Consider the following 72,089-nt stretch of genomic DNA (forward strand, 5'->3'; position numbering starts at 1 on the left):
TAGAAAAGGGCTACGTGGGGGCCAGGCATATCCAATATGGAGGCTCCATCTTCCTTTTTTTTTTTTTTTTTTTTGAGACGGAGTCTCGTTCTGTCACCCAGGCTGGAGTGCAGTGGTGCCATCTCGGCTCACTGCAACCTCTGCCTCCTGCTTCCCTTTATTTTGTTGTTATTACCATATGTGCAGCAAAGGAATGGGCAACATGGCACAGCTCTGGTAGAGGACACTCCTACATAATAAAAGATTAGGATGGGCGCTGCAAGAAATTTGCACCCCATGCAAATGACATAGCTAGTCCTAACCAGTTTTCCACACCCTATGCAAATGGCACACCTGGTCCAACCAATCTTTTGTGCCCTGTGTAAATCAGACACCTCTTCCTCACCAGGCATCTATAAAATCCTTGCATTTCACCAGGGATCCAGCAATCCATTTTTCTGGGACACTTCTCTGCAGCAGAGAGCTCTTCTCATTCTTTTGCCTATTAGACTTCTGCTCTCAACCTCACTCTTTGTGTGCTCATGTCCTAGTTTTCTGCGGCTATAAGACAACGAACCCGGGTGTTAGTCCAGACAATGAGGCCATTTCACTATGGGGCGAGATCCCGTCTGAAGTGAGGGTCTTATGACTCACAATCAAAGAAGGCAAATCAAATAATTTCTTTATGGCCAGCTCCAAGACAGAAAGGCAAGGAAAGATTAGAATGCTGCCTTGGGAAGAAAAAGGAGCAAGTAAAAGGAGAGCAGGAGAAGTTGAGAGAGAGAGAGAGTCTGTTTTCTGAGGCCTGCTTCTGGGTCTAAAGCACCCCAACATTATAACCAAAGACCGTCATTCACCTTTATTGCTCTGAATCTGTTCTGAAGATGCTTCAGGAACTAAAGGCAAGGGTCAAATACATTAACAAAAGCAAAAGATATACTTATTTAGTCACGAAATAGGGCCACAGTGGTTATGAGACAGGAAGTATGAATGAGACAGAAGGGTGTTTCTAGAGTGCCAGACATGTTTCATATTTTAATCTGAGTGGTTGTTTTGTGGGAATATTTACTTTGTAAAAATTAATTGAGCTGCACACTTAAGATATGCTACTTCTTATGTATTTCAAGAGAAATATTAAAACAAATGAAACAAACTACTATTTCCCATATAGACTACTGTAAAAAGCATTATTTTTGCTAATGCTTAATGAAATTAATGAAGGCTCCATGATTAATGTACACAGTTTACAGTATAATCTGTGAAATTGTTATTTGATTATTAATGAAGATATAATATCTAAAAGTAGCCTTTCCATCAACATAATAGAGAACAGGAGACAAGATAAATGATTGAAAAAGGTATACTTCAGAGAATCAATTTATTTAGACAGAGCTGTCAAATTATATTTTATTTTAAATGAGAAGGACAAGAGTAAATACCAAAATTAAAAGATAGCTTGTGGATATGACATGCTTCCACAAACCAAATATATACTGCCTTATCCTGGATTTTGGCATGTATACAGTTTTTCAAACCTTCACTGACTTTTATATTAACCTCCTTATTGAGCACATATGGACATCCTACATCCCTTTAATATGGTTTGGTGAAGAAGTAATTTCAAATATCGAACAACAGCAGCCAGGCCCGAACCAATCAGAATATGTACCAGTCATAATAAACTGACACATCCCCACAGAAGTATCCTGGCTAAATAGCAGCCTGGCCAAGTGTCATGCTAATATGCATGCAAAAATAAATATTGAACATGTAATCTAAATCTAAAGATCATTAATACTATAATAAGAACCTGAGGAATTATGAATTCCTATTTTAAAAAATTAAAAATCATAGTGCTTCCATATATAAGTGTGTAATATTTGAGCAACAGTAAAAGATTTTAACCTAAGCATGTATTATCTCAAATTAACATTGCCATAAAAGATGACTAAAACAAGCCTTTCCATTTAGATTTAATGTAAGATGAGTTCCCATGTGTATGTTTTTATTTTAAATGTTTTAAAACCCCCAAATGGTTCCAGTATTCTTCAGAAGAATATATTAGAGTGTTGAAAAGTTGCAGAAAAGTAAAATATCTTGGCATATATTACCTGAGCCTCTTAATTCAAATCATAACCTGTTTATCCAGGTAAATGGACTCACCTAATAGAACATACAACGAATAAATAGTTACCACCACTTCAGTAGTCCACTTAATAGTTTTCCAGTGCAATTCGTTCCTTTCCAGTCTGACTAGCCGAAAATTTTAAAGTTTTATTTTGTCACATGAATTTGATAAAGATTTAACTAAAATTGCTCACACAAATTTTTACTTTTCTGTGCCTGTTTTTAAGGAATTCTTTCTTATTTTGTTGGTTAGCGTGCAGGGGAGGGCCAACACACTCTCTTTGAAGAGGCATTAATTTTTTTTTTTCTTTTTTTTTTTGAGAAGGAGTCTCGCTCTGTCCCCCAGGCTGGAGTGCAGCGGCGCAATCTCAGCGAACTGCAAGCTCCGCCTCCCAGATTCACGCCATTCTCCTGCCTCAGCCTCCCAAGGAGCTGGGACTAAAGGCGCCCGCCCCTAAGCCCGGCTAATTTTTTTCTATTTTTCGTAGACGTGGTTTCACTGTGTTAGCCAGGATGGTCTCGATATCCTGACCTTGTGATCCACCCGCCTCGGCCTACCAAAGACGCACTAATTTTGAGTTTCTGCAGTACACACCCATTCTTTTATTCCCTTTTCTGCGTCTGTCTATTGGCACATGCCTAAGTAATTTCCACAAATATTTGAATGCTCTGATTTGAGAATTTCCATATGGGTGAATTTGTTTTTATTACGTTGAAAGTTTATAATAATGTAGTGTTAAAACAAAGTAAGGCTGTACACATCCAAAATTTTGTAAAATAAATTATTCTTAAAAATGTAACTGTTGTGTGGGATGGTTTTATAAAGCAGTATAATGCTCTATAAAGCAAAAAATAGCATATAAATCTAATTACACATTTTAACCATTCTGATAGCAATCCAATTTCTATTTAGCAATTAACTGACAATAATATAGTTTTCACAACCTTAGAATATCAAAAGACCTTGTGGACTTCCGTGGATGGCCGGAGTCTCACTGAAAAGTCACTACCAGGAAGTTTGAGCTTGAGTAGATATGTCATTATTTCCTTTGATAAATTTTAATAAACAAGCAATTATAATAAGAATCATTCCATAAACTATATACCACAGTAATGTTAATAGAGCTATAGAGTCAATTAGATACCTTGATATGGAAAGTTGTCAGATTAGTCATTATTTTTCTTTTTTCATGTATTTATTTAGCAGCAAGAAGATTTAAAGAAATGAATATGGTTTTAGGGTTTGTAAGTTTATAAGTTTAAAAAGGATAAACTTCCTTCTTTTAACTACCATGCAAAATAATTGAAGATAGAAGTTTTCAACATAAGATAAAATAAACTACAAAACAAGTATTTGTAAATGGTATTTTTGAGATTTTGGTGACTACATATGCTCTGGAATAATTAATTTGTACAAATCATATTTATTGAAAACTTATCAGGTACTGTTCAACAAAGACAGAGATGAATACTTTTTAACTTAAGGAGATTATTGGAAAGCCAAACAACAACAACAACAACAAACCTGGCCATTATTGTTTTGGAAAGCAAGTTATACTGTATCGTTAAAAGCAATATATTAAAATAAGACAGTATCTTATGTGGGTTTATACTGTTGCTTTATATTACTAAGCAAGAATGCCAACAAAAACAGTGAATTAAGATGTTTTGATCTTAATTTTAGGTGTCAATTTGACTGGATTAAAGAATACCTAAATTAGGGTGTTTACAGGAGTAGTACATAAGTCTGAGTGGACTAGGCAGGGAAGATCCAACTTTAATGTTGGTAGGAACAACCCAATCAGCTTTGAGCCCTGATAGAACAGAAACAGAGAAAAGGGGAATTGTTCTTTCTCTCTGGAGGCTGGTGTATACCCTTCTTTTCCTGACTTTATCAGAACTCCAGGCTCTCTGGCCTTTGGATTTCAAGATTTGCACCAGTGGCCTCCCAGGTTCTTGGGCTTTTAGCCTCAAAGTAAGAGTTACATCATTAGCCTCCTTGGTTCTAAGGCCTTCAGACTTGGACTGAGTCATGCTGCCAGCATCCTAAGGGCTCTAGATTGCAGACAGCCTGTCTTGGGGCTTTGCTTCCATAAATGTGTGAGCCAATTTCTCCTAAAAATATTCCTTCTCATCTATTTATCTATCTATCTATCTGTCTCTCTCTCTATCATCTATCTATCTATCTATCTATCTATCTATCTATCTATCCTATTGGTTCTATCTCATTGGAGAATCCTAACTAATACAGAAGTAAAAAAAAATGTTAAAATAGCTTGATATTCTATTGATTGATTCCAGCATTTAACTAGTATATATTTATCACCTCCTATTAGCCAAGTGTGGTTTGGGATATATCAGATTGGCCAATTAAAGAAACAGGGAAGAGTTATTTTTATTTCCGGAATTTGCATTGTAGATTCAAAGTTAGACATTGAATTGTGTTGCAGTGGGCAATAACCTCAGGGCTAGAAATTTCTACCAATTATCTAATAGAATAATCTTTCTTTGCATTCTAGTAGGGTTGATGTGTAATGGGATGCTGGATGTCTCCCAGCAAGGCCCAACTCGTGTTCTTTCACACTTATGTTTCTCTGGCTACTCTTCATTATGTGGCTGGTTCACATGTACTCCATTCTGGGAGGACACTACTATTCATCATCTTTACCTCTCTTTTGTCCTGAAAAGGCCTCTGATAGCGTGAAATGTCTCTGTTTACTGAAATGTGACAAAAGCTCATTCTCTTTCACAGGTTGAATAGTTATGGATTGGCGTTGTTACTATTAGGTTGGTTCAAAAATCATTGCGTTTTTTGACATTAAAAGCAACTGCAAAAATCACAATGACTTTTGCACCAAGCTAATAAAAAGTATTGAGGTCCAAGATTCCTATGTTTATTTCATACAAAGCATACAAAATTAGAAATTTCACCTTGCTTTGTTGCTAGGTCTTAAGATATCGTTAGACCATGATAAAAATTTGCTGAGTGCTTCAGCCTAGATAAAAATGGATTACAGTAAGATTTGGGGCTTATTTTATCTACTGTAGTATGATTTACATCTGTCTACAGTATGAATGTCCTGCTGTTTAATATTTTCTGCCAGTTATCCTAATGAGTTTGTGCCCATTTGAAGTATACTGCAACGTACTATATTCCACCTGTCTAAAGATTCAGCAAAGATATAAATAAGATGGATAAATAAATAGACAGATATATTTTAATTAGAACATAAACTTTTTTTAATAAGAATTAAGGATCTTCCATAATGGTAAAGTAAGAGAAAGAAAGTTGCATTTATTTTTTTGTTTCAATTCCTGACTTTTTGAAGAGTAAAAATCTTTTTTTTTTTTTTTTTTGGAATGTGGTTCAATGCCAGAACTGTGATTAGAAAATGACAGCAGTAGAGTAAGAAAATTAAGTCTCTGAGGATTAGAATGGCAAAGATCTTTGATAATTAAAACCAAAGCCTTTTCTAGTGGCCAATTCAAATCCAGTAGATTTTAGCAGAGGCCAAAAGTGCTTGGTTTGATGGATGTTCAATATAATTTGTGAAACAAAGACAAAGGAGTGGGTCTTGTGTCTTCAGCCATCATTTCTTCAAATCTAAAGTAGCAATTGGCATACTCATTACCTTGCTCTAATGAAGTTGGCAAGGATTGAAATAGAAAAAGAGGGTTACCTATTAGATATAGAACAAAGGGAAACTGTTAGAAAAATATTAGCTATTCCATTCTTTTCTTTCTTTTCCTCCAGGATAAATTTGGTCTACTAATTTTGAAACTAAACTATATTTTGGCGACCATAATGTAACAGAAAAAATGCTACCTCTAGCATCTCCCCAGGTATTAGGTCACTATTAATATAAACAATTTATTCCCAACCTCATAGCTGGTTATTAATACTATGGGGTAGAAATACCATTAATAGGCTGTAGCCAGACTGCCTCTCTAGATTCCTCCTCTCTGGGCAGGGCATCTCTGAAAGAAAGGCAGCAGCCCCAGTCAGGGGCTTATAGACAAAACTCCCATCTCCCTGGGACAGAGCATCTGGGGGAAGGGGCAGCTATGGGTTAAATGTTCCTGCCTGCCAGCTCTGAAGAGTGCAGTGAATATCCCAGCACAAGGCTCGAACTCTGCTAAGGGACAGACTGCCTCCTCAAGTGGGTCCCTGATCCCCATGCCTCCTGACTGGGAGACACCTCCCAGCAGGGGTCAATAGACACCCTACAGGAGAGCTCCAGCTGGCATCTGGTGGGTGTCCCTCTGGGATGAAGCTTCCAGAGGAAGGAAGAGGCAGCAATCTTTGCTGTTCTTCAGCCTCCATTTGGTGATACTCAAGCAAACAGCGTCTGGAGTGAACCTCCAGCAAACTCCAGCAGACCTGCAGCAGAGGAGCCTGACTGTTAAAAGGAAGACTAACAAACAGAAAGGAATAGCATCAACATCAACAAAATGGATGTCCACACAGAAACCCCATCTGAAGGTCACCAACATCAAAGACCAAAGGTAGATAAATCCACAAAGATGAGGAAAAACCAGTGCAAAAAGTCTGAAAATTCCAAAAATCAGAATATCTCTTCTCCTCTAAAGGATCACAACTCCTCACCAGCAAGGAAACAAAACTGGACAGAGAATGAATTCGATGAATTGACAGAAGTAGGCTTCAGAATGTGGGTAATAACAAACTCCTCCAAGCTAAAGAAGCATGTTCTAACCCAATGCAAGAAAGCTAAGAACCTTGAAAAAAGGTTAGAGAAATTACTAACTAGAATAACCAGTTTAGAGAAGAACATAAATGACCTGATGGAGCTGAAAAACACAACACGAGAACTTCATGAAGCATACACAAGTATCAATTGCCAAACTGATCAAGCAGAAGAAAGGATATCAGAGATTGAAGATCAACCTAATGAAATAAAGTTTGAAGACAAGATTAGAGAAAAAAAGTAAATGAAAAGGAACAAACAAAGCCTCCAAGAAATATGGGACAATGTGAAAAGACCAAACCTACATTTGACTGGTGTACCTGAAAGTGATGGGGAGAATGGAACCAAGTTGGAAAACATTCTTTAGGATATTATCCAGGAGAACTTCTCCAACCTAGCAAGGCAGGCCAACATTCAAATTCAGGAAATACAGAGAACACCACAAAGACACTCCTTGAGAAGAGCAACCCCAAGACACATAATCATCAGATTCACCAAGGTTGAAATGAAGCAAAAAATGTTAAGGGCAGCCAGAGAGAAAGGACACATTACCCACAAAGGAAAGCCCATCAGACTAACAGTGGATCTCTCTGCAGAAACCTTACAAGCCAGAAGAGAATGGGGGCTGATATTCAACATTCTTAAAGAAAAGAATTATCAACCCAGAATTCCATATCCAGCCAAACTAAACTTCATAAGTGAAGGAGAAATGAAATCCTTTACAGATAAGCAAATGCTGAGAGATTTTGTCACCACCAGGCCTCCATTACAAGAGCTTCTGAAGGAAGCACTAAATGTGGAAAGGAACAACTGGTACCAGCCACAGCAAAAATATACCAAATTGTAAAGACCATTGACACTATGAAGAAGCTGCATCATCTAACAGGCAAAATAACCAGCTAGCATCATAATGACGAAATCAAATTCACACATTAGAATGTTAACCTTAAATGTAAATGGTCTAAATGCCCCAATTAAGAGACACAGACTGGCACATTGGATAAACAGTCAAGACCCATCAGTGTGCTGTATTCAGGAGACCCATCTCACATGTTAAGACACACGTAGGCTCAAAATAAAGGGATGGAGGAATATTTACCAAGCAAATGGAAAGCACAAAAAAGCAAGGGTTGCAAACCTAGTCCCTGATAAAACAGACTTTAAACCAACAAAGATCAAAGAGACAAAGAAAGCCATTACATAATGGTAAAGGGATTAATGCAACAAGAAAAGCTAACTATCTTAAATATGTATGCACCTAACACAGGAGCATCCAGATTCATAAAGCAAGTTCTTAGAGACCTCCAAAGAGACTTAGACTCCCATGCAATAAGAGTGAGAAAATTTAACACCCCACTCTCAATTTTAGAAAGACCAGCAAGGCAGAAAATTAACAAGAATGTTCAGGACTTGAACTCAGCTCTGGACCTAATAGACATCTACAGAACTCTTCACCCCAAATCAACAGAATATACATTTTCTCAGCACCACATCACACTTATACTTTTTCTTTTGTTATTATACTTTAAGTTTTAGGGTACATATGCACAACATGCAGGTTAGTTACATATGTATACATGTGCCATGTTGGTGTGCTGCACCCATTAACTCATCATTTAACATTAGGTATATCTCCTAATGCTATCCCTACCCCCTCCCCCCACCCCACAACAGGCCCCGGTGTGTGATGTTCCCTTTCCTGTGTCCATGTGTTCTCATTGTTCAATTCCCACCTATGAGTGAGAACATGTGGTGTTTGGTTTTTTGTCCTTGCGATAGTTTGCTGAGAATGATGGTTTCCAGCTTCATCCATGTCCATACAAAGGACATGAACTCATCGTTTTTTATGGCTGCATAGTATTCCATGGTGTATATGTGCCACATTTTCTTAATCCAGTCTATCATTGTTGGACATCTGGGTTGGTTCCAAGTCTTTGCTATTGTGAATAGTGCCACAATAAACATACATGTGCATGTGTCTTTGTAGCAGCATGATTTATAATCCTTTGGGTATATACCCAGTAATGGGATGGCTGGGTCAAATGGTATTTCTAGTTCTAGATCCCTGAGGAATCGCCACACTGACTTCCACAATGGTTGAGCTAGTTTACAATCCCACCAACAGTGTAAAAGTGTTCCTATTTATCCACATCCTTTCCAGCACCTGCTGTTTCCTGACTTTTTAATGATCGCCATTCTAACTGGTGTGAGATGGTATCTCATTGTGGTTTTGATTTGCATTTCTTTGATGGCCAGTGATGATGAGCATTTTTTCATGTGTATTTTAGCTGCATAAATGTCTTCTTTTGAGAAGTGTCTGTTCATATCCTTCACCCACTTTTTGATGGGGTTGTTCATTTTTTTCTTGTAAATTTGTTTGAGTTCATTGTAGATTCTGGATATTAGCCCTTTGTCAGATGAGTAGATTGCAAAAACTTTCTCACATCACATTTATTCTAAAATTGATGACATAATTGGAAGTAAAACACACCTCAGATAATGCAAAAGAAAGGAAATAATAACCAACTGTCTCTCAGACCACAGTGCAATCAAATTAGCACTCAGGATTAAGAAACTCACTCCAAACCACACAACTACATGGAAACTGAACAACCTGCTCCTGAATGACTAGTGGGTAAATAATGAAATTAAGGCAAAAACAAATAAGTTTTTTGAACTCAGTGAGAACAAAGACACAATGTACCAGCATCTCTGGGACACAGCTAAAGCAGCGTTTTGAGGGAAATTTATAACACTAAATGCCCACAGGAGAAAGTGGGAAAGATCTAAAATCAATACCCTAATGTCACGATTAAAATAACTAGGGAAGCAAGAGCAAACAAACTCAAAAACTAGCAGAAGACAAGAAATAACTAAGATCAGAGCAGAACTGAAGAAGATAGAGACACGAAGAACCCTTCAAAAAATCAATGAATCCAGGAGCTGGTTTTTTGACAAGACGGACATAATAGACCGCTAGCCAGAATAATAAATAATAAAAGAGAGAAGAATCAAATAGACACAATAAACAATGATACAGGGATATCACCACTCATCCCACAGAAATACAAACCACCATCAGAGAATACTATAAACACCTCTACACAAATAAACTAGAAAATCTAAAAGAAATGGATAAATTCCTGGACACATACATCCTCCCAAGAGTAAACAAGGAAGAAGTTGAATCCCTGAATCGACCAATAACAAGTTCTGAAATTGAGGCAGTAATTAATAACCTACCAACCAAAAAAACCTCAGGACCAGAAGGATTCACAGCCGAATTCTAACAGAGTTGCAAAGAGGAGCTGGTAGCATTCCTTCTGAAACTATTGCAAATAATAGAAAAAGAGGGACTCCTCCCTAACTCATTTTATGAGGCCACCATCATCCTGATACTACAACTGGCAGAGACACAACAGCAACAAAAAAATTAAACACCACTTCATGCTAAAAACTCTCAATAAACTAGGCATTGATGAAACATATCTCAAAATAATAAGAGCTATTTATGACAAATCCACAGCCAATATCATACTGAATGGGCAAAAGCTGGAAGCATTCCCTTTGAAAACTGGCACAAGACAAGGATGCCCTCTCTCACCACTCCTACTCAACATAGTATTGGAAGTTCTGGCCAGGGCAATCACGAAAGAGAAAGAAATAAAGGGCATTCAAATAGGGAGAAAGGAAGTCAAATTGTCTCTGTTTGCAGATGATATGATTGTAGATTTAGAAAAGCCCATCGTCTCAGTCCAAAATCTCCTTAAGCTGATAAGCAATTTCAGCAAAGTCTCAGGATACAAAATCAATGTTTAAAAATCACAAGCATTTCTGTACACCAAAAATAGACAAATAGAGAGCCAAATCATGAGTGAACTCCCATTCACAATTGCTACGAAGAGAATAAAATACCTAGGAATACAACTTACAAGTGATGTGAAGGACCTCTTCTAGGAGAATGACAAACCACTGCTCAAGGAAATAAGAGAGGACACAAACAAATAGAAAAGCATTCTGTGCTCATGGATAGGAAGAATCAATATTGTGAAAATGGCCATACTGCCCAAAGTAATTTATATATTCAATGCTATCCCCATCAAGCTACCACTGACTTTCTTCACAGAATTAGAAAAAAAACTACTTTAAATTTAATATGGAACAAAAAAGAGCCTGCAGAGCCAAGACAATGCTAAGCAAAAAGAACAAAGCTGGAGGCATCACACTATCTGACTTCAAATTATACTACAAGGCTACAGTAACCAAAAAAACATGGTGCTGATACCAAAACAGATACATAGACCAATGGAACAGAACAGAGTCCTCAGAAATAACACCACCCATCTACAACCATCTGATCTTTGACAAACCTGACAAAAACAAGCAGTGAGGAAAGGATTCTGTATTTAATAAATGGTGTTGGGAAAACTGGCTAGCCACACACAGAAAACTATAACTGGACCCCTTCCTTACACCTTATACAAAAATTAACTCAAGATAGAATAAAGAATTAAATGTAAGACTTAAAACCATAAAAACTCTAGAAGAAAACCTAGGCAATACCATTCAAGCCATAGGCATGGCCAAAGATTTCATGACTAAAACACCAAAAACAATGGCAACAAAAGCCAAAATTGACTAATGGGATCTAATTAAACTAAAGAGCTTCTGCACAACAAAAGAAACTAGCATCAGTGTGAACAGGCAACATACAGAATGAGAGAAAATTTTTGCAATCTATCCATCTTACAAAGAGCTAATATCCAGAATCTACAAGGACATTAAACAAATTTACAAGAACAAAACAAAAAACCCCATCAAAACATGGGTGAAACAGACACTTCTCAAAATAAGACATTTATATGGCCAACAAACATATGAAAAAAAGGTCATCATCACTGGTCATTAAAGAAACGCAAATCAAAACCACAATGAGATACCATCTTACTCCAGTTAGAATGGCGATCATTAAAAAGTCAGGAAACGACAGATGCTGGAGAGAATGTGGAGAAATAGTAATGCTTTTACACTGTTGGTGGGAGTGTAAATTAGTTCAAACATTGTGGAAGACAGTGTGGCAATTCCTCAAGGATCTAGAACTAGAAATGCCATTTGACCAAGCAATCCCATTACTAGGTACATACCCAAAGGATTATAAATAATTCTACTATACAGACACATGCACACATATATTTACTGCAGCACTGTTCACAATAGCAAAGACTTGGAACCAACCCAAATGTCCATCAATGATAGACGGGATAAAGAAAATGTGGCACATATACACCATGCCATACTATGCAGCCATAAAAAAGGATGAGTTCATGTCCTTTACAGGGACATGGGTAAAGCTGGAAAACATCATTCTCAGAAAACTAACACAGATACAGAAAACCAAACACTGCGTGTTCTCACTCATAAGTGGGAGTTGAACACTGAGAACACATGGACACAGGAAAGGGAACATCACACACTGGGGCCTGTTGGGGGGTGAGGGACTGGGGGAGGGATAACATTAGAAGAAATACCTAATGTAGATGACGGGTTGATGGATGCAGCAAACCACCATGGCTTGTGGATACGTATGTAACAAACCTGCACGTTCTGCACATGTATCCCAGAGCTTAAAGTATAATAATAAAAAAGAAAAAAATGCCATTAGTATAATTTCAGTCAAGATGGTCTTGAAGTTGATGTTTTGAAGGCTTCCCTTGGCTCTGCACACATAGCAATGTGAGAAAAAATAAAATAATGAGAGACACATTACAATAAAATATAATTAAAAGGAATAGCTTTTCTCTGGAACAAGAACAAAAGAAGGGAAAAATGAATAAAACACAAATGGGGATCAGGAATGGTGAAATATGTTTTATTGATTCTGGTTTCAAAAGCAGCTAAGGAAACTGGGAGTTTGGCTCATATGAGTAATAGAATAAAAGATGTAGCAGGTCTTCTATTTATTATGGTTTTAATTTGGGATCCTCTTTGTTTTTGTAAGTAAATTAATTTAAAAATTTGTTAGAGAACATTGCTGCTAAGCCTTATATATGAAAGAAAGCCAGAAAACACAGTTACAAATCAGTGGCCTGGATTTCAACCAAGATTGGATTACTTCTCTGATCTCCCTGCTATAGTCACTTACAAGATGCTCTGAGATGCCATTATAAGACCCAGCAATACTAGACAGAGACCAAAAACGCCAGATAAGAGAAAACTGCCAACATTGTAGGAAGTGTGAAATCTCAGATACCATTAATGAGAAATAAAAATGGGGAAAGGAAGAGGAAGACAAAGAGACAAATAGAGAGAGAAATCACAGATCAAATGAAGAAAATTTCACTAAGAAGGCTAATACATTTAAAACTTAGGAATTAAATTCTGCACTCTCAAAATTAAGATACTAAGATAATCAAATGGGATTTGAATATAAAAATAAAATGATAACAGCAAAAAGTCAAATAATGGAATACTTTCATAAAATAGAGAGGTTTAAATAAAAACAGAATAAAATAAATAAAATATACTCTTACGTAAGCAGGGAGGATTGCTAATCCAAAGTCCAATTGTTAAAAAAAAAGTGCATAAAAAATTAGAAATACAAAAATGGCTGGCTGGGAACCAACACTGTTCTTAAGTGGATTGAATAGTTAGCTTGTAGTGACCTGGACTGGGGGGATGGGTGGATTGTGTGGGAAGGGAGCATAGATATTCCAATCTTTCCAAAAAGGATACTAGATAGATTATCATTAGGTGTTCATCTTTCTTTAACACTTAGTAAATCTGTTAACATAATAATCATTCGCTATTGAAAAGGTTTTAAGAAAACAAAGGCAGGATAAAGCAAATATAACAGTTGTTTTAGATAGAAAAGATATAAATACGTGGCATAATAGTAACATCAATGCATTCTCAAATTATTGTAGCAAACAAAATTTTAAGGAAAATTCACTGTTAGGCTATATGGTCTCTTTGATCAGATGAAGATTTAATAAAGAGTTCAAAAAACATCAGAAGTGCTTGTCTTATACGAAAGATGTATTTCCATTATGCATTCCAATTGAAAAGCAAATGAAAAAAAGGCATTTGGAAATCAATGGGGTGGATATATTTATAAATGACATACAATGAAGATTCCAAATGAGCAAACAATGAAGTATGTGAGGAGAAAGATAGAAAGGAAATAAAAATTGCAGGGAATAACAAAAACATTCTGTCTTGAAACATTGTTTAGTGTAGTAACAATTAGCTTAGCAATAAAATATTTTGTAAATGTGCTAGTGTGCACTTAGAAATAGGAAAACATGTCATTAAAAATTGATTTTTTTCTTGTCATTTAACAGAAAGAAAATAGTGCCCCTTTTAACAAGGAGCTCATTCATTTCAGTGATGCCTTTAATGATAGTTAATCATGATAATGGCAGTGGCTGATGTAACCACTCCTGATTAGTTCAGGCTTGTTTTTGTGTATATTTAAAGCGAAAGACAGGTTTTTCCAGAGACTTCAATTCTTTCTGCTCTGGTTCACCCCCTAAATTAAAATGCAACATTTAAAACACACATTTAAGCTTTTTCATTCTATAATACATATCTACTTATCAAAGGATATACCCTTTCAGGGTGTGAAATACATTGTTTTGAGCCAGAAAGACATATGATTATTAGTGAATTATAAGATTTCTCAAAAAGTGTACTTTCATCAACACATTCCCACATACTTCTAACCTCTCACTACACACAGAAAATTGATGAGGGAAGAGGTGAGGGAGGGGATAAAAAATTGGTGATGAGAAAATATTGTCTCTAATTAGTTATGTCCACATGGTTATTGCCTTTCCTAATGTTTTTCATCAACTCAAAACAAAAACAAGACTGAATAATTAGCCATTTTAAAGAGAAAAGTACAAAAATCTAGAATATCCAAATAATTAAAACATACAAAAACCCAGTAATAAAAAGGAGCAGTAAAAAGTACTAAAAAAAGAATAGTGTCTACTTTTTAAATTTTTAACTTTATTTTTATTTATTTTATTTTATTATTTTATTTTTTGAAACAGAGTCTCAAAGAGTCTCACAGAGGCTTGATCTCGGCTCACTGCACCCTCCAACTCCCAAGTTCAAGTAACTCTCGTGCCTCAGCATCTTGAGTAGCTGAAACTACAGACCCATGCCACCACACCTGGCTAATTTTGTATATTTAATAGAGATGGGTTTTCTCCATGTTGGCCAGGCTGGTCTCAAACTCCTGGACTCAAGTGATTCGCCAGCCTTAGCCTCCCAAAGTGCTGGGGTTACAGGCATGAGCCACTGAGCCCAGCTGGGTCTACCTTTTATTTTTATTTTTTAAATTGACTTTATTTATGATTCCACTGCAGGGATTTTAAAGCTGTATTTTCATAGTTACTTCCCCAAATTACGTCTTCATAAAGGGCATCAGAAACCTGATACCCTATAATTAATACATTTGATTTTGTTTTATATAGTCATCCATGGTTTAGAATACAGGAGAAAACACTAAGATCATTTATCATTTAGGCAGATAATATCTGTAAATATTTTACTTCTATGGTATAAATTCTCATTATGTGAAAAAATAATGTTACTTCTGTATTCAATTTTCATCTTGCAATTTTCTTTCTCGCCCCTATGCCCAATGAGAGACTTAAATGGACAGTTTGCCTTCCTGAAGCCCTCTTCCCACTAATGTGAGTGACTGAATCTAGAGTAACAAAGAGTCTCATTTTACCTCTACACTGAGTGTCAGGAAACTACAACATGAAAATATAAATAGAGGAGTTATGTACAGCCAGAAATAAATGTTTAATTAATAAAAGCCATCCTTGATATTTGGCATATTTTTAAAAAGCATTCTCTTCAAAGTGACTTCTCTGTTTTCACACCAATTCTGTCTTTAAAATCTCTATTTGTGCCAGAACTGTAGCATTACTAGAATGTTCTCATCTATTTCACATATGGTTAGAGTTAAGAGAATTTTTAAAATCTTTGAGAGAAAAATATGGCTAAATGCTAGGATGCCACTTTTAGTTCTCAGGAACATGTGTAAACAAATTCCTGAAAATGTTTTTTTTTTTTTTTAATTTCCATTCTTTCTTCTGCCAATTTTTCAGCAAATATTTTAATTTGGTTTTGAACTAAGAATTAGCTATCTAAGTAACTTATACCTGGAAAACAAAGTACTTTCTATTAAATAAAATACTAGAAAGTGTTTTTATTTTGAGTTCCAATGAATAAATGTGATCTATTGCTATTACATAAATTTCCTAATGATTTGACAGTAATAACAATGCTCAACATGTTCTTAACCACAGTCAGTCAAAAGATAATTTCTTTATCTTAAAAAGATATTAAAATATTTTGTTCTTATTTCTTATTCTTCCATATATTTAAAATTTCTCTATCAGCTCATGAAATACAATATAAAATTATGGCACCCCTATTCTTTATTTCTTATTCTGTATAATATGCATTTGATATCTGCGACTTTGTGCTCTGATGGCAAATGTTATTTCATATATACAATATATTTTTGATAACAGATATCAAAATACCTACCATTAGGAAGCTTCAAATAAAAGGAGAAGAAAAGCATGAATAACATGGAATAAACTTTCACGTTGACAACCAATTCAAGAGTGAATAAAAATACAGAAAACAAAAGTTTGGCATTAAATTTACAATATGTGAAAATAATGTGAATATTATGTAAAATATGCCTAAAACAACATCATTTATCAAGTGATATAAGAAAAAGAAGGAATCTAATTTCATATTGTGCAGCAAAGTAGTTTCATAAACATGAAGAGTTAAGATAAAACTCAGACATGAAGAGGAAAGATGTAGACCAAATGAAAAGGTTTAGAACACAAACAGGCAAGATATAGGTTGTCTGTGAGTGAGGGTAGAGGGGCTACACAAAGAATGGAGCCAGAAGGTGAACAGCTTTGATGGCCACAGTTAGATGCCAGTATTTGATCCTAGCACTATTGGGAAAGCACTAAAAGCCTGAGTGAAGAAATACTTGTTTAAAGCCACTAGAATTGAAAGGGGTTTAGATGTTGGAGAGAGAATATTTTAGATTGGTCATTTTGAACTGATCAGAAGCAGGAGCTAGGGTTTAGAAGTGGAAGTAAAATGAGTAAATTAGAAGAAAAATCAAAATATGAATATTTTATATATACATATGAAAGTATATACAATATAGTCATATATTTGAAGGTATATATATATATGTGTGTGTGTTTCAGGCATCCCTCATTTTATAGCACTTTGCTTTTTGACCTTTACAGATATTGCATTTTTTTTTTACAAATTCAAGTTTTGTGGAAACGTTGCATCAAACAAGTCTACCAGTGCTATTGTTCCAACAGCACGTGCACACTTCATGTCTTCTTGTTACATTTTGGTAATTCTCAGGATATTTCAATCTTTTTAATTATCATACCTGTTGTGTGGATTTGCAATCAGTGATCTTTGATGTTACTATCAACATTGTTTTCGGGTGCCAAAATCCATGCCCATATAATACTGCAAACTTAATCAATAAATGTGTGTGTTCTGACTGCTCCACTGACCAGCCATTTCCCCCACCTGTCTCTTTCTCCTTGGGCCTCCCTACTTTTTGAGAAACAACAATATTGAAATTAGCCCAATTAATAATTTTACAATGGCCTGTAAGTGTTCAAGTGCAAGGAAGAGCCACTTGTCTTTCACTTTAAAACAGAAGCTAGAAATGATTACACTTAGTGAGGAAGGCATTTTAAAAGTAGAGATAGGCTGAAAGCTAGGCGTCTTGCACCAGTTTGTCAAGATATAAATACAAAGGAAAAGTTCTTGAAGGAAATTAAAAGTGCTACTCCAGTAAACACAGAAATGATAAGAAAATAAAGCAGACTTACTGCTGGTATGGAGAAAGTGGTCTGGATAAAAGATCAAACTAGCCACAACATTCTTTTAAACCAAAGCCCAATCAGGACAAAGTCCTAACTCCCTTCAGTTCTGTGAAGGCTGAGAGAGGTGGGGAAGCTTCAGAAGAAAAGTTTGAAGCTAACAGAGGTTGGCTTGTGAGGTTTAAGGAAAGAAGCTATCTAAAGAACATAGAAGTGCAAGTTGAAGCAGCAAGTGCTGTTGTAGAAGCTAGAACAACTCAACCAGAAGATCAGCTAATATAATTAATGAAGGTAGCTACGCTAAACCACATATTTTCAAAGTAGACAAAACAGGCTTATAATGGAATAAGATGATATCTAGGACTGTGATAGCTAAACAGGAGAAGCAGATGCTTGGCTTCATAACTGCAAAGTACAGGCTGACTCTCACTAGGAGCTGATATAGCTGATGACTATGTTGAAGCCAATACTCATTTGACCATTTCTGAAATCCTAAGACCCTTAAGTATTATGATTAATTTACTCTACCTATGGTCTATAAATGGAACAACAAAGCCTGGGTAACACCACATCTATTTATAGCATAGTTTACTGAATAGTTGAAACCCTTCATTGAGAATAACTGCTCAGAAAATAGATTCCTTTCAAAGCATTACTTCTCATTGACAATCCAGCTTGACACCTAAGAGCTCTGATGGAGATGTATATGGAGATTAACCCCTGCTAACACAACATCAACTCTGCATCCAAGAATCAAGGGGTCATTTTAACGTTTAAGTTTTATTATTTAAGGAATACATACTGTAATGCTGTGTGTGTCATAGATAGTGATTCCTCTAACGGATACAATAAGATGAAGGGAAAACTTTCTGAAAAAGATGCACCATTCTAGATGCCATAAGAACATTTAGAATTCATGGTAGTAGATCAAAATATCAAAATTAACTGTCTTAGAGAAGAAGTTGATTCTAACTCTCATGGATGACTTTGAGAGGTTCCATACTTCAGTGGAGAAAGTAACTGAAGATGTGATGGAAATAGCAAGAGAACTAGAATTAGAAGTGAAACCTAAACGTGTGGCTGAATTTCTTCTGTCTCATAATCAAATTTAAACAGTGAACAGCTGATTATTATGGATGAACAGAACAAGTGACTTCCTGAGATGTCATCTACTCCTGGTGAACATGCTATGAAGATCATTGAAATTACAACAAAATGTTTGGAATATTACATAAGCAGTTGATAAAGCAATGGCAGGATTTGAGAAGATTGACTCCAATTTTGAAAGGAGTTCTACTATTGGTGAAATCCTCTCAAATAGCATTGTATGGTACAGAGAAATGTTTCATGAAGGAATAATCAATCAATGTGGCAAACTTCATTGTTGCCTTACTTTACCAAATTACCACACAACTCTAACCTTCAGCAACCACCACCTTGATCTGTCAGCAGTCACCTATATTGAAATAAGACTCTCCACTGTAAGAGATTAGAACTCATTGAAGGCTCAGATGACTGTTAACACTCTTTAGCAATAAAGCACTCTTTATTTAAGGTATGTACATTTTTAGACATAATGCTCTTGCACACTTTAAAAGCTACAGCATTGTGTAAACATAACTTTTATATACACTGGGAAGTCAAAAAATTTTGTGACTTGATTTACTGAAATATTAGGTTCATTCTGGTAGTCAGAACTGAACCCATCATATCTTCAAGGTATGCCTGTAGTTAAAAGAAATCCTGGACAACATTTTATGGGGTAAAAACAGAAGAAAGAACATCAAATTTTAAGTTACGTACATTCTTACACATGCATTTATATTACTACTTATAATAGTTGTACAATGCTGAATGCTGTAGGAAAGAAACGAATGGGATTTTCTCTGCCATTCTTAATTGTGAGCTCCAATTCTTTCCTTTAATCTTTCTCTTATTATAGACAAATTAATTGATATCTCTCAATCTGAGTGATCTGATCTGTTAAATGTGAGTGATAGCATTGTTACTACATATATTAACGTTATTGTAAGATAGTGAGAATTGAATTTAATATCATTTTCTAAATAAAAAATAGTATTATAAATATTAACAATTGTTTAAAAGACTTTTAAAGTCAGGTTAATATCAGTAATTGAGATGGTGTGGGGAATTAGCAAATTTTAAAAATGCTGTTAAGGAAAAAAATCCCCAAATTTTGTACCTTTAATAAGAGTTCTCCCGATTATGTTCATTTTAATATTTTGTCTTTTTTCTTTTATATTTTAAGGAGCCAGAAAATAATAATCTCCCTTAATATATTAAGATATCTATTTTAGAAGGCCCTGACTTTTTGTACTAAGTCGCAGTTTGGTATAAGCAAATGAACTGTACTCTGCTTTATATGTCTGTGGGTTATTGGCTTAATGGGCTTATTTCCATTCCATTATAATCATCAACTTATAATGAACCAGTCTATAATGAACCAGAATAAGAGAGCAAACACATAGTTTGCATGGGTGCATTTATCTTAATCATTAAATTGTTATAACTAGATCATTTAACATGGATGTATTTTCTGCCTCAACTTTAATTGAGGGAAAATGGTTCTGGAGGATTTAATTATGTAGTAGGTATGTATGTAATGGAAAGATTTGACTAGGAAGTTTTTTCTACTAAAAAGTCTTCTCTAAACGTCATGACACCAAGAGTCAATTAGGGACCCCATAGTTCTCATAGCCCTTCTTTTGTCCTTAATTTGGCACTATCAGAAACTCAATTTCAGGATGCAAATGTGTGTTTGTATTGTACGAAAATGATTAGACGGTGATCCTGAAATCATTCAACCAAATGGAAGGATCTTTTTTATGGCAAAACATACAGAACAGACTTCATACAGAAAAAAATTAATAAGGCAATTGACTTGAGGTATGCAATTAAGGATATAGAAGACGTGATACTGTCATTAAATCTGAAAAGAACAGCTATCTATAGATATAACAGAATGCTAAAATAACATTTATAATTAGAAGTTAAATGCTTAAGTTTCAGCTAATCATGAAGTGTTACTTTTTGGCACATAGACAAAATAAGGATTTTAAATTCATTCTTCTTAGTATGGGAATATTTTACATTGTGCCTTCCCAAAACAAAATTTATAACCTGATATAAAATAAGAGCTTATAAAATGTACAATAATTGAAATTAAATTGATTTTTTATGTTTTCAAAATTTATCCAAGATATGAAGACATGTTATAGAAAAAAAATTCTCCATACACAGCTTCTTATTATATTAGGAATAACTCAACCTTCCAAGTAAAGGCCCCCAAATTCAGATTTTAATGAATTTAGTTTTAATATTATTTTGCTACCAAAGCAAGGAATGACCATAGTTAGTTATAAGAATATACTTTTTTAATACAATAAATTTTGAGATCCTCTAAACAAGTTATTTTTTCTCATTATAAATTATAAACTTGTTCTCAATTTATTTATTGAGTTAATAATGCAGTCCATATATTGTATATTTCTAACATTTGCATGAGACAGTTCCAATGAGAAGGCCATCAAAGTAATTTAAATTCATAGAAATCAAAAATTAATAAAATATTTAAAAATATTTTTCAAAAATTGTAAGAGAATTTTTCTATCTGAAAACTGATGTTATTACCTTATAATGAAAATAACGAGAGTAAAATTAGACAGACTAAACTATGTCATGAACAAAATGTTAAAATGAATGTTTCAAATTAAAAAATAAAAACTATATATAGTTCTAAATATTACTATGTATGCTTCATGTATTATGTTCTATGTATATGGCCAACGCAAATTATGTACAAAATCAGATGCTTGATCTGGGTTCTTAGCTAACACAAAAATTTGTATTGTTAAAATAGTCATAAAAATCTGAGCTATTTCCCTGTATTACAATTTACTAATATTTTCATGGACTAATTTAGTTACAAGGAAAAACAAAGTAGTTAGTAATCTAAATTTGATTTGACATAAAATTCCAAATTTAAAGTTTTTTTTTAATACTTGAAAAATATCACTCTGGTTTCTGACACCCAGTGCTCTGTTGTGAATTTTGAAGTAAACTTGGTTATCTTTTTTTTTGGTAATTGTTCTGTTCTTCTTCTCTGTTTGCTTTTAGAACTCTCCCTTTTTCCTAAATTATCAATAGTTCGCCATTAAATATTTCATTGTGGGTTTCTGCTGATGTTCTGCATTTGACAAGAGGCTTTTGTGATGAAATCACTCATCTTTTTTAAATTCTGAAAAATTTGTTGCAATCCTTTTTTGAAATATTTCTTCTCCCAACCACACATGAAACATTTTCAATGAAAATTTATTAGACTATAGGGATTATTTCAACAAAAATCAAAGGGAGTACAGATGGGGTTATCTGAACAGTATACTCTTAACTGAAATTTTAATAGCAAATTATATATATCTATATCTATATCCAGGTATATATAGATATCTACTTATAAAACACTTTCTAAATAACTTATGTATCAAAAAAGAGTATAATTTGTGCTGAATGGTAATAAAAAGATAAATATCAAAACTTGAGGGATGGGTCAATGGGCTTAAATAATTTTGCTTAGATAGGAAAAAAGATAAATGACCTAAGTATAAAATTTAATCAGTTAAATACAAACAAACAGAGTAAGCCAAATAGTTTATAAAAAAAGAAAATAACGATGAAGATTAAAATTGATGAAATAGGTAACAGGACAGGCTCATTGGCTCACACCTGTAATCCCAGCACTTTGGAAAGCTGAGGTAGGAGGACCACTTGAGCCCAGGAGTTTTGAAACCAGCTTGGGCAATATAGTGAGACCCTATCTATCTTTAAAAAAAAAAAATCTTTAAATTAGACAGATGTGATGGCACGTGTCTGGTGTCCCAACTACTCAGGAGGCTAAGGCAGCAGGATTGTTTTTTACCCTGGAGTTTGAGGATACAGTGAGCCATAATCACACCACCACAATTCACCCTGGACAACAAACTGAAACCTTGTCTCAAATAAATAAATAAATAAATAAATTAGATAACTAAATAATAGGAGAGAAGTCGCAAAAAAAAAGTATTTACTCAAAATAAACAACACATTAGAATGATATTAGCAAGGTATTAAAAGATAAATGATTGTACACAAAATATATTCAAACAGAAGAAAGTCATAATAGGCCCGCCATAGTGGTTCACACCTGTAATCCCACCACTTTGGGAGGCCAAGGCAGGCAGATCACTTGAAGTCAGGAGTTCAAGATCAGCCTGGCCAACGTGGTGAAATCCTGTCTACTAAAAATGCAAAAATTATCCAGGCATGGTTTTGCACTCCCGTAATCCCTGATCTTTGGGAGGCTAAGGCAGGAGAATTGTTTGAACCCGGGAGACAGAGGTTGCAGTGAGCCAAGATTGTACCATTGTGCTCCAGCCTGGGTGACAGAGTGAGACTCTGTCTCGGGAAAAAAAATAAACAAAAAAACAAAAAAACAAAAAGACGAAGGGAAGGCATAATAGTAAGAGGCTAATCTCAACTAGTTATACAAGCAGATTTAATTTTTATATATGCATACATACAAAATCAAAATCCACTGAGGTCTTTCTACCCTGACATTAATTAAAATAGTAACTTAAAATTTCACAGAATTGGAAACACATTCATCTCAGATGGTTTTGCATATGAATTCCACCAAATCTGGAAGGAACAAATTATTTCATTATTAGGTAAAGTTTTATGGAGGACATAATAAATAGGAATCCTTAGTTGATAATGACAATTGCCCTGATACCAAAACCAGGAAAAGATAGAGGGAGAAAATATAGATCAATTTTGTATCTAAATATGCATCTGAATCTTATAGCTAATATTGTACTCCCAGATCATCTATATGAACTATAATCTGTAGACAAAAATTACATCAGCACTTATTTTTATTGTTGCTGTAATTTAGATTAAATCGTGTTTTGTCATTTTTACTTAATTTGTATTATTTTCCATGTTATCTATACTGTAGTGGAGGGATTTTTAAAATTCATGGGTTATGAAAAGCAATGTAGGTCTAATCTGAAAACAGACAAAAGAATACAACCAGCTTGTAGTTAAAATTAAAGATTAGATAGGAAAATATTATGGAATAAAAAACAATCTGCAAAAATTATGTTTCCAATGTAGTGTAAAATAGTATCTAAGATCATGTCCTTTAGAATTTGCTATACTTGCATTTGAGTTATATGGTAGCTTCTGAGTTATACATAGTTTGGTATGTTATATAATCAGACTGAAACTCCATGTCCATATTAATTCAATAATAACAATAATACTTACGGAACAACTGTCGTGAGTCTGAAAAGACATAATGTTTGCCAAGTATATAATGTCACCTGGCATGTAGGAGATGATCAGTGAATGACAGTTATAAGTGTTTCAATGTTATAAAGAACTCTTTAAATTTTTGTGAATTCATACAGAGCAGGAACACGCTAGCATTTAAATTAAACATAAAAATTCCTAATACCATAACCATGGACCCTTAAAAAAGGTTTTTGGGCCGGGCACGGTGGCTCATGCCTGTAATCCCAGCACTTTGGGAGGCCGAGGGGGGCGGATCACGGGTTCAGGAGATAAAGACCATCCTGGCTAACACGGTGAAACCCTGTCTCTACTGAAAATACAAAAAAATTAGCCAGTCGTGGTGGTGGGTGCCTGTAGTCGCTGCTACTACGGAGGCTGAGGCAGGAGAATGGCGTGAACCCGGGAGGCGGAGCTTGCAGTGAGCCACGATCACGCTACTGCACTCCAGCCTGGGCGACAGAGTGAGACTCCATCTCAGAAAAAAGGTTCTTTGACCATGACTACCATAAGAACTAGAAAGTGATATTTCATGTGAAATTACAGTTCATTATACCACTCAATTTTATTAGTTCCAAGACTCATAGTTCTTTTTCACTTTTTTTTTTTTTTTTAAGATGGAGTCTCACTCTGTCACCCAGGCTGGAGTGCAGTGGCACGATCTCGGCTCACTGCAACCTCTGCCTCCCAGGTTCAAGCTATTCTCCTGGCTCGGCCTCCCTAGTAGCTGGGACTACAGGCATCAGCCACCACACCCCGCTAATTTTTGTATTTTTAGTAGAGGCAGGGTTTCACCATATTGGCCAGGCTGGTCTCAAACTCCTGACCTCAAGTGACCTGCCCGCTTCGGGCTCCCAAAGTGCTGAGATTACAGGCATGAGCCACCGCGCCCGGCCCTTTTTCACTTTTTAATTGAAACACATATTCCAACTGACGATGTCACAATTTGACTGACATCATTTTTTAAGGTAGTATGTAAACCAATGGTATAGCTTATGACTGATGACATCTCAAATTTAGTGAAATACAACAGACTGGCATTGCAGATGTCATAGCAAAGATACAGGGCTGCATTAGAAAGGCGGGGACCCTGTGTGGTTACTATAATCCAGGTACATGGCCTGAAAAAATGAAATAGGATATGGATCTTTTTGGTGGTTCCTATGTTCTAGACAACCTCTTAGAGGATGAAGTGATCCCAACATAGTGTTAGATCTCTAGAATAGGTGAATATGTTCTGTCAAGCTTCAGAGGTCAGTCAGAAGACACACTGATAACATCAAAGAAATTGCAGATGGGAGATCCTGGGTGGTTTCTAGCTGATGATGCTCTTGATTTTTATTTTTGTTCTTGAATCAAAAAATTGTATGCTCTATAGTTGGATAAATTTTATGGCAAACAACGACTGAACAGCACATGGTCTTCTTGAAATGACCAAATCAAATCAAGACACAGAGTACACGGTTTGGCATGCAAAGTATCAGTTGGCTTTGGATCTCCTCTCTCTCCTTGGCAGATTCTTGTGTTCAGTTCTGAGATCCACAGAGATGGAGGATCATTGAAGAATCAACAAAAATATCTTGATATCTACTACTCCAATAAGGCATCAGTGCCAGATTTTAGCAACAGCAATAACAAACATAAGAAGTTTTTGTTTTTATTTTTTTTCTTTCTTGCACTCGCTCTTCTCCCTCAGTTCCCTCTTGGAGAAATTGAAAAGAGCTACTACCGATGGAAGATGAACTGGGATTTAAAACGACAAATAAATCATCACACACCCTCTCCACTTTCACCATGGCAGGACTCAGAGTCTAAGGTATATCCAAGTTTTGAATTGAGTAAGAATTCACATATTAGTTTGGGTTTCACTTTTAACTAAAATAAATTAAAGCAAATAAAAAATGTTAGTCTGTGTGATTTTTCCCAAGATTTTATCCAGGAATAAGAAAGGATTCACAGTTTTGTTGAGGGCTATGAGGCGATAAAACATAAATACCTTATGTGTCATCACACAAAGTCCAACAAGTAACAAATTAAGTGGCTAATACATATTCAAGAGAAGATAATTCTCAATGTAGGTAACAGAAAGTGTAAAGTTTTGGAGGTAGAAATCAGCTTGATATTTCCAGAAATGGCAAGAGCATTTTAAACAATATATCATGTAGTCAACTGCAAAACTATCAAATATATACACAAGTGGATTATAAAGAAGTATATGAATAGAATATGCATTAAAGGAGACTTCTCTGAGACTGTGTCCTTTGAGCTGGATCATGTAGAAAGAGTACATTGAGTGCATAAAAGACATTCCAACAGAAAGAGGAAATATATAAAGATGAAGCAATATAAAATGTTTGACAAATGTGAGCAGGAGTATGAATTAGGAAAGGAAAAGTAGAATATTAAAAGATACAGCTGGAAAATAGACTGGGACCATAATAAAGATTTTTGTATTTCATAATAAAAATATTAGATTTCAGCTACACATGAAACATTCTAGAATAATAAGGATGAGATTTCAGAACTAGAATATTAGCTCTCACAACCCCCCAACAAAAAACAAACATACAAAAGGACCCCACAAAAGTCTATGGTTTAAATGTCTATTGCTGCTGTAACAAATTAGCAGAAACCTAATGACTTAAAATAACACACAGTTGTATTGTCTTATAGTTCTGAATGTCAAAAATACAAAATGGGTCTCAATGGGTGAAAAAAATAAAGCTGTCAACAAGATTTCTAGAGGCTCAAGGTGAGAATCTGTTTTCTTGTCTTTTTCAGGCTCTAGAGGCTGTCCACGTATGTTGGCCCATGGACTCCTTCATCCAACTTGAAAGACAACAGCTGGTCAAATCTTATGCATGATGCCATCTTTCTGATATTGATTTTGTGCTTCTCTATTCCCTATCTAAAGAATTGTGTTCTTGACTGGGTGCAGTGGCTCGTGCCTGTAATCCCAGCACTTTGGGAGGCCGAGGCAGGTGGATCACGAGGTCAGGAGTTCAAGACCAGCCTGACCAACATGCTGAAACTCCGTCTCTACTAAAAATACAAAAATTAGCCAGGCATGGTGGTGCGTGCCTATAATCCCACCTACTCAGGAGGCTGAGGCAGGAGAAGCGCTTGAACCCGGAGGCAGAGGTTGCAATGAGCCAAGATCATGCCCCTGCACTCTAGTCTGGGCAACAGAGTGAGACTCTGTCTCAAAAAAAAAAAAAAAAAAAAAAAAGAATTGTGTTTTTTGTTGTTGTTGTTGTTTGTTTGTTTGTTTTTTGTTTTGTTCTGTTTTGCAACAACCTGGATATTCTAAAATAATCTGCTTATTTTAAGGTTTAGCTGAATGGCAATCTTATTTCCACCTGCTACCATAATTTGAATTGTAACATACCATACCATAACATAATCACAGCATCTAGTAATTAGGATTTATACATATTTGCAGGGCCAATATTCTGCTTACCACAACTGTTCATTAAGAAAATAGTTAAAGAAATTACTGCACTTAGAAACCATGGAATAAATAACAATAGTAGTCAATAATACCAATAATAATGATAAAGACTCTTTTCCCCTGTTGGTCAATGAGTTGGTTATTTTATTAATCTTGAGCATCATTAACTAGAAGATCTTAGTCCATTAGTCATGCGATTGGGCAATGAAGGAGTTACATGATCTATGACAGAGAAAGAGGATCTCCCTTGGTAATGTCCAACTTATAAATGAGAAGAGAAGCTTTTTTCGACTTCTGGTCATGGGACTATTAAGAACTAAGCCTAAAATAGGTGCCAGCCACTTTCAGTGGCATATCTCTAACTGTCACTAAAAAGTAAAACCAAATGCAAAATAATGGGAGACTTAGATTAAAAATCCTGAATAAATAGAAACACCATTGACCTTACTGTGGTTAATTAATAAGAGATCTCCTTTTGATAATTACACTAGTTAAGGTTTTACTTCCAATGGTACAAGCTTGGAAAATAAATACATAAATTATTAATCTTTTTGAAAGAGGTTTTTTGTCACTACATTTTGAGACAATAAAAATAACTCTCCTGATAGATGGATTTTTTACTCGGCTCATGGTATGAAATGCAGTCTGTGGTTATGGCTGTTCATTAGATGCCAACTTGGTTTCAAACTACCAGAGAGCAAACCAAAATAAGACTCAGAATATCTGTTTTACTTCTTATCATTCTTATTATCTTGCTCCCCACACAAATGTTAAAAATAATACATTTTCTTAGAATATCATAAAACTGGCATAAGTAATGATTCAGTTTCACAATGCAAGCATTACATTATGCATTTACGTCTTTTGCAGGTTTTCAAAAATGAAAGAATCAAGCAAAAGACAGCAGGGGGTTATACATGATGAACAACAAATATAAGTTTCTTGCTCTTAGGACATTCATTCATTCATAATGCACAAAATTATACTACAAAGGTAAGAAATGGTTAAATTTGAAATGCCCAGATATTTATTTAATTATAACTATTCATGATTTATTTATAAACTATGAATTAAATATGCTTCCAATATAAATAAATAAATAAATAAATAAATGGACCTCAACAAATGCAAAAGCAAATGATTTTCTCCATTTGGAAGAGCCAATAAATGGTATTTTTTAGGAGTGTAAAAAGTGATCTTTTATGCTGCTAAATGCCATCATCATGAATATCCTATAAATCATATTAAACAACCACTTGCACTTAAGAGCAATATGAACTTGATTTATAATTCAGGGAAAAATGATTGGAATAATTTTACTTCAAAAGTTTAGATCCAGTATTCAGGTTGATAAATTTATGAGTCTATGAGTAATCAACAAGACTAGCCTCCCCACCTTCTCTTTCTATTTCTCTGCCATTAATTAGACTGTGTTTAAATAGACTTGGAAGAATCTCTCACAACATGAATTTGGCAGATTTCTTTTTTCCTCAGAAAAATAGATATTATTTTGGAAAACAAATACTAAAGCTGTCTGTCTAAAATAGGGTTCCCAGAATTTCAGCTTCAATTGCTTAGGAGAAGATGCGAATACAGAGCTTTGACTACACAGGAATCCTCAGCCTTCTTTGTTCTACGTTTCTACATTTGACTCAGTCTTGGAGGTAACATTTTAAAACCCAGTAAGGGTTATACATGAGCTGGTACTACCTTTTTCTTCTCCGTGATTAACCTATGATACTTTTGACTTATTTTTTCTTCTCTTCCATTTCTAAAGGTTTCATTAGATAAAAATTTCTGACTTCAGTTTCCTCAACATGCAATATCCTTATAACCTCAGGGAATTTGGAAAATTTAATCAGCATAAATTAGCCATCATTGTAAAGATAGTCCTAAAGTGATTACTAAATAAAAAAACTCAGTAAAATAATATTTTGCACTTATATACAACATGTGTCAAATGCTTTCACAATTGTTAGTTTACCCTTTTTTAGGAAATAGGTACTATTGGTAAATAAAAACATGGACATTGGAAAGATGGAATAAATGAATCTCATAGAAAAATCTAGTGTTCAGTAGCACAACAGGATGACCATACCTGGCAATAATTTATTTCATAATTAAAAATAACCAAAAGTGTGGAATTGGAATGCTCTTAACATACACAAAAAAAGGAATAAATAATTGAGGTGATGGATGTCTCAATTACCCTGATTTGATCATTACATGCTTGTATAAAAATATCACATGTACCTTATAAAATCCATAACTATTATGTATACATAATAATTAAAAATAAAATCAATTTTAAAAGAGAGTAAATTGTCCAAATTATCAATAATACAGTAACCAAGCCAAGATGAGAACTCAATTCTCCAGATGTAAATCCCAATCAAGCACAATTTATTCCATTCAACTGCCCCCAAGAACAAGGAGAAACACTAAAGTTCGGGCTCTTCCACGTTACATCTTTCTCTTTTTCCTAAAACTCAGCACTGCCCCTCTGTCAGATAGCTCTTTCTACTTGCTCTAGCTCCTTCCAGAATTTTTCCCTCACTGATATTTCCCCACTAAATCTCTAATTCATCAAATTAGATAATTTTTTCAGAAAAATTCAACTAACCTAAGCTCTTTCCTGTAATACCTTTGGAAGACTATCAGTTGCACTGTTCCTTCCAGATGAATAAATATGTGAAATTATATGAATAAATCATATCAATAGCCAACAAAATGCATACAAGCACAATTTCAATTCTATTATAAACTCTTTTTAAGTATTAAGCCCCCATATCCTATTAACAGAAATGCAATTTGTATCAATATCTTATTGTGCACAGGAAATATATCAAACTATTAATTCCAAATCCATAACACTGTAATTCCACTTTCCTGAAATAATGTTAATAAAATGGCAAAAATAGAATTACAAAGATGACTGTAGTCATTATTTTTAATGAGAAAACATTAGCATCACACACAATTTTTGTACAATATTTAAAATTATAAGAAAATGCTAGTCAAATATTGGTAAATAAAAAAGCATTTGTAATTATCATATTTCTATATTAAAAATATATGTGTATATGCATAAAGTTAAGGGAATAATGGTAAAACAATATCTAATTCACATTTTTGTTTTTCTTGGTAAAAATACGCATGGATCTAGTACTGTTCTTCTCTATATTTGTGGTTTTTATAGTAAATATGCATTAATACTTGAAGAACCTGCATATGGCATGGAAAACAACTATGAAGGCACAATACAGTTTCTTACCATATAAAGGAAATTGAAGAAAGAAACATCAAGGTATTCTTTATCACTCACACCTTCACTTTGCAAAGTTGAAATATGCACTCAAAATATTTTTTCCAAAAAATGTTGTAAATTACTTGTGAATATATATTTTCTGCCATTTAGGAAAACTGAACAATTGATATTCACATCTGTGAAGTAATTGATTTCACAGTTCTGATACATCAGCAATGACATAATGGTTATGTGATCACATAATGGTTATGTATCCATTAAATCCACAGAGCTCAACATCCATGATAGTATGGCTACTCAGTGCATGCCTCCAATAAATTGTGTCATCTTTCACAAAACTGAAAGTTATCACGCATTTTTAATGTTTAAAAATCTCATTCTTTGTCCTTCTTACAAGTTGTATTAAATAAAAGTATTCTTTGGATATGTGATTCATTTTTTTCTACATAAAGTTCTGAATGTCTGAATCATTATTTTATTCATTTATTTACTTAACAAATGTGTGTTACCTAATTTATTTTGTTGATCACTGTGCTCGTTAGAGTATATGAATAAATGTTAATCATTATCATGCTTTCTACAGAGATTATAGAGGCATTCAACAATTTTTTTATGAATATTTTTATTTTGTGCCAGAATCTGTGCTAGATGCTGGGAGTTAAGTAGCAAATTAGAGAGAAACCAGAAAACTGTTTCTATGGAGCTCAGAGATAAAGTGTATAAATTACACATGTGAATGACTGATAGAACCATGAGGAATTTAAACTAATATCATAGGAGTGAAGAAAGCAGAGAGGTTGTCTCATGGCATAAATAACATTTAAGTTGACCTTAGATACCATTTTCTGTACCCTCTAGCGCATTATACGCATTCTTCTATCAGAGGACTCAACATCCTGTGATGTAATTATCCATCATTTTCATAAATGGAGGCTTCTCTGATTATAAATAACTCCTGTCATCTCTACACTTGTATTGATTAGCTTCTCATTTCTTCACTCCTCAACAGATTTTGAAGAGTAGAATATTGCCTTCTATAATATTCTGTGTTGATAGTAAATTCCTAAGTATCATTTTTTTCTCTGAATATTATTTTACTTCATGTTAAGCTAAACCTTGATGCCCCCCAGATTTAAAGTAGAGACAGAACTTTCTCTCTTAAGCGATGAGACTCAATACTAAAAATTGACATTAGTAAACTAGTTTTTGATTGTTCCAAAATCTGTAATTTCTGTTTCTTTGAGCGAAATCTTCAACATCAGGCAGTGTCACATTCTACTAACTGATTTGGGATATTCAGATGAAGATTTTGGTCCTCATAGAGGGCTCTAATGACTGCATCATTGTTTATCACACTTTTTTTTTTTTTTTTTTTTTTTGAGATGGAGTTTTGCTCTTGTTGCCCAGGCTGGAGTGCAATGGCACAATCTCAGCTCACTGCAACCTCTGCCTCCTGGTTTCAAAAGATTCGCCTGCCTCAACCTCCCTAGTAGCTGAGATTACAGGCGTCCACCACCAGGCCCCACTAATTTTTGTTATTTTTAGTAGAGATGGGTTTTCGCCGTGTTGGCCAGGCTGGCCTTGAACTACTAACCTCAGGTGATACACCCAAAGTGTATCACTTCCTAAAGTGCTAGGATTACAGGTGTGAGCCACCATGCCTCGCTCTTTATCACAGTTTTCTTGACTACATTGTCTATTTGCCCAGCCTTGGAACTTTGAATTATAATTAGTTCTTTGTTCAAGCCCTCAACTGCTTTTGTTACTTTGTCCTTCTTCCTTTCTTCCTGGGGGAAAACAAAAAAAAAGAAAGAAAAAAAAACCACCTTAACCTGAAAGATTGGTCTTGTCCAAGTCTTTTTAAGCATGTGGGGATTGTTATAGAAATCACAACATTAAGACTGAGATTCATGCTATTCACTTTTATACAGGCTTTCACCAATGCCTGGGAATATTAACATTTTTTTCTGAGACTTTTTTGCTCTCAGTGTTCTTTCCCCTCTTATCTCAAATTTCACTCTCGTGTCCTTTCAGATTTTAAAGAAAATAACAGAAAACCTTATTTTAGTAGGGAAGGAAGAGAAGTGAAAAGTATCTTCTTATCTGCTTCCCTCAAGTACTGATAGAGTAAGTGATTTTTAAAGTAATTCTCATTAAGTTTTGAATTAAGTTTATGTGAATCTCATGACATAGGTTCCCAGTCATTCAACATATTTTTCTTATTTCATCCTTTTTATTTGATTAGTATTTATCTTATTTTTCTAGTTTTCTGGAGTAGCAACTCAAATTATTAATTTTCTGCTTTTTCTTTCAAATTACTTTCTTCCTTTATTCTTTCAAGTTGATTCACCTCTTTTATGTTTCTTCATCTTTCCTTTTTTATTTTCGGGGGCTGGTAATTATATAATTTTCTGTTTTATCTGCTGTTGTCTCTTTACTTCTATATTCTTATATTGGTTTCCCTAGATAATAATTTATTTCATTGAATGACAATTTGATACAAGACTTAGTTGTTCAAAATATTATTATTTTTCCATCATTTTCACATCTCTTACATGTGAAAATCGTTTTATATCTTTCTCTCTCATTTTTGTTTGCATACTTTCTATTAACTGGCTTCCTTTGTCCATTCATCATGTTTCTGATTTTATGTACCATGCTGCCAAAATCTATGAAATTGACAAAACATGACCTTATACTAGGTAGAGTTTGAGGACAGAACTGACAGATATTGCGATGAATTTGATGTGGATGTTCTGTGGAGATCTCTGCATGGTAAAATATATCAAAGCTTATTAAATACTGTTAGTTGGAAATGAAAAAAATATTGTGGAATACAAAATATTAAAAAATATTCAATGACACTTGTTAAAGCACAGTAAGGAAGACTTGATTCAGGACCATTGGAATAGGCATAGGGACAACTGTAGTAGGGTCTGGAAGTTGGGGAGAGAGACTGGACTTAACTCAGAACGCAGCTTGAGCAAGTGGGAATTTATAGCCAAGAAGCAAGGTGGCAGGGGTTGCAAAGGCCAATGGATAAAAAATTACTAAGAGGACACACTATGGGTAAGGGATATGCAGGCTAAACTGACCTAATAAGATTTTTGCTGAAGATAGGCTGGGGTGTTCAGACATTATCTGGGGGATGGTGGTGGATGAGAATCCTGATTAGATACGGAAGATGATCAGATATTGAAGATGGGAGTGTCTTGCTACACAAGATTTAGCAGGATTCTTTGCTAAAGCTTGATTTTAAAAGGAAATGCACAAATGAGCCTAGCAGAACATTCAGAGGTCTAACGTTTGGCTGCCTATTGGGGGGACCCTGAATAAAGTCTTTCTTGCTATGTTTTAACAAGTGTCACTGAATAATTTCTCTTCAATACAAAGAGAATAGTTAACAACATATATACATTAAAGTATGTCATTATTACCCAGTAATAAAGCTAATGTTCAATATCATGTAAGAATACTAGCATATAATCACTATAAGAAGAATAAACACAAATCTTCATTAAAACATTGATGTCCTTTTGATTCTGTGAGGTATTCTTCTGATTAGACTTGATATATAAATAATTTGGAGCCTTAAATAGTGCCTTTTGTTAAAACCGCTAAATGAGATCAACTCATAATTAAAAGTCTACTCAGTGATCAATATTAATTCACATTATTGTTAAAATTACAGTTTTTATCCCCACATAAAACTCAGCCTCACAGAAATGTTTTAGTTTTACACAATGAGCAATAGTACTTACAAAAATTTATTTTACTCTGGTATAATACTATATTTGTCAGTTTCTAATAATTTATACAACAGTGGCAAGTTTGCATGAAACTTATGAGTAGTTGATAATTTCTTAAATCAAGATGACCTAAAAAGTTTATTTATTTAAAATAAGAACTGGGGAACCATGTTTTTAAAATGTGCTCTTTGCCGGGTGCTATGGCTCATGCCTGCAATCCCAGCACTTTGGGAGGCCGAGACCGGAGGATCACCTTAGTCCCAGTGTTTGAGACCAGCGTGCTCAACATGGTGAAACCCCTTCTCTACTAAACATACAAAAAAATTAGCCGGGCACGGTGGCAGGTGCCTGTAATCCCAGCTACTCAAGAGGCTGAGGCAGGAGAATGGCTTGAATCTGGGAGGTGGAGGTTGCAGTGAGCCGACATCCCGCCACAGCACTCCAGCCTGGGTGACAAGAGGGAAACTCCGTCTCGAAAGAAAGAAAGAAAAAAAAAAATACAATGTGCTCTTACATTGTGATACGATTCCGTGACTCCAACAAATCCCATGTTTAATTGTAATCCCCAATGTTGGAGGTGGGGCCTAGTGGGAAGTGATTGGATCATAGAGGTTGTCGTTCATGAATGGCTTAGCACCATCCCCTCAGTGCTGTTCTCCTGACAGTGAGTGAGTGAGTTATTGTGAGATCTGGTTGTTTAAAAGTTTGTAACCCCTCCCCCTTTGCTCTCTTCCTGCTGCTGAGCCATGCAAGGCGAGCCAGCTTCCCCTTTCGCCTTCTGCCACGATATGTAAGTTTCCTTAGACCTCCCCAGAAGCAGAAGCTTCTATTCTTCCTGTACAGCCTGAAGAATTAGAAGCCAATTAAACCTCTTTTGTTTATAAATTATCCAGTCTCTGGTATTTCTTTATAGCAATGTGAAAATGAAAAAGTATACACTGAAACTCTTTTTATGTTATTTCCTAAATTCGGAGCAAACACGTCTTTCTCTTCCCAGAGTATGAAAAGACAGATGATTTATTCAAAGGAATACATAGTATCACATTAGATATTTAACATAATTTATATTTTTAAATGTAAAAAATATGTTTTGGTTAGCTATTGCAGTGTGATAAAATACCACAGACCCACAGAGTTTAATATCTTAAAACAACAGCGATTCATATGGTTCTGTGGGTCAGAAATTTGGGCTGGACCTAACTGAGAGTTCTGTTTGGTCTGAAGAGGCTTAGCTGAACTGGACTGGAGTTCAACCATCCATTTGTGGTGAACTTCTGGGACTACTGGAACTTTCCATCTTCTGGATGCCTGCATTCTCTTCCACATGGTCATTCATCTTCCAACACGCTAGTTCAGACTGGTAGACATAGTCAGGGGAATCTAAGTTCAGCTAAAGATGGCATATCCAAGTGAAAATAATGTTCCACGACTCTGTTTTGTCATATTGCTAAATGTCTCATTGGCCAAAAAAAGCCACATGACAAATTCATATTCAAGGCGTGGAAAAATACAGCCATTATTTTTATTGAACAAAACTTAATCCATGAATTTTTATTTACTTTAAAAATTCACCATTTTAAGATATTAAAAATAATATTCTATTATTACCACTGAGGCAAGATAAGTTCGAGTAAGAATATAAAACTCTACTACTAGCCTTGTTGTGTAAACACAGATTATTTGTAAAATTTAAAAAATATTAATTCTAATATGATGGTGGATTTTAATGCACTAGTATTTTTTAACTTTTTAGAACACATTAGAGATATAATAAGCAGTCTCAATAAAAAGCTGATTTTATTGTATATAAAAATATATTTCATACATTTCAAAGTATTTGTCTGAAATTTATTTAAATAAATACAAAATTTTATCATTAAATTACAATTATTTACTATATTTCTATTCTCACTTTATAAATGGAATCTGGAAAATATATTTTCTCTTCATGATTTTCAATATTTTATTATATCAAATGAAAAGAGAGAGTGATCCTTAACATAATTAACATGAGTATTTTTATTTATTAGTCTCATGGTGATTTGAAGATGTTAAACAGTCAACTTTCAAATTTAGCATTTATATTTTAAACAATTTAAACTATATTGGTAGAGGTTCTATCTTAATCTCTACCTTTCCCTTAAAAACTCTTGCCAAAATTATAGAACTAGGATGTTCAACTCCTAAAGGAATTGAACATGTTGATGTTGAAGAAGACTTTTGGTTTTGTTTGCCATCTGGTTACTTTGGAAACTATACTCTTGGAAATTAACTGCATTGCTTAGTTTTAGCATGCATCACAGAAACCAGCAAAGACAAACTCACTTGTATGACAGAAGATTGCTGAAAATGCAGGGAGTAAGAGGTAGGAGAAAGCAGGGACATTACATATGTTCATTTATAACTTCTATTTTTTATTGTAAAGCTTTGAGCTAATTAACACACTATAATATGATACTTAGAATTGAAGGAGAGCTGGTAGCTTTCATAATATCTGACCTAGTTCCCACATCAGAAGAGTAATAGTATAATTATTATGATGATTAAAATATTCAAAACACCTACAGAGGTCCTGGTCTTCATTGAACTGTGATCAAGAGTTCACACTGCTTTTGCATTATCTCAAAATATAATCACTTTAGAAATATGAAACACGTGCAAACAAAAATGTGACATTCAGAAAGAAATTCATTTGCTTTGTTTTATCTTTTTGAATTCATTATTTAGATATGTAATATAATGTTCTCTTCAAGTCAACTCACAATCACAGTAATATGGTTTGGATGTTTATCCCCTCCAAGTCTCATATGAAATGTGATCCTCAAAGTTGGATGTGGGGCCTAATGGAAGGTGTTTGGATCATGGGGGCAGATTCTTCTTGAGTGGCTTGGCACCTTCCCTGTGGTAATGAGTGAGTTCTTGCTGTTAGTTCAGATGAGAGTTGGTTGTTTAAAGGAGCATGGAAACCGGTACCTCCACCTCTCTTTTCCTCTTGCTCCGTTTCTTGCCATATGAAAAGCCAAATCCTCCTTTGCCTTCTGCATGGCTGTAAGCTTTCTGAGGCCTCACCGGAGGTAGCTGCTGGCACTGTGTTTCTTGTGTAGCCTGCAGAACTGTAAGCCAATTTAACCTCTTTTCATTATAAATTACCTAGTCTCAAGTATTCTTTGATAGCTGTGCAAATGGATTCATACGCACAGGTTTTGATAAAACTAAGACTCTGATGTGTTTATCAGAATCTTGAAGATGTCCTCTTCCTTAGGTTCTTCAATAAAAGACAAATATAGGTAGACTTGCAAAGTGATTTACAGATAAAATTAAGATTATTAAACAGCTGAGCTTAATATAGGGATAATATCCTGAATTATACACGTGGGCTTATTTAAGGCACATGAGCCATTAAAAGCAGCAGAAGAGAGCTAAGGAGTGAGTCCAGGAAATGTGGCAGAAGACAGCAACAGCAAGGAAGGACAGAAAGGGAGGTCAGAGAGATTCAAAGCATGAGAAGGGCTTGACCATGGCTTTGAAGATGAAAGAAATTAACAATAAGCCAAGGAATTAAGTAGGCCCCATGAGGTTCCCAATGACTACCAACTGATAGCCAAGAAGAAAACAGTAAACTCAATCCTGTATGAAATCAAATTATGCCGAAAACCTGCATGAGCAAGGAAACAGATTCTCCCCTAGAGCCTCCAGAAGAAACATGTTGGTGTTGGTTTTCTACTATACACAACAGGTAACTCAACAGAGCCTACTCAGCCACTGACATTTGATTTGTGAGATAATAAATTTGTTTTAAGTTTGTGGTAATTTGTTATGGCAGCAATAAAAAATCAAGATAATTACTTTGGAATTGTATTAAACACATTTAGTCTGTTATTATGCTTTTAATTTGTTAATTTATGAGTCTCTATTGTGTTATTCTGTTTATTGAGTTTTGATAGATATTGGGGAGAGAGAGAGAGATGTTTTCACAGTTGTAATTAAATACATATCTGTCTGCTATTTTCCTTTTTTTATACTGGTTACCCTTGTGAGAAAGAATACTTCACAATAAGATGGATAATATCTTCATTGTTCAACACTGTATACTACACAACAAGCAAAGATCTTGAAAATGAAAAAATGTTTGGTTAATAAATTAATGAATGAATGGTGGAAACGTATGTTACGAAATATATATTTGACACTATGCACTCAAATATAAGAAGAAGGAAATGTGAACTATAAGTTTATAAGGATATAGAAAATAGTAAAAACCATGGGATTTCGGAGAAGTTAGTTTCTGTATTTCTTTAATAGAATTACTAAACTTTTTTGAGTAATGGTAAAAATGCTTCTACTAAAAAATTAGCATATTTACAATAAGAGATGCTATGGGCAGTGTCCAAGGCAGAGGAAAATTCATGAATAAAAACAATATGTGTATGTTTTTAAGGGTTATTTATAATTTCCATTGGGAACCAGAGAGAGTTTACACTGTAGTGGCCCTTAACTTAAACTGTTTATTCTATACAAGATTCAGTTTACAAGGAAAAACTACTGAAGATTTTTACTATTTACGGTGCAAATTTTGAAAACATCTCTAAACTTTTCAGCCTACATTTAAATGTAAGTATTCAAAATTATTAGTTTTTTTTTCTTAATATGTAGAATGTTTTACATAAAAACATACTTCAATGGCTGAGGGGTCATCATCAAAGTATTTGTTTGTTTGGTTTTTTTTAGAGGTATTTAAAATATTTAAAACAAGAAGTTGGGATTGGGATTTATATCATATTTACTCTAGGACTGAAATGCAGTATTTTACATTCACACTAGAGAAGAACAACTACTATCTTTTTTATTTCTAAAAGAGAGTGATAGTGATTGATATGTGGGGTGCTCTAATATATACATTTATTCCAAAAATCTACTCACATTTGCTTATAATTTAAAAACTCTGAACTTATTAAAATATATTAAAATGTATCCATAAAATAAAATATTGTTGATATAACCAAAATAGTGTCTATATAACCATATTATTTTAAGAGTTTTAGCATTTATATAGAAAGTTTGAGTGGTTACATAAACTTATGCACTCACTACGTTTCTTTAGCTTTTCCATAGTTGATCAAGTGGCATAAACTATTAAACCAAAGCCCAGTCAAAGAAGAGAACTGCTGTGTTTGTCCACCCTCAACTATTCTGAATAAATACCCAAGAATGAGTAATTTATATGGAAAAGAGGTTTATTTGACTCACAATTCTGCATGGAAGAGGAGGCCTCAGGAAACTTATAATCATGGCAGAAGTTTCCTTTTGACAGGGTGGCAGGAGAGAGAATGAATATAAGCAGGGGAATGGCCAGACACTTAAATAAACATCGATCTCATGAGACACACTCATTATTATGAGAATAGCATGGGGTACACCACTCTCATGGTTCAGTTATTTCCACCTGTTCTGCCCTTAACAGGTTGGAATTATGGGGATTAAAATTCAAGGTGAGATTTAGGTGGCGACACAGAGCCAAACTATATCGTTTAGCCCCGGAACCCTAGCAAACCTCATGTCCTCACATTTCAAAACACAATCATGCCCTTCCAACAGTTACCCAAAGTCTTAACTCATTCCAGCATTAACCCAAAAGTCCAAGTCCAAAGTCTCACCTGAAACAAGGCAAGTCTCTTCCACCTACAAGCCTGTAAAATCAAAAGCAAGTTAGTTGCTTCCTAGATACAATGGGTGTAAAGGCATTGGGTAAATATACCTGTTCCAAATCAGAGAAATTTGTCAAAACAAAGAAGCTAGAGGCCCCATGTAAATCTGAAATCCAATAGGGTAGTAATTAAACACTAAAATTCCAAAATGATCTCCTTTGACTCGATGCCTCACATCCAGGTCATGCTGAAATAAGAGGTGGGCTCCCATGGCCTTGGACAACTTTGCCTTGTGGCTTTGCAGAGTACAAACCCCCTCCAGGCTGCTTTCAAGGGCTGGCATTGAGTGCCTGCAGCTTTTCCAGGCACAAGGTGCAAGCAGTCAGTGGGTCTACCATTCTGGAGTCTGGAGGACACTGACCCTCTTCTCACAGCTCCACTAGGCTGTGCCCCATCGGGGACTCAGATTGGGCGTCCAACCCCACATTTCCCTTCCACACTGCTCTAGCAATGGTTCTCCATGAGGGTTTTGCCGCTGCAGCAAGCTTCTACCTGGACTTCCAGATATTTCCACACATCTTTTGAAGTCTAAATGGAGGTTCCCAAACTTCAATTCTTTACTTTTGTGCACCTGCAGGCTCTATGCCACATGTAAGTCATCAAGACTTAGAGCTTTCACCCTCTGAAGCCATGGCCTGAGCTGTAACTTGGCTCCTTTTAGCCATGGTTGGAGCAGCTGAGATGCAGGGCACCAAGTTCCTAGGCTGCACACAGCAGGAGGAGCCTGGGCCTTGGCCAGGAAACCATTTTTTCCTCCTTGGCCTCTGGCCCATGATGGGAGGGACTGCCACCCCATTGAACATGCCCTGGAGACATTGTCTCCATTGTCTTGGTGATTAACATCTGGCTCCTCATTACTTATGCTAATTTCTGCAGTTGGCTTTGATTTCTCCTCAGAAAATGGGTTTTTCTTTTGTATTGCATTGTCAGACTGCAAATTTTCCAAATTTTTATGCTTTGTTTCATCTTGAATGCTTTGCAGCTTAGCAATTTCTTCTGCCAGATACCCTAAATCATCTCTCTCGAGTTCAAAGTTCCACAGATCTCTAGGGTGGTGGCAAAATGCCACCAGTCTCTTTGCTAAAGCATAACAAGAGTCACCTTTGCTCCACTTCCCAACAAGTTCCTCATCTCCAACTAAGACCACCTCAGCCTGGACTGATATTACCATCAGCATTTTGGTCAAAGCCGTTCAATAAGCCTCTAGGAGGTTCCAAACTTTCCCACATCTTCCTGTCTTCTGAGCACCCCAAGTCTCTAGGAGGTTCCACACTTTCTTACATTTTCCTGTCTTCTTCTAAGTCCTCCAAACTGTTCCAACCTCTTCCTGTTATCCAGTTCCAAAGTTGCTTCCACATTTTTGGGTATCCTTATAGCAGTACCTCACGCTATTGGCACCAATTTACTGTATTAGTTCATTCTCACACTGCTAATCAAGACATACACGAGACTGGGTAATTTATAAAGGAAAAGAGGCCTCAGGTAACTGACCTTATTAAAGGGAAAAAGCTCCTTTAAAAACCATCAGATCTCTTGTGACACACTCATTATCACAAGAACAGCATGGGGAAAACCATTCCTATGATATAATTACCTCCATCTGGTTCTGCACTTGACATGTAGGGATTATGAGGATTACAATCCAATGCGAGATTTGGGTGGGGACACAGCAAAACCATATGAACTGTGTCCTAAACTACTCTGTAAAACCTTTACTTCTTGGTATAATCCATAGAAATCGTGGAGACAAGTTTATGCTGAAAGTCATATTTCTTGATATTGAAGCTTCTATTTGCTCACTGGCAATGTTTTCTTTCAGGCCTATAGGAAGATTTCTTCACTTTTTAAAAAAACTTCCTGCCTAATTTTTTTATATTAGATTTTAGTGCAGGTGTATTTTCTCTAAAATATTTTATTTCCTTAAATAAGGCACATTGTGGAGCCAATAATGACATGTAGTAGGTGGCCAAATGATCATTATTTGCATTCTCTGCTTTTCTTGCTAATGCAGATACTTTTTAATGCAGTCTCTTTTTTTATATTGAGCTTGTTAACTATCTCCTTAATTCAGCCTTTTTTCCAGGAGAGAATTCGTATCTATAAAATAGCCTCCATTATTTTCAAAGATGTCTATAATTTGTATATAACTATTTTTGTAAAATAACTAAAATTTGGTGTTATAGTTGCTGTAGATTCTCAATATATGACCACACATTTGGAAAATGCAATGATAATTTGTTGGCTTATTGATTCATCTAATTATATTTGACATTTCCCAAAATACATTACAAACTCCCTCCTGGAAACTGAAGAATATGTTTTATTTTGCTATGTATGCAGCACACAAGTAGGCATAAGTTAACTCTTACCTTTCAGATACTCACAGATGTCTCCTCTTGTTGCCAAGTGCCTGTGTATGCCTTGATCTCTTCATATATACCCTATTCGTGAGGAGAGGATTCATGCCCTAGGGTTATGGGGAACACAGGAAACCTGATGCTAGACAGCTGAGATGACAGCAGTTTATTAGTCACATATACTCAAAAGCCCCAGGGATGAAGCAACTGCATACCACGAAGGGCCACACATGAGTTATACTCAGGAACAAAGTGAATAGCCACAGCCTTCGGGAGGCAGGCTTTGTTCCATCAGGAGGGACAGAAAGACCTGGTTCCCAACAGAGGCAGTGATTAACTTGCTTGAATAATTCCATGAGCTGGCAGGGACCTCAAACCCTCTACCCAGAGATAAGAATGAGCCTGTGCCTGATCTCCATGATAAGGAGGATTGTTTGGCTAAAGGACCTCCTCTGTAGGGGCAGAGCTGGAAGGGGAAATTGCAATGAGGCTATTCTAGGCTTTCCTAATTTCTCTCATGGCACACATAATACTGGGCCATGATTTTAGACCTAATAGAACTGAATGTCAGCAAATGATCTTACAGGCTGTGGGATTCTTCATTACTTTGTGCTGTTGATTTCTGTTCTATAAATCTTCCCAATATAAGTTTCTCATTGGTGTACTCAGACCACTGAGAAAGCACTAAAGGACGGACTGGCCATGCTTCCCTCACCTACCATTTTGAGAAGGACACAGATTATCTCTCCAGGTAAACCCCTGGAGATTGTTCTTCCACAAGTGTATCAAAATTAGATCTTTGAGAAGAGAGCTTCAGCATTAAGTGTTGTTATATTGCTCACTAAATCTCACATTTAAAGAACTTAAAAGTTAGGCTGCAACCTAACTTATTTCCCCCCTTCATGAAGCCCATATAACCTATGCAAATTATTTCTCTATGATCTCTTAAGCAAGTTTTAATCTTCCCTAATGTTAAGTCAAATATGATTATGCTTCCATGCTTGTAAAATCTCTGCTGCAGGAATAATCTCTTTGGTCCTCATTTCCTTGTGTATGTAAAATAGGGAAATAATGTTAGAAAATTTATTTTTTTGTTGGAAGGATTAAAGGAAATTAGTGGATTTAAACTGCTTATTACAGTGTTATACACTGTATATATATACAGATTATAAATTATATGGAATATTATTTCCATTAATACAGTCCCAATGTCTAGACAAAGCTTAGGAAAAAATCAATGATGCATTGCCATTGCTTATTTAGATTAGCATTAAACAGCAAAAACATAACTTTCTCATATATCTACCTACTGAAAAACTAAACAGCCATTAGAAAGCACATGAAGGCCGGGCCCGGTGGCTCACGCCTGTAATCCCAGCATTTAGGGAGGCCAAGGCAAGAGGATTGATTGAGGTCAGGTGGTCAAGAACAGCCTGACCAACACGGTGAAACCCCATCTCTACCAAAAACACAAAAATTAGCTGGGTGTGGTTGTGGGTGCCTGTAATCTCAGCTACTCATTAGGCTGAGGCAGGAGAATTGCTGGAACCTGGGAGGCAGAGGTTGTAGCCTGGGCAACAGAGTGAGACTCTATGAAAAAAAAAAAAAGGAAAGAAAGGAAGAAAGGAAGGGAGGGAGGGAGGGAGGAAGGAAGGAAGGGAGGAAGGAAGGAAGGGAAGGAAAGAAGGAAAGAAAGAAAGAAAGAAGAAAGAAGGAGAGAAAGGAGAAATGTAAATGAATAATCTGTCTCTTTTTAAAATAATATTAGCACTGATAAAATATTTTGTTATATTATAACATGAAAGTAAATATAAATGTAACAAACAGAATGTGATTGAAACCCTAGGGCTGAAGATTGCCTACATAGGAAAAAAAACACTGAAAGAGTAAACGATAAGATGTTCTTTACATGATAACTACATTATGCTAGTTTTGCTCCTTTATTGCTTCATAGTCTCTAATTTAAAAATTTTCTAATCGTTCAAAGTATACAATCATATTATTCTAATTTGTTCTTAAACCCTTACCAAGTCATTTTACTTTCTGGAGGTGGCACATTTCTTTGAATTGTTAAAGGTTTTTGTTCTATGTTTCAGTCACTTATTGATTACTCACATATTTTCTTTTTATTTTGCCTATTTATGGTAGAGATGTTTTGATCATCAATGACATCCTAAAAACTTGGTGGATTTAAAAGTAATTATTGCATTACATGATTTTGTGGATACAGAATCCAGATGGTATTTTATTGTGTAACCCTGATTGTCACCTGGAGTCAGGAGCTAGACTTCTGTTGGCCGCTGAGCTGGGCTGGAGGATCCAAGGCAGTTTGCTCATACGTATGGCTGGCACTGGTGTTGGAGATGGCTTGAAGACTGGAGTCAGCTTGCCTCATTCCCATGTAGTCTCATGGCCCCACCACATCATCTCCTAGGATATCCATATGTCTTACGGGCTGCCTGCAGGATGGTCCCTAAGACAAATTTGTATGCTGCCAGAACTCTTAAGAGTGTGACCTGGAACTGCCATGACATTACTTCCACTATCCTCTATTGATTGAAACACTTGCAGGTCTTCTTACATTACAGGATGAGGGAGACATAGCTCACTTCTTAGAGAAAAGAAAATAGAATATTAAGAGGCATCTCTAATTCTACGCAGAACGATATTCTATATTGTAAGAATGAACATTTACTATAATTCTGATAACTTTTGTTAACTTAATTGCTTTATATTATACATGTATTTTCAACATACTTTATTTATCTTACTAAATACTTAAATATTACAAGAAGGTTGAAAAGTACTACTATGTATGGATCACCACTTTGGGATGTTTGAGTTGTTCTGACAATAAATAGAACCTTCTTGCCTTTCCAAATTCTATACGGATTGAGGGACACAGGGTGTCAGCAGATGAAGAGTGATAAACGACTCTACTACCTGGAAATCTGATATTGAAGGTTAGGGCTGAGATTCGTGCAGTTAGATTTCATAAAATTCAACCCCAGAATTAGTCAGACTTACTCATCATGGCAGGGGCTAGTACCATTCCCTGCAGGGCCAAAAAGCAGATCACAATATATGTTCTGTGCTTTCAATCCAGCTCTCAAGACAAATGAGAGAATTGGGAATAGGTCTCACATGCTGAGTTTCTCACTTCTCTTTCCAAAAAAAGATTGTTTATATTGATGAAGAGATGCCAGAGGGGGTGGAAAAAATGGAGTGCACATGAAGGGATCCCTACAATATTTGCCAACGAGATTATCACAATCAAAAAGGTTTAAAGATTTTCACATGACATCCTCAAAGGTAGCAAGTTGCAGACTGAGACCTTGAATCTAGATCTGAGTCTAATACCCTAAACTATTTGCAACACGATACAATCACACTTTAGAAGAAACTTTGATATGGCAGATATTTTTGTTGATACATAATATTTACATATTTATGAGCTATATTTGATACTTTCTTACATATGGAGAATGTGTAATGACCAAGTCAGGGAATTTGGTGTATCCATCACCTTAAGTATTTATCATTTCTATGTGTTAGGAACATTTCAAGTTTTCTCTTCCAGCTACTTTGAAATATACAATATATCATTGGTAATTATAGTCACCCTACTCTGCTATCTAACATTAGAATTTATGCCTTGTATCTAAATGTATGTTTGTACTCATTGACCAACCTCTCTTTATCCCCTCCTCCCACGCACACAACCTTCCCAGCTTCTGGTATGCATCATTCTACTGTCTCCCTTCATGAGATCAACTTTTTTAGCTCTCACATATGAATGAGAATATATGTGTCCTTCTGTGTCTGCCGTATTTGACTTAACATAATGACCTCTAGGTTAATCTACGTTGTCACAAATCATGTGATTTCATTTTTTTGGCCAAATAATATAAATATACCACATTTCCTTTATCCATTTGTCCATTGAAACCTTGGTTGATTCCGTATCTTAGCTATTATGAATAGTGTTGTGTTAAATATGCCGGTGCAAGTATCCTTTTGATAGACCATTTTTTTCCCCTTTGGATAAATACCCAGGAGTGGGATTGCTGGATTGTGTAGGAGTTCTATTTTTAGATTTTTTAAGAAATCTTCATGCTGTTTTTCATAAAACGGTTGTGCTAATTTACATTACCAACAGTGTATAAGAAGTCCTTTTTTTCTGCATCCTTGCCACCATCTGCTATTTTTTTGTCTTTTTAATAACAGCTACTCTAACTAGAATAAGATATTATCTCATCATGGTTTGCTATGCATTTTCCTAATGACTAGAGATGTTGAGCATTTTTTTATATACTTGTGGGTCACTTGCATTTCTTCTTTTGAAAAATTGCTATTCATGTCCTTTGTTCAGTTCTTAATATAATTTTTAAAGTTTTATTTTAGTGTTGAGTTGTTTAAGTTTCTTATATGTTTTGGATATTCGTCCTTTGTCCAATAAACAGTTTGCAAATACTTTCTTTCATTCAACAGGATGGATATGATAGATCTCTCTGTAGACCAAAGCACCTACTAGGAGGTCTTCCACAATGCAATCATTTAATTAATCTTGATGGCATTTGCTATTGGCAAAATTATTGCAGACCTTTAAAAACTGTTAATTTTTATATATTGAAAATTGTTGTGTGGTAATATTCGCTCAGAAGAATGCTAATAAGAAACGTCATTTGAAAAATTCTAAATTGTTTAAAAAATTCCCCACCATTTTAATAGATGTCTCAGTGAGTGAACTTTGTTTAGTAGACAATTTACAATGGCACTTCCCCGAAGATTGAAATTCAACTCAGAATATGCTTTTGAAATTTAAAGTACTTTCATCTTAATGTTTCAAATTCCATGGACATTGACAACCCTATTTATACGTTTAGCTGAATAAGGGTTCCTGGTAACACTGGGAAACAATTAGAAATGATTTTTATAGGTGTTGACATGTATCTGTCTGTGAACTTTGTCTACAGTTTATAAAAAAAGTCTAGTTCAATTACTGATTTTTTTTAGATTTTGTCCTTGACGTGGGAATATATATGTATGTATAAGTATATATGTATATATATGTATAATTATGTGTATATATATGTATATATGTGTGTGTGTATATATATATATATGCAATGAACAGGGGAAAACAGGAGAAAAAGTTGTTTTAAGGCCATTATTTGAAATGTTTAAGTTTGGATCAGAGGCAAATGAAACTACGAAACAATGTTTAAGTCAATGATCTAAAGATAGCCAGTATTCTGACAGCCATCGTGTTGGAATCATGTGTCCTATAAATAAAATACTTTTCATGAATATTGGATTACAGTATTTTATAAAACTTTCCATCATTCTCTAAAAGAAGTTACATGAATAGGTGATACACAACCATCACTAGATATCAAGTAGAAAAGAAGGGCTCCAAGGGAAATCAGAAATTTGTTAATAGTCTATTTATGTATTCATTATAGATCTAGTTTTTACAGATCTGTGACTTCTTTAACTGAGAGCTTGACTGCTATTTTCTAAATATATTACACTTGCTTTTCATACAATTTTTTTTTTTTTTTTTTTTGAGACGGAGTCTCACTCTGTCCCCAGGCTGGAGTGCAGTGGCACAATCTCGGCTCACTACAAGCTCCACCTCCTGGGTTCACACCATTCTCCTGCCTCAGCCTCCCGAGTTGCTGGGACTACAGGCGCCCGCCACCACGCCCGGCTAATTTTTTGTATTTTTAGTAGTGACGGGGTTTCACCATGTTAGCCAGGATGGTCTTGATCTCCTGACCTTGTGATCCACCCACCTCAGCCTCACAAAGTGCTGGGATTACAGGCGTGAGCCACCACGCCTGGCTGCTTTTCATATAATTTTTTAAAGGAAAAAGAAATATTGCATCTAGAGAGGAGAGATAGAAAAGGAGAAGCCTCCATGAGATTATGTCTTTATGTGTCTTGGTATCTCTTAAATACTAATGGAAATTTTAGTACTGTGAAGGCATTGTATAATCATGAGAAGGACCATTGTCAGAGGTTTTTATTTATTGCTTCAATTTGTCCATTTAGAGTACCAACAATGGAAGCTGGATAACATCCAGAAATAACCAGGGGCTGGAAAAACGTTAAAGGATGAGTATCCTTATTAAGAATTAAAACTAGGGAACACAATATCTGTCCTCAAGTCTAGCTCAGGTAAAGTCAAAATCCAGGTATATATTGGAATGCAATAAGGAGTCACAGCAAGGGCTGGAGTAAATTATAGTAGTTTAAGACACAATTTCAGTTTCCCAGGCTCATGTCTATTGATCAGCAAATGAATGGTGCCCGAGTGGTAGGACCTCATAAGCACAAGGTCTTAGGTATTCAGCGATATCAAAATCGAAAGTACACTCTTTGAAGAGAATGCGTAAAGTATGCCTTCCACAGTTAACAGCTTATATTTCTGCTCTCTGTCTACTAAGATGCACACAAAACTCTCTTACTTAGGAACAACGTTCTTTTGTTCCCCAGCACGTGAGTAAGTAGATCTGACTTACCATTTCACACTTTTACATGAAAGAACAAATACTGCCTAGTATTTTATAATCTTTCTGGTATTTTACTTTCCATTTCAATAAAAAAACTTACAACAAGTAATACTTTGTTGAGAAAAAAGTTTGAATAAAAAAAAATAATTTGGAGGCAGAAAAACAGGGAGTTTTATAAGAGTAGAAAGAGGATGAGCCGTGGAAACAGAGTTGAATTTTTCTGGTTACTGTGTGAAATTGAGAAAGCTACATCAGGCTTAGGATTCACAGATTATATCTTTTAGGATTAATAATACTTTTTGACTTTCCTTTTTTTTTTTAAGTTCATTCAAGCAAGAGGTACATAGAATACAATCAGTAAATGTCAATTTATCTTACTCTCCAAAGTATTTTTGCTTTCTGAGCCTAAAATTAGCCTCCAGTAAGTCCAGGTTTTCAGGATAGCAAACAAAGGCTGGAACTCTCTGCACTGTTTTTTTGTTTTATTTTTTAAGAGACAGGGCCCCACTCTGTGATGCAGGCTGGAGTGCAGTGGGGTGATCGCAGCTCACTGTAGCCTCAAGCTTCTGGGCTCATGTGATCCTAACATTTCAGCCTCCCGAGTAGCTAGAATTACAGGCTGGTGCCACCATGCCCAAATAATTTAAAAATAGATATATTTTTGTAGACACAAGATCTTGTTATATTGTCCAGGCTGGTCTCAAACTCCTGGCCTCAAGTCATCTCCCCATCTTGGCTTCCCAAAGTGCTGTTATTATAAGCATGAGGCATCATGTCCCGCTGCATTTTGGGTAAGTAAATAAAAATAAGAAACAAAGTTCACTACCTGCTGTGTTCCGGCAATATATAGAATTGGGAATGTAAGAGGTGCCATATAACCTGCAAAATTGCATTGTGAAAAAAGAGACCCAAATTTAACCTTAAAATTACTTTTGTTTATGTATCTATCGATATCATTTATTGTGTTTCACTGGTTGATTTTAATTTTGAAATAAAATGAAATTAAATTAGTGCAATTAAAATGTGATATTTTAACTTACCACTATAAAACCATTAAATATAAGTGCTGTCCTCTGCCTGTTTACTCAAAGAGGTGGAGAAAAAGAAAGAAGGGTATGTGAGAAAAAAAACATTTTTAAGCAGTTATATGAAACGTCATTGTAAGACTAGCTTTCTATAATGGACCATGGAAAATTTGGCCATTTAGATAGAATTTAAGTTAAAAAGTGCACAGTACTCTACATGGTGTCAAAGTATATGCTTACCTTTGCATTAATGATGATACCTATAATTTATCAAATGTTTATTTTATGCAGATATAGTACAAAGCATTTTATATTTTCACATAATCCTCTTCATACTTACATGTGCAGGGTATTTTAATATTTCTGGTACTCAAATGAGAACAATAAAGCTCAGAGCAGTTATATAACTAGTCAAATATCATCTATCCATTAACACTGGCCTCTGAATGACCTGGAGGCCATTACTTTACAAAGATTTTATTTTTTTCTAGATTACTTTATAACATAAGATGGCATACATGATGATACAAGCCAGGGAGCTCTGCACATATGACGGCTCTTTATTGTCATATTTTTATGATTTTTGGCCAAAGCCTTATGTCCATTATCCTCTTCACCACAAGTTCCAGGCAAAAACAAATATTTACTATGGCCCCTGTCCAGGCCACAATTTTGGAAAGGCCTCCTTTCTTTCAAATAGCACATGTTAAATTCTTATAAATAGTTTTCAAATCATCTCTTAGGATAAAAACGTCATAAAATTTTACCTGACATTTGGAGGTGGCTGGCACTCATCCAGGTGCACGGAGCTTTTTAAAACACTGACCCATCATAGGCCGGGCGCAGTGGCTCATGTCTGTAATCCCAGCACTGTGGGAGGCCGAGGCGGTCAGATCACGAGGTCAGGAGACTGAGACCATCCTGGCTAACACGGTGAAACCCGGTCTCTACTAAAAATACAAAAAATTAGCTGGGCGTGGTGGTGGGCGCCTGTAGTCCCAGCTACTCGGGAGACTGAGGCAGGAGAACGGCGTGAACCCAGGAGGCGGAGCTTGCAGTGAGCCGAGTTCGCGCCACTGCACTCCAGCCTGGGCAACAGAGAGAGATTCTGTCAAAAAAAAAAAGATGCCTCATAATAGTCCATATTTATGAGCTTCAGTGTGATGTTTCTGTACATGTATACATTGTGTAACGATCACAGCAGGATAATTAGCCTATCACCTCAAAAGTGTATCTTTCTTTGTGGTGGGAACACTCACAATCTTTTCTCTTCACTATGATGAGGTACACAGTATCTTTCTGCTAACTATTGTCACTCTGCTGTGCAACAGGACGCCAGAACTTATTTTTTCTTTCTAATCGTAACTCTCTATGCTTCCATCCTGGGTTTCCACGCTCCACAGGGATTTTGCCACTCTCTTGTTGTAGTTCAGTGTACTTCTTCAGTCATTCTATGAGAAATATAGTTGGTTATTCACTGTTTTGATGCTGTTTTGTCGAAGGAGACGGGCACCAGGCACCTCTAGTCAGCCATCTTGTTGACCTCACCCAGGGCTTTAAAAATACATTGCTATGTTATCACACCTTAGCTCCCATTATGCCTTGACACACTTCTCGCCACTCTTATGTTTCTCAAGTTAATTTGCTAGAAGAGCTTGTGCTGCATTAGTCGCTTAAAAAATTTACTGCTCTGAGCACTTTGCACACAGTAGGTTATGCAGTGATGACAGGTGGTGTTGTGTTAGTCATTAGTATTGTTTACCAATGGGTTCCCGTCCTCAGTTTTCAGGCATATGACAAGATAGCCAACGCATTCTTTGAAGTAAGGAGTAAGCCTCCAAATTGTTCTAAACAATAAATGTGGGGGACAAAAGTCACTTATTAGATGAAAGCTAGCTCAAAATCTGTCTTGTACACTTTTGTCTGACAGTGCACCAGGCTTATGGTCATTGTTTCAGAGAAGAAGAAAATCAATAAAAAGATAACCACCATAGCGAACCACAATGCTACCTTTTCAAACATTAATGTGACTGGAATCAGATGTGACTCTGTCCTTTTTGTAGTTTAACAAGACACCCCTTGTTGTCTTCTCTGAATGTGCTATGGAAAGTAGAAACATTTTAGGGCACAGGAGCTTGACATTTTCAAGTTGGAAGCCAACTTATAAGATGCTCTGCAGCCAAACATCCAGGGCATATTTTTACTGCCTTCTTATACATAATTTGATTTATTTATTGCCTTCAAATTCAATTTTTTCTTGGCTGATTTGCAATTTTTAAAATACTGTGTGCAGATAGGATGTGTTATGACAAAAAGATGTGTTAAATATGCAATTGTTTTTAGTAGCTCACTTATTTCTTCATAGCTCAGTTTGATCTTGTCAGACATAATGAAGATAATTATAACAGCAACAATACAAATTAATTACATGTGCTCTTGATTCTTGATGTTGTGCTCCCTACTATGCAGTGAGGTTTTGATTTTGTACTTAAAAATCTGTAATAAATAATCTTCAATTCTCTTTACAGAAAGCTAAAGAAATAAAACCAGGTTTTATTGTTCTTTAAGTGTTTAACTCTAAAGGAAATTTAAAGTAAGTATTAAATGAGTTGTAATAAAAATTTCACAGACTTGGAGTATAAATGTAATCTGTTGTTAGCATATATGGTATTACAGCTTAGGACTTGTGAGACAGATTGATACCTCCCATTAATCTTACTTCTCTAGCATTTTGAAATATGCCATATATAAAAAGATTTTAATTGAAATTAACTTTTAAAATAACTATAGCATATTTTTAAGTAAATTAATTACTAGGATGTTCACGAATATGCAGACCCTGAAAAATCTAGTTTAAGAAAATGTACTCAATATAATAGGAATGGAATCTATATTCATAGTAGTTTAGAGGAGGGGTTAGCAAACTGTGACCCTCAGGCCAAACTGGCTGCTTGTTTTTATTTTTATATAAATAAAGTTTAATTGGAACAGCACCAAGTACATTAATCTAAATATTGTCTATATCTGCTTTCATGGTACAACGGTGGGGCTGCATAGTTATGACAGAGAACATATAGTTCACAGTGCCTAAAATATTTGTTACCTAGTCATTCACATAAAAAGTGTGTTGCCCTCACATTTAGAACATGGGCAGTGAGTAAAAAAAAATGGTTCTGGCATTTTATAGATTTATAACCTTGGCCAAATTGTGTACCCTTTCTCTAGCTGCATTTTTAAAATTTGTATTATGAAGCATATAATAATTATGAAGAATATATAATCATCTTATATCATAGGCTCAGCTGATGTTTAAATGAAATGAGATATGTAAATTGCTTAAATTAGTATCTAGAACAGAAAAAAATGCTTAATAAATATACATTGTTAATGTTGTGATTGTTTTTCTTCTTTTATTTATGAACTATCCTCGTAAGACTTCCAGACATGTTGTGTTCTTACCACAATCAAATATTTTAGACACGCAGAATCACACACACACACACACGCACACACACACACGCAAGACTAAGACTGCCTGAGGAGCATCCACATAGATGTAAATGATTAGACTGTTAAAGTTACATAGTTTACATGATGAAATTATTAATGCAATTCTCACCTAGACAAAAGTTAAAATGTTATTATAGGTACTAGAGTGTCATAAAAGTGAATTTTTAAAGAATACACATTTGTATTTTCAAATTTTGACATATTCAAAAAAAATTTTTATGGGCATATTTGGAGTTGACATGCTTAGACATGTAAAATGTATTTGGTGTTTAGAGTGTGACTTTGAAGACATAAAGATAAATTGAAAAATACCATTATTTTAGGATGGGGCTGACACTTTATAGGCTTAAAATCTAGTGTTTTGTCTTATTTTTACAAAGGTGTGTACACATTAAATACTTGGTGTAATAATTAAATAAATGAGTGAATTTTGTAATGAATGTCAGATTTCCCCTTCCTTCCTACAAAAATAAGCTAACCGTAAACTGAATCTATATAATAAATAACAAAATAATAAGTCTCTAATGCCATTTTAAGCAGTTTTAATCCTGAAAACAGGGAGCTTCATGTATTTTTTTGTCTCTTCTAAAGACAAGAATCAACTTTATCCTGTGCATCATTTCCTGCACTGATGTCCTTCATCCCATCCGTAGGTTTGCTGCACTTCGGTGCTCTGGGTTTCCTGATTTCTTTTTAGTGTCAATGAGCAGCATAACACAGGTCACATCTAGGGGTGGTGTGCTAAGGACTAAGTTCAGAGGAGAAACAAAGGCAGACCCAGGTAAACGCCACTGCAGGATACTACATGGATAGTGCCTCATGCAATATTATGAGCATTTTCCACTTTTCTGATTTTTGAAACCCACAACTAAATCTAGACAGTTTCTAGATAATGCTTGTTGAAGTTTTTTCAAAACCTGAAATACCATCTTTTGACCTTTCCATCTTGAGGTCCTTTTGCATACAAGTAATGTCTGTAGCACATAAAATTACCCAAATCATTTTTTCTTCCTGGAAATACTTCGATTACTCCAGATAAAAAATGTCAGAGTTAGCCTCATCTCTATTAATGTTGCTAAACTATCTGCTAAGCTTCTCTGAAAATGTGGTAACCTAGAATCTTGTTTATTACGGAATTTGTCTTTTTGTTAAGACTAGTAGTTAAACAACCTAGAATTACATTGCAATGTGTGAAAATATAGAATATGAATTGCGAGTTTGTAATATCTTACAACTTGATTTCTTTCTGTACGCTAAGCATATTTTCTTAAGTCTGCCTAAGAACTCAAGAGAACTTACTATTCAGCTTACGTCTTCAACCATTATTAAACAGCATATTGGAAAGTGAAGAGTTCCCAGGATCCCTTTCTTTAATTTAGTTAGTGCTCCATATTTATTTAAGTTTCTATAAATCAATAAGCACCTTACCTGATTATTAACCCATCTGGATGCTGACTATTTGAGTTCTAAAGGAACTGTGTAAACAACATTGCTTCATATTCATATTTGGCGTTCATATTTAGCACCAGGCATTTTAAGCAATTTAAAAGCTGTCAGGGATCTGTGAAGCACTGATAAAAATTTATTGAATATTGAAGAACAGGAGAAGGTACAAGAACAAGAGCTAAACGGAGAAGTGTGGTTTGTAGCCAAGGAAGAAACTTTTATATGATATTTGCCAAAGAAAATCAGGCAGAATGTAGATTATTGAATAGATTTCTATGCAACTGTAATAACAGAGAAACTAAGAAGATACAAATTCTCACAGAGGCTGAGAGGGCATTATCACCTGTTTACTCTTTTCTTACCTTCAACCCCTCTCCCTAAGATGGAAACTACTCTTTAAAAGACTTGAAAAGACAAGACAAAAGAGCAAGGACACTAGAATATTCCTGCTGTAGTCAAGGCAGACACGATAATGAAATGACTGACAATTAAACATTTACTTCGCATATGCTTACATATACACAAACTTATTCATATACATTTGCATAGATACTTGACAATTCACATAAACCTACGTTAGACCATACAACTGGAAGGTCTTGAGAATGAAAGAGAAGGCTATTAATGACTAAGTTAGAACACCAGGCATAAACTGGGATTGGCCCTAAGCACCTAAAATAAATAATCACCCTAAATAAATTATGAGCAAGCTACTAATAGCGCTAATATAATCAACTAAATCATTCAGTTTTTACATACCCAAATTACCTTTCAGCCCTGCATATTTAGAGGTAAGTCATCAAATCATTTATTTTATAAATCGAATTTTATTTCAAATCAAGTGTAACTATTTGAACCATATCTCAGTGTTAACTTGGAATCCACAGACAGTCCTCTATCTGCCCTCTAAGTGTTCATGTCCTTTCATTTGCCTCTGCTCCCGTGTAGTTTAATCTGTGCTGTGGGAAAGACATGTTCTGATTTGCAATGACTTTAATAACCTATCTGTAGGCAAATTTAAAAAAGGAAATACCTGCAGACACCTGCCAGGAGGTGCATTTACGTTGAGACTCCACGGCATTCATTTGACGTTACTGTTTAACAGGTTATATTTCCAGTGGATGGCCTCAGATTTTTTTTCTTCGCATTTATTAGTCTATACTTTTCTAAACTAAATGACATTTCTTTGTTTTTGAACCAGAATGCCTGACCTCTTATGTCCACACTTATTTTTCTTTTCAATTTATTTTCTTTTTACAAAAATATGCTATGGATAATTTTACACTATCACTCTCTTCTGCCGTCCCTTCTACTTAAGTAAAATATTTTTTTCAGAAAACAATAGACAATAGCAACAACTAAATATTTTCTCTCATATATCATTTTTATTTCTAGTTTTGATTCAAGTATCATGTCCTAAACTCTGATTAGCCTAAATCAAAAAATACTTTTAAATCAAAAACGAATTTAGATTGAATATGTAAGTAATTGTTTTAATTTAGACAGTGATTCTATAAAACATTACTATCTACTTCTGATTTAAGTATATATGTGGTTAACTTACAAGTGGTAGCTAAATGGTGAGAACACATGGACACACAGAGGGGAACAACACACACTGAAGCCTTTCAGAGAGTGAAGGGTGGGAGAAGGGAGAGGATCAGGAAAAATAACTAATGGGTACTAGGCGTAATATCCAGGTGATAAAATAATCTGTTCAACAATCCCCCATGACACAAGTTTACCTACGTACCAAATCTGCACTTGTACCCCTGAACTTAAAGTTAAAAACGCCGGGCGCGGTGGCTCACGCCTGTAATCCCAGCACTTAGGGAGGCCGAGGCGGGCGGATCACGAGGTCAGGAGATCGAGACCATCCTGGCTAACACAGTGAGACCCCGCCTCTACTAAAAATACAAAAAATTAGCTGGGCGTGTTGACGGGCGCCTGTAGTCCCAGCTACTCGGGAGGCTGAGGCAGGAGAATGGCGTGAACCCAGGAGGCAGAGCTTGCAGTGAGCCGAGATTGTGCCACTGCACTCCAGCCTGGGCCACAGAGCGAGACTCCCTCTCAAAAATAAAAAAATAAAAAATAATTAAAGTTAAAAAAATTAAATGATGAAGAAACAAATTCTACTACATAAGTATTGACTTTGTGGTCCACAAGGATGCTGTTCCCTCAATTATAAACATTGTCCATTTAGTTAAGCTTCTGATATCTAAAGTGTAAACAAAAGAGTATTATTTGGGAACAAACAAGATTAGACTGCCATCACCTTAGTATGTCATGGTATTTGATATTACCTTGTGATTCTCTTTTCCTGAAATGATACACACTACTTTCTCAACTTCATTAATGCCTCCTATCCTCACAACTCAACCTAGATGGCATTTGTTATAAAAAGTTTCCTCAAACTTGTTTTGTACCTTTACTCTACTTGAAGTGTCTTCTTTATTCATTTGTTATTTGTTTTTAAACCCTATATGACATACTTCTTTTGGGGTAAGAAAATTCAGACGTTAGGACAATGACCCTAAACCTTAACACCAGTATATAAAACGGAAATTTCTCTGTGGTACTTATTCTTCTATCTCTTCATAGTATCCTTTGATCCCAGTAAAGTGATCTGCCTTAAGTTCTGTCTCTGTGATTTTGCTTTTAACCCTTTGATGCACATATTGATCCAGACAGTATAAACTTTTATATCAAAAACTATTGAATTTTTCTGAACTCAGAGATTAAATAAAATGCCAATACATATCTTCCAGTACATCTTCTATAATCCCTATGTATATGTATTTTAGTATATTACAATTCTATCATTATTATTTAGTACCATGTGCAATATAGTAGTTTATTATCTCATAATAGACAAGCATTATTTCTCTACAATTATTAATAATTTAACCTACCAGTGACAGAATTGTTACTCATAGACATTTTTTAATATGCCTCTGTCTCCCTTTGTGTCCCATTTAATACCTTTAGAACATGCTACATGACATTAGGATGACCCAAATTCCACTATAACAAACTTTAAGAACCAGTGAAAACTTTGTCTGAGAATTAAATAATCTGACCAATGAGTGAAATTTGGTAATGTTTACTTTACAGGATTGTCTCATGGCAATAATGGAATGGTATGTTAAAGTAATAATGTTATTATCATGAAAACTTGGGAGAGCCTAGGTTAGTAAAAGCAACCCACTTTGTAAAACACTTAGGCAAGTAGAATAATTACTTAATCCAACTACCAAAAAGGGCTTTAAAGGAATAATTTACAGTGTGGCACCTGATGAACAGGCTGGATGTATTTAACTCAAATAGTCGAGTATTTTAATCCTAAACCATTTCTGCCCAGCCAAATAGAAGAATGTGACTGAAATTGGTTTAGCTAATTGAAGCCCATATTGGCCATATTACCTGCACATTAACATATAGACTTTAGTCAGTTTATGTTTAAAACAAATAAATATACAAAGCATCAGTTTCAATACATCTAAACATCAAAGTACTAACCTAGACTCAGAGAATGCTATTCATTCTACACTTTACAAACTCTAAGGTGCTAGAAACTGTGTTATTTACAGCATCTCGTGAAAAAACAGTACAAGTTTTTGTCCCCCTGAGTACAAAATAATTTAAACTTTATGTTCATTAAACATTTTAATAGAGATATAATAAAAAACATATAAGTAATTAGGGAGGATCTAAGGTTACATATTATTACATATCAGACACTATCCTAAGCCTTATGTATGTATTAACTCATTTAATTCTTACAACGACCTTAATAGATGGGTATTATTGTTATTATATAAAGATACAGAAAACTAAAGCATAGAGGGGTCAGGTAATTTGCCAAGGACATCACTGGCAGAAGCAGGATTTGCATCACAGGTAATACAATGGCAGAGGACTTGCCTTTAAGCGACAGTGTATAATGTCGCTGATTCCATTTCCGTGCTTCAATTTCCTCCAACTCCAAATTTACATATTTCCTGAGAACTACATCTAGAAGAAAAAACAATTTGTTCTCGATAAAGCAGAGAAAAGATATACTACAGGAATGGCTGCCGTGTTTCAGCAGTTTCTATCCACAGAATGAAGATTAGTCCATATCATGTCTTCTCTCCACTACCACTGATTTCTACATTTGTAGCTGGGTGTCATCATCAGACCTAAGAAATCTGGAGCTTCCTTAAAATTTGGTACGTCTTCCCATGAAGTCAAAATTTCACAACCCTCATACTTTAAAGGAAATAAATAGCAACTTGCTATCTAAAAATCACTTTCAAAATCAAAGAGAAATCAAAGAAATCTAGAATCCTAGCATGTTTGATATTGTTAGAGATGAAAGAAGCTTTTGAGTAACAGTGTATAAAGGTTAGTGTTTCATGATTTGTTGCTTTGCCTTAAGATTCCTGGACTGGAAGGAAAAGGTAATGTATGTAAGTGAAATATGTGTATGTGTTTTCTACTATATAGTAGGTATGTTCAGGGGTAATGATACATGTAAATAAAAAAGGCACTTAAGATATTTAAATTATGAACAAATTATAAATTGTCACTTTTTTTTTTTTCTGAGTCGGAGTCAGTGTCTCGCTCTGTCATCCAGGCTGCCGTGCAGTGGCGCGATCTCAGCTCACTGCAACCTCTGCCTCCCAGGTTCAAGCCTCCAGAGTAGCTGGGATTACAGGAGCCCAAAACCAAGCCCAGTTAATTTTTGTATTTTTAGTAGAGACAGGGTTTCACCATGTTGGCCAGGCTGGTCTTCAACTTCTGACCTCAGGTGATCTACTCGCCTCGGCCTCCCACAGTGCTGGGATTACAGGCTTAAGCGATCACTGTCACTTTAAGGGAGTTGATCTAGTTTATCCTTAAATTGAGCTGATTCCAGTATTTAAAATCAAATCAATATTTTCTGACACTACTGCCTCAACTTTAATGGCACATGCTCCCATATATCAAAAAGAGAAAAAAAATGGTGCAAAATCACTGAATTTTGAGTAAATATTCCTTCAAAGGTATTTGAAATCTAATTATTCATTAATTCACATATGTGTCAGAGAATAACAGTGAATCATACCTAGGGCTGGGGGAATAGAACAGTGGAATTTGAATACTCTTTCCAAGTTTCTATTGATCTGCAGTGCCACATTATTTCCTGAATCTGTATTAAATCACATAGTTTATTTCTATTCTCCATGATAACATTTTATAATATGAACTGTTTCCCATTGGACTAATTTGAGCAAGACAGTTTCTTGATCCTTACCTTTTTGTCCAGAGTGATGGTTAACCTTTCAAAGGATGTTGTTTGTTTTAAAAGGTGACGTATATGTCACCTTAGGTCTTATGGAGGAAAGACATTATATAAATCTTATATATGTGTCTTATTACTAACTGGGATTTCCAATGAGCAGAAAGATTCAAGGTTGAATCCTCATTGAACTTCTTTCCTAACACTCCCTATGATTCACTATACCTGTACAGCAGGAAATAAAGCCTATCAGCCTCCCAATAAAACTTGATGAGTTTTAGAACACATTCTACGACTGCTCATTTAAGATATGCATTACACTGAGGTTATTATGACACTCACTAAAAGCCGACTAAATCCATTTCAACAAAGCTCAACGCTTTTAACAGACTTGTCAGTGTTTTAGCAAATGCCACAGTTAGCACCACCTATTGGCTGATTATACAAGTCTCACTTGTTCTGGATGTTTAGGTAGAAATGTATTATAAATATTTCTGCAAAGTAGAAAACACCAAAGCAATGTCAATCTAAATAATAGTAATTAAAATTATATGATGATTAAAGAATGAGGTATAAAAATTGGTCTTAAATTATTCTTATTCCATATTTTGTTTAGAAATTTAAAATGTTTAGACTTTAAAAGCTTTTCTTTCTATTCAGTTAGCTTTAATGGGACAATTAACAACTTCTTTGATATTTATTTATTATGTTTCTTATTTATTAGATAGTTGTGAATATTTATATTGAAGTTTCTTCTTAATGTTAATTTTTCTTATATATAAATGTATCTGCTTAGTAAAAAGCTACTAGAAACTATCTGATATAATTGTTTTGTAGCAACATAACTCTAGAGGTAAATAATTTATTCAAAGTTACCAATTCTGGAACAGTAACAACATCTTCCATATAATAATGTTTGCTGGCAAAGTATTTCAAAATAATCATAGAATCTGTGTTTGTTTGTTCAGCAAATATTTACCTCCTAGTTAATATCCTCATATTAACATATTCTCATATTAACATAGAACATGTGTGATCCTTACACACAATGCACACACATATACACGAAAGACAGCGAGAGAGAGAAGTAAGAATGAAGTAGGGAAGAGAGGGAGGGGTTACAGATTAGGAGAACTGCTGTGACAAAAAAAAAAAAAAAGAATGATAAGGAAGAACACCTAACATGCATAGTTGGTTGTAGAGACAGAGTCCTTTCCATTTTCAACACTGCATGACAAGTATCTTCTGATTGTATTCTAGCTGCTGGAGGTCAATGCTAATTGCAGAGGTGAGCTTCATAATGGCGATCAAATATTAAGTCATCCTTTTCTGGTTTCCTTACACCTGTGAATGACTGCAACAAGGTTTAATTCTCCAGCCACTAGGAGGTCGTTGATTAAATTCGTAACTGATTTGTTTCTAGAAAACTCCTTCAAAAGATTTGGACCAAAAATTCATTAATATACTGGTTTTTGAAAAATCCATATTAGAAACACATATGTTCTGTATATTTTATACACACATACACACACACACACACATACACACACACACACACATACACACACACTACATACTGGGGAAAAAGCAACTTTATATTAGAAAGTATTTTATGGATGCCTTATTCTAATAGTATTTTGAGTTATGTAGCCTGTATACAATAAAAAGAGGACATATATAAAAAGGACACTGTATAAACACATATAAGTAAGCTACAGTAAATGGACTATAACCGCACCCAAAGAATGACTGGAAAGTGGATGACAGAAGTCCTGGGTGAAATTCTTCCTTTCATCTTATGAGCTGTGTAATATCAAACATTAGAAAATAGTTTCCTAGGTGGACTAAAACAGTACAAAACAAGGCAAAATTTAAACAAATATATCTATTTACAATCTTACAAATGTATATTTACATATGTTAAACTCTAAACATTTAATTAATATTAGATGTAATAAATATTTTATGACTCTGACAATTAACTTTAAAAGCATCCCAGGCCAAGCATGGTGGCTCACGCCTGTGATCCCAGCTACTCAGAAGGTTGAGGCAGGAGAATCACTTGAACCAGGGAGGTGGAGGTTGCAATGAGCTGAGATCACGCCATTGTACCCCAGCCTGGGAAACAAGAGCAAAACTCGGTCTCAAAATAAAACAACAAAAAAAAAAGCATCCCAATAAGATACATTGCAACAGAAATACCAGATCTAAAATATCAAATCAAAATTATCTAGAAAATTAACTGCTATGAAAATGATACATTGGAGCTACTTTAGTTGCATAATGTAGACTATTTAACTGGCAGAATACCTGAGTGTTTTATTACCCATAGTTCATTAATGCTATCAAGACATGACAGTATTAACAATAATTGAATTTAAATTTCAGATTAAAAAAATGTTAGTCATACCAAGGGCCAATGATTAGAATTAACATAAATAATAATTTTATGGCTTTTTCTGCAGAAATCATAAGTATGCAGAACCATGTTTAAAAGCACATATATGCAACTAAATTAAATAACATTGCATAGGCCAAGATATACTTGGTGCTTCTCTGTAACTCTGACTCTAGCATACTTTTTCTTTCCTAATTGGACCTTCAAAGTTAATAAAACTGTAAGTATTCTAATGGCAGCATCTGCGTTTTTTTCAATTATGCTTATTGCTTTGTATACCACAACTCATACTTATTTGTATAATTAATATTTATTTGTATATTTATCCCCAATAAATAAGGAATAACTAGCTGTTATTTCATTGTTAAAATTCTACTTTAAAAGAATAAGACATATGGGGTTCTTACACATAAATGTAAGTAAATATGGAGCTAGAGAGAGAGGGAGAGAGAGAAAGGGACTGGGAGAGAGAGGCAAAGGGAGAGACAAAGAAGAGAAAACTTACTTGAAGTGCCTCTCTCACACACACTTAGGAACAGTGCGGTTGTTGGAATTGACATTCTCAAGATTCCTAATATGAGAATGTGAGAAATAAAAAAAAAATGGCATTTTTTTAGAATATCAAGAGAAGATACAATTTGAATGTATAAGATTTTGCATACAAAAAGGTAAAAGTAAACATATACTTATGTGTTCAGACAAGTTTGAAACCAGTAGAGAGAGTCTCACTTTGGCATTAATGAGTATTATAAACTTTAAAAACGAATATAAATATATATGCTTTTATTCACACCAATGTTAATGTATGTGAATTATATAATTAGTTCTATTCATATCAGATTTAACAGAATCTGCATTTTACTGCCTAAACCCTGTACTTGAATTTTGAGATGAATGATACCATGGAGATGGCATGTTAGGAATAAAATCATTTCTAATTATGTCAGGTGGGACTATCATTTGTTTTGTATAATTAATGGTCTTATTTTAAAATTTAAATTTAAAAGAAAAATGCCTTTCATTGTTGTTCCTTTGCATAAATAGCACGGAATAAAATATATCACAAGACTGAATTGAAATTACTTTTCCTATAATCTCCTTTAAAAAACCCCAAACTCATAATAATATTAGGGTAATATGTCTATAAACAACATTTACCAAAATATAGAGGTGTACAGAATTGTCATTCTTTACCTTACCTCACAAATAGACTGTCTTCATATTAAAAATTCAACCATTTTTTAATCAGTTGAGTAATTATGTTTTTTTCTAATATATTGTTATGTAATTATCTGGTTATATTATTTCTTTATATGCCCAAATGTGATACATTTATACTCAAATAGTCACCAAAGCTATATTTGTCTCTTTTGCTTTGTTGAATAAACAAATCTATATTTTATGAACTTATATACTCAAAAATATTTGACTTTCATAGAAAGTAATTTATTTGATTTTTTTATTTATCTATTATGCCTTTTCATAGATTTTGCATTAGCTCTTTGAAAAGAGAGTGATTTAAAAAGAGATAAAGCTGTGATTCTGATTTGTATGTCTCTTTTTCCTTTCTATTTTAATTCTTAAACAATAGGTGTATATTAAACATTCCAAGCTGATCAATACCTTTTCTTTGTCTATTTAGTAATTTCATCCAAGACTTTTGTTAACATGTAAGATAACATTTAGGATAATTAGTGAATGTAGGGATAAGATGTATTTTGGGTAATCTGATATGTGAATGAAGAGACCTGGGTTATAGAAAAGTATTTTTCCCTCTACTTATATGTCTTTATAGAAGTCACTTAACTCTCTTGAATCTTTAATGTCTTCATAGACTATTCTGGTAGATACAAAACATAAATGGGACAAAACAGAGGTAACCATTGGAAACATACCTGGGTCTTGTCACCCCCACCCACTGAGCTTTATGGAACATTAGTTCTGGCTGAACCTAGAGATAAACATAACCATGATTATAATTAAAATATTTTGAGCATTTATTTTATGCCAGGCACTATGATCACAATTTACGTATGTTGTTCTTTCACATTCTCAACACAGATATATGATTCAGAAGCCATTGTCATTTAAAGATGAGGGAACTGGCTTATTAAAAGAAGTTCATATCATTTAAGTATCAGAGTTGGGTTCTGAACACAAGAGTTGTGTTCCATCATAAGTGATCATCATAAGTGATCACTTATGATCACTTATAAAGACCCTAGCTTTATTATTTCACTGGAAATGACACACCTTGAGGGAGGCCTCTTTTTTGTACGCTTGCTAGCAATGCCTTTTCATTCCCATTTTTTTTGGGGGTGGGGGAATGGTGTATGTGTGGCAGCCTGCAACCAAGGAAACAGCATGAACATTTACTGACAGATAGAGAAGAGCAACAATTCTGGCTCCATAATTACTAGCTCTGAGACCTTAGAAATGTTCAACTTGGCCAGCATGGTGACTCACACCTGTAATCCCAGCACTTTGGGAGGCTGAGGTGGGTGGGCGGATCACAAGGTCAGGAGATCGAGACCATCATGGCTAACACAGTGAAAACCCTACTCTACTAAAAATACAAAAAATTAGCTGGGCGTGGTGGCACGCGCCTGTAGTTCCAGCTACTCAGGAGGCTGAGGCAGGAGAATGGCGTGAACCCAGGAGGCAGAGCTTGCATTGAGCTGAGATGGCACCACTGTGCTCCAGCCTGGGTGAGAGTGCGAGACTCTGTCTCAAAAAAAAAAAGGAAAACTTTGTGTACCTTACGTGAGACTGAATATTAACTAAGTCATGGCTACTGTGTAAGGTGAACTGTAAATACAACATATTACTTTTAGGAAAATGCTTCGTGATGTCCACATGCTTAACAGTCTAGAACAAATTCCAAATCTGCTGGAGTCACTGATCCATGTTTTAGCTGACAGTGGAAGAGTCAGAAGAGAAAAGAGAGGGTCCATTCCCAGAGAAGAAATTTGAAGAAAAGGATGTACCTGCCAGAGACAGGCAAATCTATGCCCTAAGGAATGTGAGATTAAAACCTCTAATCTCTGGCAGAAAAATGTCACAAAAGGATACTGTGATTGGATTTCTTGAGGAAATAAATATGAAAGAGTCTTCATTTGCCTCTTGTTTCACTGTGCTGAGACAACATCAACCTATAAATGAAGAGGACAGCAGATATAACAGTTTTTCTTCAGCAGTAGATTAATAGCTGACCAGTCCTTCAAACTTAATTATCGAAACTTTGGTGTTCACTTTTTAAAGTCTAACTATAACAAAGGAGTTTAATTCTCTAATTCATGGCTCAGAAAATTATGTGTACACATTTCATGACAGGGCACTTATTATGTATTTACGGATAGGGAAGAGGTGTACTATTGTCTGTGTCCCTCCAATTCAGGTGTTTGCCAATGGGTCGGTATTAAGTCAGGATACTGTAAAAGGTGATTAAGCCATAGGGTTCCTTATTAAGGTCCTTATAAGAGATACTTCATGCAGCATTGGGCTCTCTTGCCCTTGTACATGTGAAGACACAGCTTTTCTTCCCTGCAGAGGATGAAGCAATATGGCACCATCTTGGAAGCAGAGAGTAGTCACACCAGACAACTTAACCTGTTGGTGCCTTTATTTTGGACTTCCCAACTTCTGAAAGTGTGAGAAAATACATTTCTGTTCTTTAAAAATTACCCATTATAAGGTATTCTGTTATAGTGGAACAAATAGCCTAAGATTGGACGTTTTATTTTTCTGTGCTTCTTTATAAGGGCAACCAATAGAAAGAGCTCTTCTTCTGATCTTGCAGATTGCATAAATACACTCTCTGAGGTCAGAATAGGTGAAACTGAATACTTGAAATAGCCATAATACATAATTTTTTAGCTAGTTGTAGAGTCTGCTGATTGGTTGTATAATACTTTTTTTTTTTTTTTGAGACAGAGTCTCGCTCTGTCGCCCAGGCTGGAGTACAGTGGTGCGATCTGGGCTCACTGCAAGCCCTGCCTCCCATGTTCACGCCATTCTCTGGCCCCAGCCTCCCCAGTAGATGGGACTACAGGTGCCCACAAACACGCCCGGCTAACTTTTTGTATTTTTAGTAGAGTCAGGGTTTCACTGTGCTAGCCAGGATGGTCTCGATCTCCTGACCTCTTGATCTGCCTGCCTCGGCCTTCCAAAGTGCTGGGATTACAGGCATGAGCCGCCCTGCCCTGCCAATACTATATGTTTTTAAGTCACAGTTATAATGAGACAATATCACAATCAATCATTTCTAGCCTGTGAGAACACTTCATCTGCAAGTATAAAAAAATTCTAGCCTGTTGGGCCACTGTGACCTTGGTCTTTTTTGCGTGGCAATTAATGCTTCAATAGCCTTCTCTGAAATTTTTTGCTGTTCAAAGGATGACAAAAATGAAATCAGCTTTGCGTTGTTTGATACATCTTCATTTTTGAGGGTTTGGTTTGTTTTCATCGATGATCATAGTGTTAAGCATTATATGGCAATAATCCTAGATGACTGGTGTTTGTGATTCAGTTGTGATCTTTCTCTCCATTCTTCTACCTCTCTTTTTCAAATGATTACTTTTAAGAGGAATGATCTATACGTTTCTCTCACGTGCCTTTGTGAAAGGTATATTACTATTACATTTCTAGCCCTACAATCTAGGGCCATGACCTATGGGAAAGGGGCCCAAACTCTCTCAGGGAAGTTGAACATAAACTAAATAAAGTTTTTATTTTTTTACTGAAATAAGACTTTACACATGATTAGCAACCACGTAATTTATTATAGCATCTATAAAATATTCCAATAAAATATTATAAATGATTCTTTATGATTTTTTTAAGATATAGCAGCATGATAGTCTATTAAACTATAGTTACAGAAACTTACAAAATCTTTTATGCGTTAAAAATGAAAATAATGATTGCTCCCAATATACTCCCAAAGTTGATATAAGAATTAATAATTTAATAATCATGTGTCAAATAACTGAGTAGGAGATAATAGGGGATTTTCTTCCCTTTAGATCTTTAACTTGGAAATCAAGACTTGTCATCTGCATTGTTACTTGATGATGGTAGTCAGCTAATGCATCTCAATGGAAAAAAAGAAAAGTAGAGATGCATTCGTCTTTCATAGCTTATGAATTCTCAAATACTAATTATTGCAATTCAAAAGAGATGTCCTGCCATCTTGCCAGTATTTTTTTTCTATTCTGGCAAATTAAAAAAAGAAGCAATAGTTCAAAAAGTTAAAACAAAAATTTACAGGCTTTTATGGGTTCAAATGACTTATGAGCATGAGTCATCTTTTTTAAAGTTATATTTACAGTTTAGTGTATGCGTATGAACCCTGGTTTTATCTGCATGACAGATTAAAATTATTTACAGTGTTTTATAAATATAGTTTCTACATAGGAGTACAACTTTATGAGTGGATGGATGGCTGCCTGAACAATGTTAAGGAAAATTAAAACTGCTCATAACTTCATGTACGAAATCCTAATACACAAAGCGTCTAAGGTGCAGACTGCAGTAAGTTTTGCCAAAGAAGAGTCAAATGAATGGCAAGCAATACTGCAGAATGAAACACTTGAATGAATGTTTTCCTTAGAGTAATGGTAGATACACTTTATGCTGATTTGTGGCGATACAGTGTGCATAAAGAAAATAAACAATATTTTTATGTCAGGGCACAACTTGAAGTCACAGACCCTGACCAGTGTCTTGCTACATGTATTACTAAGCACGTGTGGACTTCTGAGGCCTAGCATACTTAATATGGGTGTGTTCTTGACAGAGCACACGAGACTTAATTCATTTCTGGAGTGTACCATTACCGACTCTGACAGCCTTTCAGCTCCGTTGGGAAATGAAGTATAACATGAGGTTACTAAGCAACTCTGCAGCTTTTTAAAATCACGTCTTGGAACTCAGTTGTTTCTCCTAATTGATTCCATCCCTATCATTTTGAACATAAATGGGACATCATGTTTAGAAATATGCTGGATTGGTACTTTAAGCTAATGTCTTGCTACCTCTGCATATCTAAATCAAGGGCTGGCATATAAATGTCATATTGAAAGCAAATTGTTATCTTTCTCCTGAGTTGCATCATACACGCACGCACACACACACACACACACACCTATTTTGGCACCCCAAGCTAGGGTCTGAGGTTATCTGCACATTGTCAGAAAATAACAGAAAAAACTGAAGAGCGATGTTATTTTTTTTTTAACTTGTACACAGAATAAAATTTTAATTAGCCCATCTGACTTACACCTCAATACATTCCGACAGTGTAATACATTAGAATTAATAGCAAATCTGTCTCACAGCATTGTAGCCACATTGACATTTCTGTAGTCACTAAACCAATGAGCAAGATAATATGTCATCCAATCTTGAAATATTAGTGATAAAAGCATCCACATATTGCATTTTACAAGGAGCAAAGTAGACTTTTATCAACTTTGACTCTTCTTTCCATTATATCAGAGGTGAAGAGTAAACAATAAAATGTTACAAACTTTTTATATTTAATGTGTTTTCTTAAGAACCCATTTGCTCTTCACTCTACATTTTTGAATAGTGCATAATTTAGTTACTAACTCAGTAAGCATGGAACATTTTGCAATTTGATGAAGTTCCAAGATGTAGGAGAGATTGATAGATTGAGGAAGTCTGGATATTTTTACTTAGTGTCTGTTTTTGATTTGTTGGATTACCCTTCTACTTAAGGTATGACCATTACAGAATCTTTCACAAAATATACACTTTAAACCACTTGATGATATAAAATGTATGTTTTAATTATTCACTTGCTTGAAAGAATCACAGTACTATATGTATATATATATAGATGGTACTAAAGTAATTGCGGTTTTGCCATTAAAAGTAATGGCAAAGCAATTACTTTTGTAGGAGCCTTATATATATATTGAGACAGGATCTTAGTCTGTCTTGCAGGCTGGAGTGCAGTGGTGCAATCATGGCTCACTGCAGCCTCGGCCTCCCCAGGCTCAAGTGGTCCTCCCACCTCAGTCTCTTAAGTAGCTGGGACTACAAGCATGTACCACCACAGTCGTCCATGTTATCCAGGCTGGTCTTGAACTCCTGAGTTTCATTGATCTGTTCACCTTGGCCTTCCAAAGTGCTGGGATTATAGGCATGTGCCGCCACGTCTAGCCCTGTGTGTGTGTGTATATATATATATATATTTTTTTTTTTTTTAAACTTCATTTTAGGGCTTTCCCTTTTAAATCCTTTTTAATTGGATGAGAAATGATACCAGGAAATTTCTGTTTAGATCAATCTGTCCATTTATCCTATCACTGTTTACAAATGAGGAATCACACTACAAACACAGAACTGAGGACAAAGCAAAAACTGCTTTAAAGATTCAATGGTAACAGGTAGAATAAGCATGCCCTTTGTAAACTAAAAAGAACTGTGGAAGTGAATTTTATTTACTGAATCAGAACTCTGTGGTAGTTGTCAATATTGCATGGCCTTAGTAGTCAGAAGCTTGTATAAAAACCAAGCCCTAGAATTAAGATGAAGATTTACACAGGCAAGCTATTTACCATAGCAGTATTGGCATAGTCAACGTGGAATAAATAAATAGCAATAATTTACATGAAATATTGTAATAATGCATGTTTTAATATAATACAGATTAAGGCTGATATGTGTTTTATCTAAAAATGTTTACATATTCATTTTGGAAAAAAAGCATTTGTGTTCTCATTACAGGAAAATTCACACACTTGGAAGGAGTACAAAGAGGCAAAAATAATAATAATATTTAAGCTATAAAATAAGATATTTGAAAGCATTAATGTTAACACAAATGATATTGTCACCTGATAAAGTGTCTTAGTTAACATTTATTTCCCTTAAGAAATGTGCCTAATGGGGATTAGTTTTCCACGTCTATCCACCTGTCTAATTAATTGCTTGTAATACGTTTTTTTAAAAAAAAAGATACATAAAGTCTTTTTCAGGATTTTATAGATTTTTTAATCAAACAGAAAAATATTGAAAAATATCAGTTCATTGAAAATAGAAATATAAGAGCAATAATAAATATAAACTATGTGCAAATAAATGTAACACATGCAAACTTGTATTAACAATGTCTCAAAGTAACAACTGGTTCACTAAATAGGATTATTTGGAAGTGAGATCAGCACGTTGATTAAATAAGTAAAAGGCTTTCTTTTTTCTTCCACAGAAAGTCAATGTGAAATGATATACAGCCCAAAATGCCTTTATGAGAAATCCAGAATCCAGTAAGAACTGGTAGCACACGAGATTGGAACTAACTTGTTTTGCTGCTGGTTAGATATAATTGAACAGCAAACATCAACCACTGTAGCTTATATTTTGAAAGGAAGCTGATGAAAATTGAAGTTAAATTTTTATTTAAAAAACTATAAAAATACAGAACAACTACTTTTGTTGGTTCCATCAATAGATGACATCCATTAGCAGATTTTACAATGTTTTCTTTGAGCAAAGAAAAGATAAAAATCACTAGTCAAAACTGCTTATTACCCTCTGAACTAAGATTCCACCTCTCCAATTTGATTTCTCCCAAAACATTTGGCAGCATATAGTTTTTAGTAGCTTCAAGCAAGACTAATCAAGAAGAATGTCATACAACTGCATCAAATTGTAGCCATAGACCAAAGCAGCCTCAGGTGAATTCCAATTGAACATTAGTACGTCAAAGAAAAATTTTTATCCACTATGAAAGCAGAAAAACCTTAAATCCCTTAAATGTTTTTCTAACCAGCTCAGTGTTAAAAGATTACATATTTACATATATATTTCCAAAAAAACACGATATAATATGGTTTGGCTGTATCACCAACAAACTCATCCTGAATTGTAGCTCTCATAATTCCCATGTTTGTGTGAGGGACCCAGTGGGAGATAATTGAATCCTGTGGGCAGTTTCCCCCATATTATTCTCATGGTAGTGAATACATCTCATGAGACTTGATGGTTTTATAAGGGGAAACCCGTTTTCGCTTGACTCTCATTCTCTTTTTGCCTGCTGCCACGTAACGTGTGCCTTTTGCCTTCCACCATGATGGTGAGACCTCCCCAACCACATGGAACTGTGAGTCCATTAAACCTTTTTTTCTTTATTGACTACCCAGTCTCAGGTAAGTATTTATCAGCAGCATGAACATGGACTAATACAAGAAATACGTTACATTCTTTTTGGGACACCGTTTTTTTTTTTCTTAATTAATTGCATACAACTTTCTAAGTTATTATGTATTTTTCTGAAGCATCATATAAAATGTCTGCTTACATATGGG

This window comes from Pongo pygmaeus, chromosome 3 (assembly GCF_028885625.2).
Source record: "Pongo pygmaeus isolate AG05252 chromosome 3, NHGRI_mPonPyg2-v2.0_pri, whole genome shotgun sequence".
Taxonomy (NCBI): Eukaryota; Metazoa; Chordata; class Mammalia; order Primates; family Hominidae; genus Pongo; species Pongo pygmaeus.